This window comes from Coturnix japonica, chromosome Z, assembly GCF_054131305.1.
Source record: "Coturnix japonica strain WE chromosome Z, WE-NBRP24, whole genome shotgun sequence".
NCBI classification, from domain to species: Eukaryota; Metazoa; Chordata; class Aves; order Galliformes; family Phasianidae; genus Coturnix; species Coturnix japonica.
In genome coordinates, this window is record NC_140702.1 from 11,345,010 (window position 1) to 11,417,098 (window position 72,089).

Sequence of the window (72,089 nt, forward strand, 5' to 3'; positions counted from 1 at the left end):
CTATATTTGGTACCTTAATTGGCCTTTTTGACTGTGTAATCTCAAGAGATAATTATTTGTGGTGCTGGCCCACTCCTTGTTGAATATTGTCTTTTAATTAATTTCAGAAACTGATTTCACACCTTTTATCCTTCCTTTCTACACAGTAGTGCTTTCTTGTTGTGTTTTTTCTTTTTAAATATAAGCAAAATATGTCCAGGTTATTTAAAAATTGTCAGTAAAGAGAAACTGCTTTCATCGGTGACCAAAAATAACAATTCTGTCAAGAGTTTTGTCATACAATTTCAGTCCTGAACTGTGCAATCTTGCCTCAGGACGGTAAGTGTATGTGAAATCCCATTCCAATGGAGCTCTGTGAGATTTAAGACCTGGATGTCTGCGAAACAAGAATTAATCCATGTACTTGTTAAAATCAGTGGACAGGAAATGTCCGAAGCTTTTATACAACTTCAGGATGTAATTTGGAAATCACTGGTTGGTAATTGTGTAAGTTCTATGTTGCTTGGACAGTATTTGTGTTACAGCACTCTTATAGCAAAAATATCTTTTCTAACATATTCAGAAGCTTAACCAGCTTTATAATAATAACTTGTGCCAAAACTCCTTTCTGGGTTGGAATTCAGTGTTGTCTGAGGTATAAAACATTTTGCTGTAACTTTATTTTTATTCTTTTAAGTATTATTTCTACCTTCATTGTACTTCCATCCTGGTAAAAGCTGAAGCACTGCATATGAAATTCTATCCTCATTATTTCCACTGTGAGTGGAAGCGGGATGCTTAAAACCTGGCAGTATTGATAAACAAAAGATTTCCATCCAAATTTTGCCAATCTGAGAGTCTGCCACTACCACATAGTACCCGGTGCTATTTATTTATTTGTTTGTCTGTTCATTTCTCCAGTCATTCAGATAGTTTCTCATGCTTTGGATCTCTGTGAGTTCACGCATTTCCTTCAAAATCTCAGCCACTATCAGGCTTCAGCTGCAGCAATAGCTCTTAAGTATTTCTCAACATGCATCTGGATACCGAATGCTTTCATCCAGAATAAAATTCTTACAACAAAAATTGCTTGAGCACTGCCCACTTTATTCCTAGATCCTCAAAAGGCAAATATAGGCAGCTTTGCAATTGTTGTAGGATGATCAATGTGCAAAGAAGATTCCCGTGTATGTGAATGTGTAAGCTGTTGTTTGAATAAGGGTGGAATAGCATGCAGAAAATACAAATACAAAGTGGAATTCTGATCCTAGTCACAATGACTTTCTTTCATGCGATGTATGATGGGTAGCTCACACGCAGCTGACTGAAATTGTTTCTAAAGAGGGAAGTATTGACAGAGGAAGGACAATTGTTAGTTTTCTGAAAAATGTGTGAGGATTAATTTGCAGCCTTTATACAGAAAATTGACTTAACGAGGCAACAGTGGGTGGAAATGTCACTTTCCTAAGAGAAGTGTTCTTGTCAGAACGAGGAGGTGCCCTTGGTTTGAATTCTGCATATGTTGTTCTGTGGGGTAATTCAGTAAAAGAGATTTTACTTCTGCAAATGTTGTTACAGAGTTCAGGTCTTGTGACTCTACAGGACTTGGCTTACCTGATGTTCCAAAGGCCTAATCTTATGTTCTTCTGGGCAGTTTTGGACTTCTCTCAGTTCTTCTGCCAAAGACTGATTTAAACCTGCTTGCAGATTCCAGATGAACATCACAACTGCCAAATCTTTTAGAACGACTCTCTGCCCTCCTGTCCTTCTCTGCAAAAGAATAGACATGGCTTTTCCACAGCTGCCTGCATTTGTAGGATGGTCTTTTGAAATTAGCCTGACCTACATAATTAGAAATAATTGAATTAGCTGAACTCTGGGAAAGAGGTGAAATCAATAAATTAAAGACCACGTTTCTTTGTAATTGAATTTGAAAATGAATTCTCCAAAAGAAGGAAAATGTTTCTTACTTTTTAGAAGTAAATAACATTTGTATTGTTTTATATCTAAACAGTCGTAAGAACTGTACATTTTTATACCATCTATCATCTGCGTTAATGTCATCAGCCAGTTCTGTACGGACTTTCAACAAATGTATTCATTATAACCTTTCAAAGACACGGGACCTTGCATGGCTTTGTGAACTATCTGCTAAAGATAATGAGGACCAGATCCTGCAGTCAACCTGAAATGCAGACAGTAGTTCTCAGTAGCTTTGCAGCTGGCTTCATCAGCTGGAGATGCTGGGACATTTTATTTGTTTTGGTGGAAGCAGAACAGTCTCCTAAGCATTTAACTTCTTGTTTGGCTGTGTGGCTGCACTTCCAAAGAAAACAGATTAATTTAATGCAAGTTCCCAGACAACTGTATTTGTGATAGATCCATCCACTCATCCATCAATTTATGTATTAAAGGTTTGCTCTAATCCAGTTAGAGAGGGTGAATCCTTTATCATTTCTGATTGGACTGTGGTAAAATTTCCACTTCACTGCTTGAGCTTCTAAATCCAATTGAAACAACAACAACAACAAAGTCACAAAGAATCACTAAATGAAAATGTTTTCTCGTCAGAGCAGAAGTGTTTATTTTCCCTAAAACAAAAGCTTAATTTCAAAGCCAGGTTTTCTGTTCTAGCATTTAATGAGCAACTCAAAGCATTTCAAAATACCGTGTCTGAAAGAGTCAAAGCAAATTGCTGTGTCTTTCTTCCATTCCCGTCCAGATTTTTGTTTACAAACAATGTGTGAAACCTAATGGAGCATGATTTATGTTTGGTATTTCTTACAGGCTTTGAACTAGGTGCTTGGGATCTCAGTTCTCTGCTGTGTGAAATGAAATCCCACAAGTGCTTCTTCAGTGCCAGAAATGGGAGCTTGGAGGATGTCTGAAATCCAGACCCATTTGGAGGTAAAATTTACATCTGCTTTAATAAGAGTTTTGTTTAAGGTTATGATTTGATTTTTTTCCCTGACAATGAAGAATCCAGCTCCAGATTACAGTTTTGTGTTGCTTTATTTTTTATCTTTATTTTTTTTTACTTCTATCTATATTGCTTTTCATGTGAACGCCCCCCTCTATTCAATAATACTTTATCAGTGTGTTCCACTGTGATTTATTACATCATGCATCATTAGAATGATAGCTGACTCTAATGATGCATGATCTAATACATCATAAGAACAACATATCATCTGGATTATATAATAAGATTAATATACATAGACTGCCTTTTAATCTCCCTCCTCTCTTACTTGGCTGTGGATATGCAATGGCATTAGAATTAAGGTGAGGTAAATAGTATTTCCAGCTTTACTTTTTACTTTCTACCTTCCTTCTTGAATACAGAATACATATACAACTGTTTTCAAGGGTAGATAATGGCAGGACAAGGGGAAATGGTTTTAAGTTGAAGGAGGGAAGATTAAGGCTGGATGTCAGGGGAAGTTCTTTACTATGAGAGTGGTGAGGTGCTGGAACAGCTGCCTAGAGAGGCTGTGGATGCCCCATCCTTGGGGGCTGGATGGGGCCCTGGGCAGCCTGGTCTAGTGTTAGATGTGGAGGTTGGCAGCCCTGCCTGTGGCAGAGGGTTGAAGATTCATGATCCTTGAGGTCCCTTTCAACCCAAACCATTTTGTGATTCTATGATAGAACTGAAAAGTATGCATCAGAATAAACTTAACTCTAGTAATAATAAGTAAGAGGAATGTAAAAGAAGCCTGACCCTAGCTCAGTCCACAAAATACAATGCTTACCTGTATTAATCCCTCAATGCAAAGTTTTTCAAAAGAACTGTGTTCCATCTTGGAAAGGAGGAGAAACTGAAAAATAATTTGCTGAAAAAAATGCTAATTTTGTTCAGTAATTATAAAGTAAAAAATCCAAGAGAAAAGAAACGTTCATATTTTAATAGCGGTGCTTTATAACCCCTAGGGGGAAAAAAAAATGAAATTAAAAAAAAAATAAGTTAGATTCATGCCAACTTTTATTGGTTGAATTTATTCCATCAAGACTGAGTAGCTTTGTGGAATGTCCAGAATTTGGTGACATGATGCTGGGAGTGGTGAGGATGCCTTCTATGGTTCACTGCAAGCAAGACCATGTGTTTGCTTTAGCTTCATAAAACCTAACAAATCCATGGCAATATGCTGCCAAAACCAGGAAACTAGAATTGAGCTGTGGATGGTTAACGTTCTTTTATCCTTAGGAAAATTATTCTCTCGAGTAGTAACGAGCTCTAGGCATTCCTTTTCCGTGAGACCCATAGACAGACATCCGTCCATCTACAGACATCTTATCTGGGCTGATCCCACACGGCTTGCAGTGATAACCATGTTAGCCTTTAAAATCAAATGACTTCTTCCCCTTTGCATATCCACTCCAAATAAGTAATTTATTTTACGTTTGTTTCAAAAATTTGGACTACATACAGAGTTGTATGTTAAATTCCTAAACCCAGTGATGTCTATATGGTCACTCTTAGGCAGCCAGTAAGACAAATTTGTTCTTTCAGAGCAAACACTGGCTGTATGTGATTTGTCATACTACAGGATGCTGTAATGTACAGGGCTGAAGGTCACCCAGCTAATACATGAGGAAGGGCTTTCTTTTCACTCTTCTCCTTCCCTTTCTTCATCTTGTTTCTCCTTTCTACTTGTCCCTCTTGTTTGTCTTCCTGCACTCCTCTTTCACCCTCTTCCTCTCTCTTTGGAAGCCTTTTTGGAACTTTTTTTCAAAGGCTCTCACTGGCCAAACACACATACTAACCTCTTCTTTGCCTTATTTCCTGTTGTAATTGAGTGTTGAAGGTTACACATTGCTATTGGAGCAGGACATGAGTGGCAGCAGGGGTCAGGGACTCTGTGGTTTTCTATTAAAGCAATAAAAACAAAATGGAATGATAATTTCACCTTCTCTAACCCCAATTTTTCCAAGATGTGATAGACATTGACCTTAGTGTTTGACTGCTATTGACTATGTAAACTGCAGCGGCCCTAATTCTGCTTACTAAACAATATATATGCCCTCCATGACCAGGAAGGGAAATAAAACAGTAAAACATACATGTGGAAGATCCAAACAAATAGACTAATCCAGGTGACATAAAATGATAAAATAATGCCTGACTGGGGAGGTCACACCCTTTTGTTTGACTGTTGTGCCCCTGCAATTATTTCTTCTACCAATTTTCAATTTCTTTGTTTTTTGGCAGCACATCGTATGTCTTTCTCAGTGTGTTGGCAATAAATCTTAATTGTTAGGGAAGCCCCTTCCATGTCACCTGAATGTTTATGGATCTCAAAGGGAGTGAGTTGTTTAGTTCTGCGAGAGTGTATTTTGGAGAAACTGGGGGAAGTGTTTCATTTATTTTAAGGAAATTTTCATTGAAATGCAGGAATATTTCTAAAAAGATTCCTGGCTGAAGATTAAAATCAATAGAATTAAGTATCCTTCATGAATGTCTAACCTGGAATTTTCATCCTTATTCCTGTCCCTGCCAGGTCAGCTGAAATACTTTCTTTTACATCAGAGGTCTTTGATTCATGTCCACAGTGAGGAAACCTCCACAATTCAGTTCTTTGCTTGTTTTTAATCTGAGAATTACCGTTAGCCACAGGGGATAGCTGGTGTTGAAGACCACCAAGAAACAAGAGTTTAATTTCAAATTCATTAATAATTAATATGAGAGAACTTCAGAAGCTGCTGAGATTCGTCGTCTTTTGAACTCTTCCTTCTAGAGACCTGTAAGAAGGATATTTAGTAAAATAATCTACTTCCTTCACAAATCACGCTAAAGTTTAAGAAACGCCCTAAAACCGTGATCAATTACAAACTGTTACTTGTTCTACTCATCCCTATAGAACATCTTTCCTAAACTGTAGTTTTAGAATCAGATACGCAAAACAAAAGCAGTGACAGCTTTTCCATAGCAACAGTGAGGGACTCCAGTGGGTCAGAAAGGAGAACAACCCTCTTTCATTTTCTACTGATGTTGGTATCCATGGAAACCCCTTTTTAACAGTATCTGCATCAGACCGAGAAAACAGGTAAGCTCTCTTTCAAAAGGGAGAGCATTAAAAGAACACAGTCCTTTGCAAGGTCAGCTCTTGAAAGCCTTGAAGAGCCCCTTAGCTGAGAAAGCTAGAGGACTGTAAATCCTCACTTCCCTTGTTAAGAGGCTGAGCTCTGAAGAATCACATTAGCATTCTCTAACATGGAGAGAGGAAAGTAAACCCTTCATTCCCGGCCTAAGATGTTGCACCCCTGAGAACTCATCTCCTTCACTAGGAGAATATACTGCAGAGATGACTGTGTGAACTGGGAGATTAATTATGAATGGAATTTGATGGGGAGAGACTGGTGGAATACACTGGTTTAAATATATGCTGTGTATTTAAAAGAAGGAAAAGGGCTGAAATACAGGAGTACCAGTGCTTGTAAACTAAGAATATGTGTACAGAAATATTATTTACACGGTAAAATATTAAAAAACTTAAAATTTTTGGGGAATAAGCATGTATATGAACAGTGTACTTTTAAATAAGTGAGAAATAATCACAGAATTACCCAGATTGGAAAAGACCTTGAAAAGCATCAAGTCCAATAATTAAACACCGTCCACATTTTTTTTATAGCGTAGGTAGATAGGTGTTGTTTCTTAGTATATACGCTTGCCAGACAGCTTTTGGAAAATGACTGAATATGTTACATTTTAAGTTATGTGTGCACATGAATGCATGCATGTGTGAATGTTCCTGTGCTTATTTGTAGTCAAGGTCAAAATAAAAGATCTAAGGTTGCTACTGGCATTTAAAATTATTTGTCTGAACTTGCCTTTCTGACCAAGTTCAAATAAGAAAAGAGACTTATCTCTCTAGGCAAGAAGAACTACTTCCGGATGTGAGTTCTACCCTACTTTTAGTCACTGAGCAAGGTCACTTACAAATCTCTCCTTTTCTAAAATGAAAGTGCAGGGAATAATGACTGCACTCAAAGATGTCATCCCCTATATTCTATTGAAAAACTTTGTTTCAGAGTCCTGTGGACAGTGCCTTAATTTTTCCTCTTGAAGAGCAGTAACTTGAGCAGTAAGAAACATGTCCCAGTGAGAAAAATGTACTGGAAGTAGAGAATGTTTTGTTGTTGTTGTTGCTGTTTGAAAATACTATATTCATCTCCATGTAGAAAAGGATTTTCTCAAAACATATCTATAAATATGCATATCATTGGTGTGTACCACAGCACTCCAAAAGTTCCTGTCCTTGAAAGCATAAGGTGTATAGGATAACGACTTTGTTATCCTAGACATTTCTTTAAAGAAATTATATATTATTGTAACAAAAGTTTGACAAAAAATCTTCCTCAACATAGCACAAGACATTTCCCTAAAAAGCATAAGTTTGAGGCACTGTGAATCTTAGCCCTCTGCTGACAAGCAGAAGTGGCTGAGCAAAACCAGGCAAAGCCAAGCTTGGCTATCTGTACGTCAGTGTAGTTTTTTAGCAGGGCTACCAGAAACAAGCAGTGTTATATACAAAATATCACCTTAATTCCTCTAGTTCTCTGCCTGGATTCTTCATGTCTTTGTTGCATTGGCACGGCTGCCCAGAGAATCTGTGGGTACCCCATCCCTGGAGGTGCTCCAAGCCAGGTTGGATGGGCCCTGTTCTAACCTGACCTGCTCGGTGGCAGCACTCCCATGATGCAAGCTCAGGGCTGGGAGGACTTTAATGTCCCTTTCAATCTAAGCCATGCTATGATACAACTACACTGAGAAATGAAGGGAAAGAGGGACAAAAGGGGAAGGCAGAGAGGTGTCGGGAAGAGATGATCTGATGTAATCCTTAACTACATTTTATTGGCCAGAAAAATTACTCAGAATCTGACTAGATGTGAGTGCAAACAGAAATTTGAAGTAGAGCATCACATGCATTTGTAGTTCTATCTCTACTCTATAGATAGCTCTAGGTTCTCTATTCTCTTAATCTATGTCTTCTATTAGTATTATTATTATTTCCATCAGAGACTGATTTCTCATTTATATTTGTTTAGAAGTTTGTATTTTAAAATCTTAAACATGCCTCCAAAGGAGCTGACTAAAACTACTGATTTCTGGCACTGTGCTACAATTCATGGCATCCTTTGTCTTGCTGACAGAGGCCATCAAACACATCACATTAAATATTTTATTTTATACCACATTAAATCTAATCCCATGTTTTTTTGTTATGGCTGTTGCTGATAAAAACAAAATCTGACTTCGTAGTGTTCCCCAGTACCATGTTAACCATGCATCAGATTAACAAGTAATATCACTTCAAACAATAACTAGTGTTCCTGAATATAATACATTGTGATTGGAAGGAGCAGCAGAAAAATGAGTCAACAGAGAAGAAACCTGTTTAAGGACTAATGTTGTATGAAGACAGATGTTCCACTAAAGATTATCTCTAAAGGCAGGCATTGCTGTTTTGTTTGTTGCTGTTGTTTGTTTGACTTTAATTATGATTTTATTTTATGCCTAAGTGTATTTTACTTTGGAATAATGAAGAATTAATATTAACTTAAACTTTTGGGTCATTTATATTTTCCATTAACAAGTGCATGTATTACTTAGATCACAGATATCTCAGCCTATTAGAATATGGGCTTTCTATGTTCATTTTTCTTCTGCTTCATACAAAATTTAGTATTTCTGGCATATTTGCTGGTTTCTGGCAGATCCATCTGTTCCTTGCAACATTAGGTATTGCACAGAAAGTAACATTCTTGCTACAGATATTCTTAAGAAAAAGAGAAATTTGAAGGAAACAGAAACTTAAGAAAAGCAGAATCTGATGTAATGCTTTGTAGTAGCACTTTCTTTCTCTTCTGTAGCTGTTCCCAGGCCTTCCATAAGAAAATTTGTAGAGTTTGCCTGCAAAAAAATAATGTGACAGTAAAGAAATAGTGATAGGGAGTGTCTCCTATCAAGCTATACTTAGCAGCAGTAGAAAGAACTGTTAACTTGTCAGCAGATCACAGACATAGGGTGTGATTTTTTATTTTCTTTTTCCTGATATTGAAAATGGTTGCAAAATAAAGCTAATTCTGTGGAGCACTTTGTCCAATAATAGATTTTGCTAGAGAACACCTGACATATAAATGGAAAAAAAGTTGAAGCCAAGAAAGAAGGCATGGACCTACAAACAGCCGTGCAGTGCAGTGCAAAGTCTTGTAGTTATAGTGGTACTGAATTATCTTAACTACTCTGCTTCTGAGACTCAGAGACAAACCAAGTGCCTGCAGGAAACATAACAATTTTACTTCTGGCAGAGCAGAAAGCAGCAATTTGCACTTAAGTTGATGTCTGTACATATACTAGGGATTGCTGAAACTCAAAATGTAGCACCTTGCATTTGGCCTTGTTCAGTTTCATTTGATTCATGTAGGACCACTTCTCTATCCTGTCTAGGTCCCTCTGGATCCTTCCTTCTGCTCTACCAACCATACCATGCAGTTTGGTGCCTCCAGCAAACTTGTTGAGGGTGCACTCAATCTTATCACCTGTGTCACTGCTAAAGATGTTTACAAATACAGGTCCCAGATGGACCCCTGCAGGACATCACTCAACACTGGGCTCCACCTGGACACAGAGCCACTGACTGAAACTCTCTGGCTGCAAGCATCCAGTGAGTTCTTCAACCACCAGAAAGCCCCCTCTTCAAACCCCTACCTCTCCAATTTAGGAACAAGGATGATCATGCCAATGACCTTGCACAAGTCCAAGTATGTGGCGTCAGTTTCCCTCCCCTTTGTCCACTGATGCTGCCACTGCAACAGAGAAGGCCACCAGATTGTTCAGGCATTATCTGCTCTTGTTGAATTTGCCTTCAAAATTGTATATTTATTAATAATTTTTAGACATTTTAAATTACATTCAGTATCTCCTTTTATATTGTCTAACATTGAAAATACTGTTAAAATTAAATGAGCAGTGTTTCATTAGTTCTGTTCAGACCACAGATGTTAGATTTGATTTTATTTCTTACACTGAGATTGAAATTCTATTTTAATATGCAGAAGTACAGTCTGGGGAGTCATAAAATGCAGAGTGTTTTCATTAGATGATGGCTCTACACCTCTAGTTAACAGGAAAGCTGATTCATCAAACAGTAGTGATCAAGATGCTGGAGCCTAAAAGGGAAATGGTCCATAAAGAGGCAAGAAAGATAAATCTGTGTCACAATATGTAAGTGAAACTTAAAATCAGAGATTTAAAACTCTACAGCTCTACCAAGAAAAAAGCACACTTAAAAATACAGACTTTTGTTACAGTTTGAGACAATCAAAAGGTTGAAGCATGCATTATTCTTCCATCTACAGACTATTAGTTATGGAGTTTTAGATTTGGTTTCTAAATGGTGACTCAGACTGCTCTTTTTCTTGATGCCTGCATAATTTAGGGGCTAGGTTGGTTTGAATAGTATGTATGTACTATGTAGATTTAAAAAAAAAAGTCCTGCAGGAAAATGAAAGTACTAAATTATTCCTCCATATCATGTTTAGTAATTTAAGCAATATTCTGAATAAGAATTTGATCATTCTGTTATTTTGATTTCACAGTTTACCTGAGATATGCGAGTTAACTGTCATGGTGAAATGTTCCGTTCCTTTAACAGGCATTCTTGTAACCAGAATTTTCAGTGGTAGTTGTGGTCTGACTGACATTTTGTAGATTGTAAGATAATTAATTGCAAACCTCTGCTTCAGGGTCTGAGTCACCAACTATGCCATGCCCGAGTACTGCACTCTGTGTTTTGAAACTGGGATCACATTTCTGATTCCTGTTGATATTAGTCTGGCTATTAAAAAGAGATCAAAAAGCATACATGAGAGAGCATATCTCACTTGCTGAATAATAAGCAATTACAAAAGGAACAAGAAATCCAGGAGGAAGAAAATCCTCCATGTTTACTGATAATTCTGTGTTGTTTCTTTTTACATTTTATCAGATTTATCCCAAATTTTGCTTGCTTTGTTTACCTAAGTGGGGTTTTCAGTGTTCCATTTTCCAACTGTATTTCCACAGACTGCTTGCATGCCGTGAAGTGGTATAAAGAAGCTTCAGGACAGAACAGGTCCTCACCTGTCATTAGTTTTAACCAGAAAGATATCACATCTTTCTTAAGCAGCTGTTGCTCCTCGTCACAGTGTTCAGAGTGGAGTGTACAGCTAAACGTAGAAGCATTGTGTGTTGTAAACTTATGTCTTTCAGTGAAGAGACTCTGAGATCAGTGTGCAAAGATAGCACAGAAAAACACATCCTTGTAATGTCCTGTTAAAAAAATAAATAAAATAAATAGATAATTCTTCACCCCAGTCCTTTCACCCAGTAGGTCATATGAATACATACTGCATCAGTAACTGAGGCTATGTATGTCCAGACTTTCAGATTCTCTGCAGGAATTAATCAGCAATGATATTTTAATTGATCCCTACAGTATAAGCCAATTTACAAAAATATTGGCTAGGCAAGATATGAAAATCCTTTGAAGTGAAAAAAGCTGAATTTGTATTCTCGCTTCTGCATAAATTTGTTTATTAATGAAAAGAGATAATCTCTCTCTCACTCCCTCCTCACACGGCAATGCATTCCCTTGATTTTCCCACTGTTTCGAAGTTGTAAAACAAATGATAATTTCAACCAATTGTAGTTCTTTTTTAAAAAGGAAGACAACCAAATCCACCTCTAGGGCCTTGAGACCTCCAGAAAAAATTGCATAGCATTTGGCTCAACAGCTTCATGCTGTTGAGTCAAAAGTGAAGTGAAGAAAAAAAACAAGATATTAAAAAAATAACAACAACAACAACAAAATTAATCCATTATTCTCTGAATCTTCTATATTATATATAATCCCATTCCATTTTATTTGCTCATGGGTCTGATCCACACATTCAAAAGCTGATAACACATTTAATCTTTGAGTAAGTGCTTCTGTTACAGTTCTTCATTAGAAATGAGAGACAAATTAGGATCCCTACAAGTTTTGTGATTTTTTTTTTTCTTTTTTTTTTTTTTGTTCCATTTTGGACTTTTGTTCCTAAAGATGCACTTACACAAGAGAGTATAGTAAGAACTTTGTCCATATGAGAGTTGTCACAATGATTGAAACGTAGGTATTATATATAGTGTGTCATGGAATCATGGAATGACTTGGATAGGAAGGAATCTTAAAAACTACGTAGTTTCAGCCCCCCTTCCTGTGGGTAAGTATTACCTGTCACCAGCTCAGGCTGCACAGGGCCCATCCAACCTTGAGCACCTCTGGGGATGAGGCACCCACAGCTGTGCCAGGGCCTCACCACCCTCATAATGAAGAATTTCTTCTTCATATCTAATCTAAATCCTTTAGTTTAAAGCTGTAACCCCTTATCCTACCACCACACTCTTCCTGCTAAGATTGTTTGAAGTGCATTTTAAAGACTAAAAATCATAGAATCACCGGGTCTGAAATGGACATCTACAGATAGTCTAGTCCAGCCCTTCTGCTAAGACGCGTTCCCTAGAGGAGACTTCAAGGGGAAGTGTCTATAGAGTATCTGCAGGGAAGGAGATTTCACAGCCTCCCTGTAGAGCTTGCTCCAGTGCTCAAAATAAATTTTATGAATACAAAACATAGAATAGCTGAAACTATGGCTTCTTAAAGCTTTTCTTTTGCTTAGCACTGACCTTCAGGTGTATCTCTTCATATACCTCAACATTTCAGTCATATGAATAATGAAAATATTTAGCTATTGAGTGTTTACCTCTGCAGCTCAATCAGCTCTTGGCTGCTCACATTCATTTACAATATATGAATACTAAGTACTGGGTTTACTTCTGGAAGATGCTTAATCCCTGACTGGTAACCAACTGAAAATGCACAGTCAAGTACACATTTTTGAGGGAAAATTCCTTCACTAAGCAAAAATGTTTTGGCAGTTTCAGTATCAGCTCTGGTGAGCAGATGGCATTGCCCAGCAAACAGTGAAAGTGCTGTGAGCATGAAAAAATCTGACATTGTCTTGCAGCAATGTGGCTGCATCTGACAAATTACAGGAATGCATTTGTCATGGTTTTGTAATTTTTGCTATTGGTATTCCACATCATAACATCATGTAGAGCACAGAAAAGAAGAACTACACGTCCCAGAGGACCTCACGGTCAGAGAGGGAAATACATCACAGAAGTGATGCTCTCTTTTCTCTCTCACTGCCTAGCAGCAGGTGTGGGTGTGCTTCCAAGTCGTGTGCCTTCAGTTTCAAAGTATGCTTCCTGGTTTTCAGAAACCACTCTCTCTTATCTTACTTGAATTATTAGCTTCAGTTTCAATTGTATTGTTTTGTATTGTGTTATCTTGCATTCCTCCTTAGATCATTACCACTGCTCTGTTTGTTTCCTTGAATCCAGCTCCCATCTCCCTACCCCTTTCCCTTTTCTCTTCCCATTTTTGGAGGCCAGTGAACCTACGGGCCCCCTGTCATGGACATAGATTGATCTAGTTAACTCTGTGACAGCATGGCAGTACAGCTGACCAATTCATTCTATTTTGCTGCTCTCCTTGTGTGTGCTGACCACAGCTTTCTTATGACAAGGTCATTCCTCACAGAGGTCTTCTAAGATTTTGACATGACTGGAGAAGAAAGCAAAGGAGTAGCTTGGTGAAGGGTGACTTTTCCCTACTTGTACCATTTTGGAAATCCTTGAAGTTACGTGACATCAATATACATCAAAATAGGAACAAGAGCAATGGAGAGGCTGTAACTCCTGAGAAGTGCATAGGTCTCAAGTGCATCCATCTGCCAGGCTGTGGGAGATTCACGGCCAAATTGCCGTTAAGGCTTGCTCAGGGTGAGTAGGAGAGCTGCCATGATCAGAGAATGGCTGAGTCCAACCTTGACACACATACAAAACCTTGGGTGTGCCTCTAGATTTGGTAATCCCTTGACTCCCCTATATGGTCAAATGTGTAACATGAGCTTGGTAGATGCTGGTGGTCTATATGCACTGTCTGTGTTGGTCGTGATGTGCATTGATATTGGATCATAGACAAAGGAGACTATCTTGCTATCTCAGGTAACTGGAGAAATTTTCATAAACCTCATCCTCTGGACAGTGGTCCATAGCCTGTATTCACTACATTTTTACACCCCTGAAATGCTTCCTTAGACTTGATTTTTTTTGTTGTTGTTTAGTTTTGTTTTTCTCCTGATAATTTCTATTTGGGTTAGAGAACTTGTTTACGCACTATTGTTTGTTCACACCCTTGATGCCAGATGAAATGGAAATGAAAAAAAAATCTTTGCCTTCCAGTAGAAAACTACTAGAGCATTATTAATTCATTTTAATGACTTGGAGATCAATTACAGAACACTGATTTTTACCAATCAACAAGCAAAGGGACAAAGACAATAAAAAAAAAATCAAGGGTAATGTACCACTAAAGGTACACTGCTGCTTTAGCTGACAAATGTAATTTGATTTGAATTATTTATGAGAGTATTGCATTTTCTAGTAGACTAATAAATATTATGTAGTACCATTTGTAAAAAATAAAGACTCTGATAAAGCAATATATTACATTTAAAAGGAAATGCACTAAATGTGGTGTTTCATGTACGTGCAGTGACCCATGTGTACCACCAACACATATAACATTGTTATATATACCACCAACACATACAACATTGTCTGTACAATAGTAAGGTGTGCTGTTTAGAGTTCACTTTTCTGACTGTTGGCTCTTTTTGTTTGCTTCTTTGTTTCTTTGATTTGTTCTCACAAAGTATTTCTCTTATACTCCACCATTATTTTTCTTTTCCTCTGCTTCACTTACCTTGCAGATTGTTATGAATGAGTGAAAGCTTTTAGAAGGCTCCTTTGTGGATGGGCTTAAGTCCCTTTGGAGCACATTTTCCACCTATTTTGGTTTTCCTAAGTCACTGAAGAGACTTGAGCATCTCTTCTTTCTTCCGTCACGTGTAATGGCAATAAGAACAAATAAAACTGAATTTAAAATGCTGTCAAGCACAACAAGTAATATAAAGAACTACCTGCACAAAAGTGCTAATTTTGGACAAATACCAGCTACTTGAACCAGGACATGGCAGGGATTTAGAGAAAAAAGTATTTTAGATATATGTAACTTAGTAAGTCCTTGAAAAAGACTCCAGTGCCCAGAGCTATTCCAGTGCTAACAGACTGGGGAAATATCTTTATTTTAGACACTATATTTGTTATGGAGGTTAATACTCAATAGAGCACGACTACATGACATGAAAACTCTTCGTTCTGCTTCGTTTTTTTTTTGTTTTTTTTTTATTGTAAATTAATCCTCTAGTTCCACTTGACCTGGACCACATTTCCTGGCATATTATTTGAGGAGTTCTACATTTTGTTCAGCGTATGCTTTTAATACATATCAAACATTAATAATTTTATTCCCCTCCTTTTTCATGTTGGAAACCTAAGCCCTATCACATTGTTTGGACATGAGAAGCAGAGTTGCAAGACCGTGATTCTAAATCTTCTTCTTACACTTCGTTATGAAATAAGATGTATTGTCTCAGGCAGTGTGGTGTTGGAAGTGTCCACTGATTTAGCATCTGGCACAGGGAGCTCAAAGCTCCTTTTGCCAGTGGGACCATACACTGACATTGTTACCAAAAGGCCAGTGTTTGTAGTTCTCTGCAGGCAGACATCTTTTCCTATAATTATATGAGAGAAGCTCTTAGAAGATGATAGTTAAAAACAAATCTCTTGTACTAACCTAGATGAAACTGACTAGTCAGCCATTATGTTTTATCTGATTTTTGGTGTAGATGCTACTTTTCGATTATATTTCTTGTTTTATCTAGGCACATATTTCCATACCTTAAATGTGTTGCTGACTGTAGGGTAAAATGTCTTGGAAATCAATAAGAAAAATAAGGAGCACACTGTTTTCCAAATATTAACTAAGTAAAAATAATGTGATTTTATTTAGCTACTCTTTAGGCATCTAGGGGAAACAGATATGTTTGCAACATCATTCCTTTCGAATTTAAAAATCCATGTTCTAATGAAAATGTGCTACAGAAAACTCTTGTATTTATCTTGTATTTATTATTATTTATTTCTTCTCCTGAAGAAACAGAAAAAATTGCTTTGATAAAAGGTCCTTATTGTGGAAAAAGCAAAGTATTAGAATCCAAGGACTAATAACACTGTGTGTCATGATGGACTATTAAAAAAAATAATAATAAAAGAAATCCAGGCTAATCTAATAGATTACAACCTTTGATCTATGTTATCAAAATTTCACAGTCTTGCTCCACCCCAGATTGAGCACTGAAATATCTCCCCACTGGCTTTATAGTTGCCTCAGAGAAGAGGCACATGCACCTTTATTGCTACTCAACACATGTAAGGCTTGGAAACTGTAAAGAAGGCAGCCACATCAGCTAAAGAAAAGGCAAAGTAAGCAAAGGAAAAGAATCCAATCATTTAACATTTGTATTGCTAAATGGCTTTTCTGTCAAAAAGAGCAAAAAAGAAGCCCTTCCTTCCTCCCTTGCCTTTTTAATTGGTTAAGTGTTGTTTTCTGGCTATCGCCAAAGTTGCCTAAGGAGGGAGTTCAGATCTGGTGAAAGTGGTTCACTATACCATTGATACAGGCAGGCAATAAGCCGCTCCTTCTCTGTAAAAGTGATGGACCATTAATATGTAGCTATCTTTAAAGCATATCTTCTTTTGATTATCCTTGGGAAAAATAAAATGTGATTCTAGCTAAGTGATCTAAATACGTCCGGAGTGATTCTAGAGGCTGTTCAATATATGTGCATTCGAAACGGTATTTTACAAACTACTCTGTTCTTCGATATGTACCAAAAGCTTACCTCTATTTTTCCTGTCTGTTTGCATACTCTGAGGTCTGCAGATGTTTCTCTAGTGAAATCGTGAACAACACAGATACAATCCTAATTAGGAATTTTCAAGTTCTGCTTACAGGTGGTAGACTAAAGCATTTATCACCAAGATATTTATATGTTTATATATAACCAAAGTATTTGTCTGTCTGCTTGTCTGTTTGTCTACACACGGATCTATCTATATTCAGTGTATTTTTTTTTTTCCTGCACTATTTATGTGTTTCTCAAAAAATGCATAGACTGACAACTATGCTTCTTATGATCTAGGTTAACACTTGATGTGGTTCATCACAAACTTTCACACAAAAGCAGAAAATCATGGCTTTAAGATGCAAGAATCAGGCCTTCTATTAGCTCCTATTGAGTGCAACTGTTCTCTGCAGGACAATGACAGACTCAAAAGTCAGATGAGTACACCAGGGCTTGTATGAGCTCATTTGAAAAGATATACCACTGATAAGGTTGAAGCATATAGTACAGACTATGATGGAATTTACCCCATCTCAGAGCTAGATTCAGGCTTTGCCTGAATTTCATTGTAACATTGACATCAGCTCTGTTCATTTCAGGGTTATTTGGGTTTCAGCCAGATGTTGGAATCCATTACTGATGGATACCTGAAAGTACAAAAGAAAAATATGTGAACTCTGTATGTCATACCATTTAAGTGATTTTTATAATTGAGACATTTAAGCTGACAAAAGACTATGTAGAACTTGTCCTAAAAGATTTGCAGAGCTTTCTTACAGCAAAACACCAGCTGTTTATAACTTCAGTGATGTGACTGAGGGTGTCACCAAGACTGAACACATGCCCTGTATGAGATGTTTCTGTAAATACTTAGCTGAACCAGGGAGTGAATGTTCCTGAGACATTCTGTGCAGCATCTGAATCCTAGAACAGCCTCCAATAAAGCCAATAGGTTATACACACTTTTTATTAATATTATACAATATGTAGCGTTAGCCTTGATGTTTTATGTGTGCATTACTGCTGATATACTTTTGCTGTGAGAGGTGTAATTTAGAATTTTTCAGACCTTGCACATCTAAAAATCTCAGCCACAGCATTAAGCTCATAGATTTCTAATCATATTTCCGACTTTTTAAAAATCTGGGTGTTGAACCATATACATGATTTTTATAGAGATGAGTAAAATAAAATCAACTCTACCCATGATACCCAATTATTTGTGTGTTTCTACCAAGGAATGAATTAACTCTTAAGGATCATATCCCCAATTAAATTGTTTAATTCAGATTTTATAAACGTTATCTGTTCATTCTCTTCTGAACAAAGATAGGGAGCCAGGAATACTTGTTCATAATATTTCTTCTCAGTAAAATATTAAAGCAATTAATCTCTTAGCATCATTTTCTGAATGTTTAATCACATATTTCTACCACATTATTCTGCATACCAAGATGATGAAGCTGTTCAGATTTCAGGTGAAAAAAATACTGTCAGTGTCCTTCACAGTTTAGAACAACCTTCAGACATACAGTGTAAATAATTGATGCCATCAAGGCTTATGTCAAGGTACAACACAAACAGTTAAGGCATATTTGGCTTGAACTAACTCCAAGACAAATTGTATTAAATAGAAATGATTTTTTTTTCATGTCTGTTGTCAGCTATACTTTCTTATACAAAAAGTTGAATCAATACAATCAGGTCATTAAGTGGTTGCTAACAACTTAAAACATTTAAACTCTGCTGCAGGCAGACTCCTCACACGCTGCTTCTTGGTCATTACAAGAGAATGACCCAGATCCTTCCATGTTCACCTGGGAAAACTGGCAGACCTATAGAAATAAATGGTGGTGTTGACTGCTAGTCATAGCAGCAACAGATCTTCTGCCAACTGCTTGCATGCTAGGTCTGGGGGCTTGCTGTTCTGCCAGCCTGCTGCATTTGACACCAGCTTTGGCACGTGGCTTTGGCTTGGAAGGTATCTGAAGTGTCCAAGCTGCTCTGAGGTTTCATGATCTAGCCTTGCAAAGAAATCCCTTCACCGGTGTTAAACTGGGAGAAGCAGGTGGAGAAACAAGGATGGAGAAGCTGGCATAGAGAAGAGAAATACTTTGTCTGAAAACTGCTGAAGAAATTCTCTCTCCACTTGTTTGAGTTGTGTCCTGAAGCAACAAGATGACCTTACTCTATTCACTGTCTCCTCCTATGATTTGTTTTGTCCAAAGTGAGATATGTGGGAGAAGGGAAACCCTTGGAATCCTTCTCACCTGTGGTATTTACTGATAGATTTCATGCACTTAATACTTCTCCTTGACTACTATTCCTTAATCCCTGAAACTGAACTTAGTAATATTTTATTCAAGGCATGGTCTGGGAACAAGCACCTAGCTGTAACTACCATGTGATAAAAGGCATGACACAGGCCTTTGCCACAGGAGTGCAAAGCATGAAGATGGGTAAGCTGGAGAGGTAATGCCTGTCTTGTGCTCTGTTAATGAACTGAGGCAAGCTTCAGAGGTTTGGTGTCTCACAGAGCAAAGTACTAATACATAGAAGTCATAAATTCAGACAAAGAAATACATGTCACTAAGTAGTATAGCTGCAGTGCACACCCAGCAATGCTGACATCCAGGATAACTACTGAAAAACAAATATTATTTGTCTTGTTTTCTTTCACTTTTTTTTCTTTTCTTTTTCTTTTCTTTTTCCTAATAGGACATTTCAAAATCTACATAAAATGTGTGCAATTAAAGAAGCAGCATACAATCTTGAACCAAAACAGCCTGCTCTATAAAGTAATGCTGGTCAGGCTTTCAGCTAGAAATTCTGTTAATAACATGTAGTTTAAGTACAGTGATTTCAATCAAAATGAAACTGTGTCTAATATTTACCTTCAAAATCATATTCAAAATATTTGTTGAAAAATACAGCATAAATAAGTCTCTAATTTTGGCCTTTTTCTATATGGAACTGAAATTTATTATTATTATTATTATTATTATTATTTGAGAACCTATGTTCTCAAGACATAGGTGGGCTTGAAGCAGTGGGCTGATGAGGTTAAACAAATCCAAGTGCAAGTTCTTGCACCTGGGTTGTGGCAACCTCCACTTCCAATACAAGCTGGGGGACAGAAGGGTTGAGCACAGCTCTACCGAAAAAGACCCAGGGCTACTGGTGGATGACAAGCTGGACATGAACCACCAGTGTGCCATCATAGCCCAGAAAGCCAACCGTGTCCTGGGCTGCATCAAACAAAGCATGGCCAGCAGGATGACGGAGGTGATCGTGTCCCTCTGCTGTGTGCTGGTAAGGCCTCACCTGGAGTACTGCATCCAGATGTGTAGTTCTCAGTACAGGAGAGACATGGACCTCTTAGAGTGTATCCAGAGGAGGGCCCCAGGTATGATACAAGGGATGGAGCACCTCTCCTAGAACAGGCTGAGAGAGCTGAGGCTCCATCTGAAGAAGGGCTGCAAGAAGGAACAGGATGGACTCTTGAGCAGGGTCTGCTGCGTCAAGACAAGGGAAAGTGTTATCAAACTAAAAGAAAGGTGATTCACACTGGTTATTAGGAAACAGTTTTTAGAACTAAGGCTGATGAGGCACTGGAATAGGTTGCCCACAGAGGTGGTTGATGCCCTATCCCTGGAGACACTCATGGTCAGGCTGGATTGGGCTCTGAGCACATGATTGAGCTGTAGATATTCCTTGCAGGCAAACTGGACTAGATGAGCTATAAAGGTCCTTTTCAACTCAAAAGACTCTATTATTGAATGTTTCTTTTAAAAAGGATGGTGATTTAAAAGAAGTTTTAGGGAAAGTCTGGTTAGGATTTGAATGACTTGTAAATATTCTTCTTCCCTTTCTTTCTGCAGCCAGAAATGTTGCTAATTTTGGTTTAAAGTACCTATTTATCCAGGTATTTTTGCATTCTCCAAATAGATCCCTGCAATACACTATCTTTCCTTTCATAATCTGATCTAAAGGAACCACATTGTACCAGAGATGACAGTCTGGTGCTAAATTCAGTGCAGTTGATGAGACTCTTCACTTACTCCTTTGTAGATCTATGCTCTGCCGTATATTTATAGCAGGTGGTAAGTTGCTATGTGACCAGTGGAATTGGGCTGTTCGTATGCACTGGTCATTCCATGCCAGAATGCTTTATTGTGCTATTTCTAAAAGTAAAACTTGTTGCTGGCCATAAGAGCAGTCTACTGTTGTTGATGTTCCATCTTCAACATCCCCAATCTATTTTGTACTGAATGAATTTGTGTGTGGAACTTGGATGCTTATACTCTATTTACTGCTTTTGGTTAAGATTCTCTCCAGAAAGCTTCATCTTAACTGCATCCAGACAAATCATATGAATGTGCTGACTTAAGTGACACATACAATCCTGACTGTGTGAACGTGGAAGGCTCAGGAAAAGAAAAAGGCACAAAATATGCTGAGAATCATGGAATTATAAAACAATATTCGATTTTTATGATATCTTAAAAAGACCTGTGGGTTATCAAGTCCTAAAAGTGTCCTGCCATGTTACTGAAGTGAACATGGTAAAGGCACTGCATGCACTCATCTTGATACTGAAACCAAAAGAATCCTATTTTCAGCAAAGCACAGAGAGCTTCTGGCTTTACGATCTTTATGAGAAAGAAAAGGGAAGAGCTTCTGTTAAAAGGAGAAAATACATCATGTCTGAGATTGACCGCAGAACAGTACCTCTCTGTTCTTCTCTTGTGTCTCGCGGTAAATAGCACTTCTGTTTTATCAAAAAACATGATCTCTGTTTTACAGGTGGAACAATACAAATGCAGACATGGATCCCCAAATCCTCAGTGATGTTCTAGCCATCCAACTGTTTGATACCTTCTGACCCCTAGCACCTGACGATGCTCAACATCCAGGGTAAAACTGACTGATGAAAATCCCCCAGCAGATCAACATCAGAATCAGAGGCAAGAGTACAGACCATCCTACCCTGAGGTTCAGCCCAGACGTGCCGTGTTCCCATAAGTAACCAAGATGCTCGAGCAAAGCACGTGGTGTTTTCTCCTGGTGGTCTGTATGGACTGAACACCTACCAACCACCACCCCATGGAGTAGCCTGACTTTTGCATCACATCCTTATAAAGCTGTGCTCAGCCCTAAACGCACACCCTGATGCTGTTACACAGGTCGTCGCTTTGTTATGGGCATCAGGTGGCAAATATCTATGCAGTTCTGTGTCAGGGTTTTCACCTGGAGGAGTAATTAAAATCAATATGTAAAGTTTTAGCTGTCCTCAGTCTGGAGCAGAAACAGCTGCTGCAGCCACAGGCTGCTCGCTGACTGGGCTGAGCTCAGCAGCAGGAGGGACTCCTGTGTTCTTTTCCTTTCCTTCTGAGCAGGCAATTACAGCAGTTACTAGGGGCACGGAGAAGCAAGAACAGAATGATACAATAAAGCAGAATGAACTAAACATGAGAATAACTCTGCAAGGAGAATGTATACCCTTTAAGAATATAGAAGTATTTATACTAATATGTAACTATGGATAAGTAATCTTTTCCTTTTTCCTAGATGCTGCATTCCAGAGGGTTTATCTCCTATTTTCCTCTGTTCCAAACTGTACTGAGCAGCAGCAGAGCTTGGAACCTGGAGCAAGAACTGTCGCTTTGATAATAAAGCTGAGTTATCAGGAGGAGAGATTTGTGTTCTGCACGGAATGTCTGATGTGGTGATTTATTTCTGTTCTCCCCACAGCGTCTTACAGATTGCTATCAGAAGCCATTCAAATAAATAAAGAAGTAAATAAATAAACAAATAATTACACAGAAACTGACATACACATCACAAAAAAAGCAGGCATTGGTTTTGGAACAGCTTATCCTGCAAATTAAAGGAAGAAAAATCTTCTCATTATTTCTGTGACTTGAAAAAATTTAACACTCAAGTGTACTACGTTCTTATGTTAAAAATGTTTTTAAAGTAGCAGTAAATCAATTCTATTTTCATGCTTAATGCAGCTGTAGTATCTGCAATTCCAGTTTTACATTCTGACTACAAATAATGTATGTGATTTCAACTGCAGTATTTACAGCAGAAAGCCAATTAAAAAGTTACTTTCTTCTCCTTTGACGTGGCAAATATTTTGCAGTGTTTAGCACTGACACGACATTAACGTTCAGCCTGTTTTCTTTTTAATCACAGTCAATTTTCAAGGCTATATCTTTCCTCTTTTTTTTTTTTTCTTCACAGGGAATTAACATTGTTTTTGTGCAAGACTAGAAGGGAAAAAAACACAAAAACTGCATTCCTGTTTTCTCCATATTCTCGTGCCAGATGCACCGACTCTGTTATCTTACTAGGGAACCATCTGACACTAGCATATTCTTACTACTAAAAGGAATCATAAGTACAGTCTGTTATTATTTACCTCTTCACACAAGACTGTGCTCAAACCAAGATGTGTGTTTGAATATAAGGAGAGAAAAAGAGGAAGAACGTTTTGAAATGAGGCTGTTTTGTCATTCTGCCAAAGAAGAGAGTGAAAATCTGCAGACACTCAACTGTTCAGTTGCTCTCAACATAAACTTTTTAAAACCCCCATGTTTTAACAACCAGAATATCCCCAGATTTACTTAGTTCCATAAATAATGCCAATGAAAAAAAAGGATAGAAACATGTATTTGTTGGTGCTGATAAACCTGCATGAAGTGCTTCTTAAATGTAACTGCATGAATTACACCTCAGTAAAGCATCAATGGCACAGAGAACATTGTTCATTTATACACAGTACTTTGTTAGTAGTGTTGTCTCCAATATCTCAAGCATCAGAACTACTTCAGTTGCATCTAGCTTAATATCGAGATCTCCCATGAACAAATAGTGCAAATCATTGTGCTTTCTTCTTGGAAATGAAGGATTTTATTCATTAGAACTTTGGATGTTTGGGTTTTTTTACGCAACATTTACTTCAGTGTCAGAGCAGTAACACAAAGTACTGGAGTATCAGTGAGAACTTCATATTAAAATTAACTTCCTCCTAAGAGCCTGTAAGGAAGGGAAAATATAAGAGCACTTGAAAAAAAAGAAAGAAAACTGTTTATTACACTTCTGCAGAAATGTACTTTTCAAGTAAATTACAGTACCACAACCCATACATAAGCATAACCTAACTAAGATAATATTAAAAGGTATCCTAAATTAATATAAAACACAGAAATAAATACTTTGGATTTTATTATTATTTATTTATTTATTTAAATTGTTTTGGAGACTTATGAACCTATTTATGATCTGCAGAGAGATCTGGTGGCAGCTTACATGCTGTTCACCTGTGTCTGGCTTCAAGGTTACCCCCCCCACATCTGTAAATTGTTCTCCCTACTCACTCCTCCTCTCCTCCCCTTCTAAAACCATCAAGGAAGCACCCGCAAGAGAACACAGCAGCCAGGTAGGATTGTGATGGAGACTCAAAGCAAGCTCAAACATGACAAGACCACTGAATGGAGGAAAGCAACACAAACCCTCTCAGTGTTGCAACATCTGTGAGCCCAGCAGCTCCAGCTCCAGTGTGTTTTCTCATGTAAATCCCTTTTCAAGACTAAGTTTTTCTAAGCTGTAACTGAAGCCAAGCAAGCTGTTCAGGTCATTGGAAATTTTTGAAGGTTATTAAAAATTTTGTAATCAGATGACACAGAGAGGTCATGAGAGGTTGTATGCAGCTCTGGAGAAAAGAAAAGCATATGGATCTAGCAAGAAGATTTGAACATAGCACACTAGGAAATGTTTCAAGGCAACTGCAGGCTGTCAGCAAGGCTGTGACAAGACTAACCAAAGGAAGTTTTGGCTTTCACAGCAAAGCTAGATTTAAGAGAGGAGATGTGACCAAAAGTGAGTTCACAATGTTCCTGATGATACCTGACATGGAATAGGAACAAGGAACAGAAATGACTCTGGGACAGTTTTATGTCATTAATGTTCCTAAAATGCAGTTTTCTCTAATTTGTATGTAACAAAATTCTAATTTCTCAACGAAGGTGGATTTTTCATTCAAACCGTGAGAAACTGGAATGAATTATATATTAAGTGATAAATTATAAATGAAATTGTAGGGACAATAGAAATAAATTCAGACTTATAAATGTATTTCAACCTTTAGAGTTAGTATTATTTACTACACTGAAAAGCATTTTCAATCACAGAAGTCAAAACTTCTCACTCTGAACAAGGCTGCCAATGGCCACACTTCTTCTGATGATTCCTCATTTTCTGTAGATCTCACCCTACATTGCCTTCTTGGATTTTCAGTTCTATGGCCAGTTCAATACCTGCTGTCTGGTACTCAACTGTCAACATTTCCTAGGCATTTTAGATCATCTTGATGTAACAGATGGTCTAAAATGCCTGGGAAAGCTCACAGTCATGGATACTACAGATTATAAACTATTTCTTTTTGAAGTGGAAAAAAAAGTAGATATGTATGTGTGTGTGTGTATGTATGTATGCATGTACATTAAAAGTTAATTATAACATTTTGTTATATTGTAATAAAATCAGGTATTTTACATCTATATATACAATATTATATTTTATACATTCACATAATACTATGTTTGTCTATTTATTTCAGGCATGAAGATATTTATCAGAGTTATTTTACGAAAAGAAATTGGATTGCATTTCAAGGTTTTGGGCTGTTTTTGTTGGGTTTTTTACTACTATTTAAAATTTACTAATATGTGTTCTTATTCTGACCATATAGAAAAATAATAGCATTTTTATGGCCAATTTATTACTGCTTCAGTGTAAGTTCTCTAAGATTATTCATCCTGTGCTGCAAGAATAAGACTATCAGCACTTTCAGTGCTGTCAGGAAGAAGTGCAGGTTTTTCAACAAGAAAAAGAAATCTCAAGTGTACCCTTTATACCTTTTTTAGGGTTTAACCCCCACCCACTTCCTTGAGGATTTGGGCATATTTATTTGACTTTCAAAGTAAGGTGCATAGGCCAGCCTTTGAAAAAACTTCTATGTGACCAAAGCTCTCCTTATACTTTAGGCTTTATTAGCTCATTAGTCTTTAAAAGTCAACAGAACTCTTAAACTTTATATAGTTGGGCTCTTCTGAAGATTGTGCTATAAATATTATGAAGTTAAAAGGATGAATGTTGGAGGAAGATTTTTTTTTTCACATTATATATTTCATATAATAAATGTTACTGAAGTGTCTAAAAATTCCTCTGTGATTAGCGATAAACGTACATGTAAGTTACTAAAAAACTAATAGAACAAATATCTATCCTACTCACATTTCTACTGTTCAATATGATAGGATGAATTTTGTTCTAAATACTGAAATTATTTAGGGCCAACAAGGCTGACATCCTGGTGGGGCTCCGTTATATGCTACTTAACCAGGATGAAGAGATGTACAAGACCTGTGAGCAGCTGGAAGAAGGTGAACAGTCACCTGCCCTTGTTCACATGGGGCAATTCATCTTCCCTGATATACGCTGGAAAATGCAATACAGCACAGAGAAAGCAGTTTAGGAGGTTTCTAGTGTGTATGACAGATGATTTCCTGACTCAGCTGGTAAGAGAGCCTACCAGGGATGATGCTCTGGAGATGTTCAAGAAGCAATTAGATGTGGTGCAAAGGGACATGGTGTAGAGGGCCAGTATTGGTACTGGGTGGACGGTTGGACTCAATGATCGTGAAGGTCTTTTCCAACCTTAGTGATTCTGTGATTCCATAGAATACCTTTCTTCCTCCATCCTGCTCTTCAGAGGATTAAGTATAATTCGAAACGTTTGCCTCCACAAAGAGGGGAATTTAGATCTATGGCTATTGAACTAACACAGTGTTAACATGAGTTTGTAGTTTACTGTCCTCAAACTAATTATTTGTCAAAAATAAAAGCATTTCTATTCAACTTTTCCACTGCATGTCCATATAAGTCTGAAATCCATCCACAACTGCGTATATATCACAAAGACATCGCACTCTGCAAAAAAGTGAAAGACATCTGCAGAAAAAGTCACATTTTCAAACCTGGTTAGTAAAAAAACCTGAACAAACATTGAGAAGCACACTGAAAATGTTTGGAATATGTAAAGAAAAGCAGCCATATTCCAGAATCCTTTAATGGCACTTTATTTCAGCATTTAACTTAATAAGAAAACATGCTAAATTGTGAGAATTTGGAGGAATATTTTTCACTTGACTATGCTAAAATCAGAAGAAATAATAGCAAGTAAATAATCTTCTGTGAACGTGCGTAGAGACTGCGTACCTCACTTCAAAATGAGTATTTCATACCCATACCATTGTTTGAGGTACTGTCTGGCATTGTTGTGTGACCCCACTACTGCTGAGTCATACTAAGAGAAAAAGTATTTCTTCCAAACTTTGATAAAAAAAAAACCCTTTCTGCTCTGTTGGTTCTGTAATTTTGTAACATTGTTCTTATTAGAGTTTTAAAAATGAATTGTTGTCTGTAATATTCTGTACCTTCCAGATTTCAGAATGAATTTTATGAGATGAAATTTTGAATTTGTTGGCTTTACTTAGATGATCAACTTTAAGCATCTACAGAGATGATCTATGGTCTGAATGGGCATAACAAAGAAATGAGAGGGAGATAAAGACAACCATGGATTTAAGTTGAAAGAGGGTGGATTTAGGTTGGATGTTGGGGGGAACTTCTTTACTAGGAAAGTGGTGAGGTCCTGGATGGTACAGGCTGCCCTGGGAGGTTGTGGATGCCCCGCCCTTGGCCAGGCTGGATGGGGCCCTTGGCAACCTGATCTAGTAAACATGGAAGTTTGGTGGCCCTGCCAGGCAGGGGGGTTGGAACTTCATGATCCTTGAGGTCCCTTCCAACCCAGGTCATTCTGTGATTCTGTGATTCTGTGATTCTGTGATTCTGTGAATGTACTTTCCCAAGAAACAGTTTGGAAACTTTAGCTTGCTAGACAACATGTAACTGAGAAGTTCTAATGAGACTGAAAAACCAGATGGAGGAATTAAGGGCTCCATAGAAATCCAGTAAAAATTAAAATCTATGTTTAGCTATGGATACCCACAGAAAATGTATCATCCAGCTAAACTACGTGGCTGTGTTTGCAGCGCAGCTTGAATCAGCTCAATATTTTCTTAGGATGTGATGAAACCCCATCTTCTTTCACTTCATTTCTTGAATTACCTTTGTGTAGTTAGGTCCACATTCATTGTGTTTTACAGATAGAGCGCAGACAGGTTAGGATTTTGCTTTTTTCTGCAGGAGTTCTTTAATTCATGGCATGTTAATCTGAACACAGCTTCCCATTCCTTCAAGGTTCATCCATTAAGCTAAGAATTCAGTTAAGCGCACGGGAAAACTATCCCCGTCTTCTCAGCTTCACATAAGACTCAGAGGGAAAGACAGCATCAGTAAACCATAATAGAATTGTGATCAACAGCTCTAGTGATTTTGAGGATCTCTGCCATATATGATGCACCTGATTGAAAGCCATAAAAGTGGTTTGGTTTTCAGAGAGTGCTCAGACTTTCTATTGTCCAGTCACAGGTTTTTCCAAATGTTTTTGCTAAAGGAGACTCACGCAGAAACATCTCTTTTCATAAATAGACGTCAGCATGTCTTGGCCAAATTACAGCTCTCTAGTCATTTAAATTAATATACTAAAATCACTTGCACACATATTCCTAATTTGCCTTTTAATTTTAATGACTAAAGAAAAAGTTTGTACCATCTGGAAAATCTTGCTTTATTTTTCCCCACATTCCTAAGGTAACATATATAATTACTTGGCAAATACTCTGCTCTATGTCCCTGCATCTCATCAATAATTTGTATGCAAAAGATGAACTCCTACGTGACTGATGGCTCCTCTGAGGCAAGAGAGAGCAGAGGAAACAGTTGTGGCTCCATGAATGAGATCATCTTGTAAATATGTTGCCTAAGCACTTGTTCCAAACTGCTTGTCCACAAAGACTTATTAATGACCTAAAATACTGAAAGAGTGTAAGAAATACCTAGAGTGCTGCCATTATTGTACAGCCTGCACTGTACCGACTCTTAATTCTTTCTAAAGCCTCCTATGTACAGTTTTGTTAGGAACAAAATCTTGTCATTTAAATTTGAAATTTGATTTTTGTTTTGTTTACCAATATAGTTACTAACTTATAATTTCTGTTTTATCAAAGGAGCTTCTCATTTGCCTAATGTGAATCTCATGCTGAAGTCCAAATTCTGAAAAAAAAAAAAAAAAAAAGGGCTATTCATTATGCATTTCATTATAACTGTTTCTTCATTTAGGAAATGTTAATTAGCTGTCCTGGACTTGTTTTATATCTCTGAGTCTGCTGACCTAATGTTAAGAGAAAAAAAAAGAAGGGGGAAAAAAAGTAAAAAAGAAGTTGGGAATAACCTTTACTAATGCAGAGGGAGGAAATAAAACTAATACTATGGTTACTTTTTGTGTCACAACATTAAAAAGCAATCTAATTTAATTATTAGTCTGTCACTGTGCTAATGACTACATAGCCTTTACAAATGACAGTCTACAATAAAACAGGAAGCTGACCCATGCTTTTAATACTAAAACCATTTTTCTCCTGTGGTAATTTCAATCAGAATGGAAAATTGTGTGTGATGCTATTACTTTGACTGATTAGAGTCGTATATGGAAATCTTTGAAGTTTTATGCACTATATCATAGAAATAGAATATTTTTGGGAATGGAGATTTTTCTGCTAATAATTGAAACACAAAGATTTTTAAATTGGTTTTAAAAATAGAAAGCTGAAGCAGAAAGTCTACCTACACTATATTCCATTTAGAAGACATAAATTATTTTCAGCTAAAGCACTGAATTGTTGCAGCAGGACCCCAACCACTACAGATAACACATTCACACTGCAAACATTTCCATCTACATATGTAATGAAAAGATCACACATGGACATGCCAAACCTCCATGGTTCCCATCTTTACAAGGTTGCTGACACAAACACGTTTCCTTAGGAAGAATGACAGTGTTTGAAAGAGAGAAGCAAAGCCCAGGGCTGGAAGTAGCACAGAGCAGGAGCTTTGCTTTCTGGACCAACAGTTTCATCTGCGCTCTGATGCTGGACAAATGGGACAGTGGCAGAGATCAGTGCCTGTCATTGCTTTTGCAATCCTAGCAAAATAACGCATTTGTCAGAACCAAAAACTGATGTGGTAATATAAGCTATCCTAGTTGGGAGAACATGAAACCTCTTGCACTGCTAGAAATCAAGAGTTTGGTGGGTTTTTTTTGTATAGTCATTATATAGAGACAGATAATATACTTGGTTACCTACAGGGTCATGACAGAAGAGTTACTCACGCAGAGATAACAGTTCAGAGAAGCAGCAAGAATTTTCTGTGCTTGGCTGAAATAAACAAACAATTATGTTGGCCTGATTTTCTTATTTTCTTCTATTTTTTTTACAGTGTTTAATATTTGAAAACATTTGCTCATGTCATTAAACCAATGTGGGAAAAGGGCAACTGACAAAAGATGACCTAATCTTAGTGCTCAGGATTTGAAGTTTCTTCTTGGCAGCTTTGTTTTGTTCTGTTTTGTTTCTCTTGTTATTTGTGCATATCGGTTTCATTAGTAGAAGAAAAGTCTCCAGACTTCTCTCAGGGTTGGTAGTGAATTAGCAGAAGAAAGTTTCTGGAGTTTCTGGAAAACCACAGTTTTGGACATGATTAACTTCCTTGGCTTCTGCTTTCTTATAAATTTTTGCTCATACATCAAAAGTGGAGCAAACAAACAATATAAATTAAAAAGCTAGAACTGGGAAGATTTCATCACAAATATTATTTATTTGCTTTGGGGAAACAGTTGTTTTAAGCTCGGCATACTTTTCATGTATAAGCCTGACCAAATCTACAGGAGAATCAAGCAGCTGAAAGAGTTTCTTATAAATTTTAATGTGGTGATACTCCTACAAGTTACAAAGAGTAAGCAAAGAATTTCAAAAGTACATCACATACCTTGGACCCAATTTTAAAAACTACTTCTATTTTTTGCCCTGCAATTTCATTTACTAGAAATTACAGCACTTGGGTGTTTAGTTACCAAATAAGAGTTAGTTACAAATTGTCTAGATGTCTAACTATTGTCAATTGTATCTGGGCTTTCCAGGAAATCCAGTTAACTGCAGGCACAAAACTGCAAACACTTAGAAGCATAGCTGAAACTTCTGATGAAATAATGAAAATATAAAACATTTAGTCATTTTAGAAGTTGATATTGTAAAAAGACTTCCAGAAACTTGGGGATTCTGAATGGTGTTGTACATGAAAAAGAAATTATCTTAATGTACCATTTTAAAAAGAAAAAAAAAAAAAGAAAAGAAAAAGAAAAGAAAAAGAAAAATAAAAGAAAAAAAAAAGCAACAGACACCCAATTGTTATTTAAAGATAAATCTTTAGAAGTCTAGAAAGTAGAAGTTAAATCTTCTGAAGTTTAGACTTTCCTCAGAAGCCCTTGACACTCCCTTGGCAATGATAGTATTTCAGTTTTGTCAGAATCACCAGTGAATGCATCTACTACACCATATAAAATAATCACATTATCTGGCAGATAAAACAAGGGGTTTACATCAGATCATAAATAACTTAATTTTATAAAGGAATTTTACATTTTAATCTGTTTGACCATCACTTTCACTTAGACTCCAAAATAAAATTATGTTATTGTATTCCTTGCTATAATCTAATATTTTGCCCATAAAGAAATGTCAGGTCACATTTATAGCAATCAAGGGGCCTCTAAGCCAGATTGGAAGGTCATTTTGTTTGAGCATTGTAAATGAACCTATCCAACAAGGTTTTGGCTAGGGACAACCAAGGACTCGTTATATAATGAATTTACCCAAATGCCAACAAAAGCAATGCCAAGACTGTTACTGTTTATCCTTTGAAATTTCAAACATACTGGAATTTATCTTTTATTATCAAGTCCAGTAAAAAATTCTGTTAAATATACGTTTTTGGTAAATGCTTATTTTCTTACGGTGCAAATAACATTGAAGAGAATAACATTTTGCTAAAGCAGAAGAAGCAGTAGTTCAATTCCAGTGAAGATGGATGGATGATACCTTTGCTCACATAAGCTATGCTAGCAGGCTGGACGGCCTTCTATAGACTTCCTAAGTTGTTGTGTATGCATAGTTAGCAGTAGCAAAACGTACTGCAGCAGCAGCTGCTAGTGATTTCCTCTCTCATATATATGAGTGCATGATATATTTGTGTTCACTGTGCATGCCATTATGGAACATACCCACAGCCTGTGGTTTTCAAGTGGTTTTCACAGGCATAAAACTTTAGAAGCTTCCATTTAGCTGGAATAGTGGAAGAGAGGAACAACAGACACAGCTGGGAGCCGTTCCAAAATCAATCATCAGTGATTTTGTCACTGATTCCTCTGTATGTAGAAAAAAGAATGAGATTTTCATGCACATTCATTAGGGGACAAGAATGAGTCAACTTTGGCTATATGCAACACCTTTTGTGTTCTGAATACTGCTTTGCAGCAGTTTTTATCTGTTTGGTGACACTGTGACAGCACCTTAGAATCACTAAGTTAGCTCATCCTTTAGCTGAGATTTCTCAAATTGATGAGAAAAGCATTTCCAGTGATAAACAACATATTTTGAGTTATATGCTGGTAAACTGAGCCAGAGAATTTCAGTGCTCTCTTACTATTTAGAGATCATACTCTTTCTCACCACAGTCTGCTTTCCTGACTTATATGAAATCTTTGTCTGTAGGATCTGGAGGATAATTCTGTTTGAAGAGAGACAGTGTACTAATAAAAGAAGAGAGACAGTGTACTAATAAAAAAATGGAGTTATGTACTCCAGTATGGGCACTGGAGAAAAGGTTGCAGGGATGACAGTTTTCCATTCACCATCACCACAGTCTATTTTGATCCATGAAAAAGTTTAAGATAGTTGCACAGAGTTCATACAAACAACTGCAGCTGTCAGACAAAAATTATCTCTTTGTTCTCGCAGTCAAAGTGCTACATAACAAGTAGGTTTCTTTGCTTTGTTTTTTGTGTGTTTTTTGTTTATTTTTATTTCTTTTCCATTATCACTGATTTTCAGAAGATGACACAAAAATTGTCATAGATGCTGCTGAAAAGTACTTTCAGCTTCACCATTATTTAGAAAGGAAACAATATATATTTATATATATAAATATATATGATTCTTTAACTAAATGGTTCTATGATTCTTTGATTCAATTATTTTCTGATTCTATGAAAGAAGCTTTATTCTGCTGGACTGAGATTTCTGATGTGAAGAAAAATTAAAAGGAAAATGAATTTTATATAGATAAGACCACATGCTTGTGCTTAACTCACTATGGAAATTTCATCATTCTGTGTAAGTCCAGCACAATGCACTGCAATGTATTTGATATACTGCACAGCACAGTGCTATGAAACTCCCATATGAAACAGAATGACCTGTTGTGGTTGGTTGTATTTACTCATCTTTATTATAACAGCCTGTTTTCTTGACTCATATAATGCTTCTTTCTTTTCCTTTTTCTCTAGAGAGTTGTCTTAAGAGACCTGTCAGGATGTCAGAAACACCATGAGTGGTAAAAGCAATGCACCGTTCTAAGAACAAATCTTTGGCAAGAATTTCTTCTGTTATTTTCAGTCCATCGGGACCATGATTGTTAGTAAAGCAGTTTGACATAAGAAGAAGGTTGTCACAGTACTCCACGAGCCAAAGACTCACTTGGGATCATGCATGAGTTTCACTAGAGTAAGACGGTTTAATTTAGTGTACTACTACTTCGGTGTAGCAAAGACTTTTCCAGTTTCTGTTAGGACAATTTGTAAGGCCTACAGTGAAGTCTGGGAACTTGAGCAGAGTGATATACAGGCAGAATATCTTCTCTGGAATCTTCACCCCTTGCCTTGAGAGAGATTCCTTTGGCCAAATGAGCGTGCTCTCATAGCACTCAACATGAACTCACATGTTTAATTATCCTTCACTGAAGATAATGCTTCCAAATATGGCAGGTACCTTTTATGAAGTCAAAGAGTGAAAAAGTATGCACAAGTAGCTGCTCTGGAGTCCTGCAGTATTTTCCCTCTGCAAATCTAGGGTGATTTCCTCAAATCAAGGAGAAGCAAATGGATGATTTTATATTAGGTAACCTCCAGCTGAAAAGAAAAAAAAAAAAAAAAAAAAAGAATAAACCCATCTGTCATGTCTCCTGTAGGACATTTCTGGAAATTGCTGTTTACCAGCATCTTTGATGACCTTTCTGAAAGTGGTCTCTTTTGAAAGAAGCTTATCAGAAAGGAGAAGTGTGCAATGACTGCTTTACCTGCTCTGTCTAAAAGGAATGCTGCTGTAGAGACTGGACATCTTGTGGCCTCTAAGGACATTATAATCTCTCTGGTGGCCAAACATTTGAAAATCCTTCATGTTTCAAGCAAAAGTGACTGCCAGTGCCTTCCTAAAGGTAAGGCTGCCACAAAGGCAGCAGAACGGTTCTGATACTACAACTGTTCTCAAAAGTCCTGGGATAAAGTATGTCTTTTCCTCATCAAGTACTTAAAAAATTAAAAATAAATAAATAAAAAAGGAGAGAACTGTTATTTACATATTTAAAGATCATAACTTTCATGAATAACGTATGACTGATGGTCAATGGACTCTAATTTCTATATTGTTTCTTTATTCTAAAATTACACCAAAAGTTATAGCATATTTAATACATTTTTGTGCTTAAGAGGGTGTCATGAGGCACTATTCCAAAGGCCAAAGAACTCTGAAGGTGTACAATAGCATCTCATAACAAGCTGTAAAAGTGGTTAATTTACAGCACTTTTCAGAAGGTAGCATACAACATGGGTCTCATTATTTTGCAGAATTAAGCATCTCTTGGATCCCCTTACTTGGTGTTTTGCCAGCCAAAGATGCTGCAAATGATCTGAAACTTCAAGCTCTTTCTCCTTTAAATAGCACAGTCATATTACACATTCCTTGCCCATGGCTTTTTTGCCTTAAATCAGTCTCTGGTGTTTGACGCTACAAAATAAAAATAAAATGAGCTGAGTCCCTAGTTAGCATCTATTTATTAAAGATGATCTTTCATCTGTGGTATTGCAGGGACATTTGGCCTGATTTACTATACTAACATTTCCAGTTTGGCCCTGGGAATGGAGCTGTGCTAGTAATACTGCACCCTGCAGTGAAATAGTGCCTAATCAGTATTTATGAATAGGGCTTTGGATGTTGTTGAAGAGCAGAACTTTCACAGTAGACTAGGGAAGAGGTTTTACCTTCTTAAAATACAAATATTACTGAGCTTTTGGAGTCTATACGGCGTATTTGGATTGAACACTTTTCAAAGTAGTTGAAATGTAGTACACATCTTTCTTCTAGGCATTACTGCTATTTGGAAAACTTTGTAATTACTATGCAAATGAATTGCTGTATTTAGAAAATGGCAACAGAGTGAAAACAGCAGAAAACAGCTTGAAATTTTAACAAACATGAACATAGTCTTTTTTATTTTTGTTTGTTTATTCTTAGGTTTTTATTTTATTTTATTTTATTTTATTTTATTTTATTTTATTTTATTTTATTTTATTTTATTTTATTTTATTTTATTTTATTTTTTAGTCAGTGTTGATTTGGGGAAGATTATACTTTGAGAAGAGACAGTGTTTGTTGTTGTTTTTATGGATTGGGAACTTGTTGGGCTAACTGCAATACCAGGTTAGTAATGTTTGTGGCGTTGCTTACTCTGGGGTTGGTTCTTTGCAAAGCTGATGATCTAACATTAGTCTTTTTTGGAAGTCTGACTTTGGAGGACATATGGAACTATGGAACTACGTAACAGAGCACAATGCATAGGCACCTCTGTTATTGGTGACCTGTTAGTTGAAGCCATCTCACATACCACTGCAACACTGCTGTAACTAAATAGCCTGTCTGAATGTAAACTGTGTTGACCAAGACCAGCAAGTCTGTGTTAGTTTTCTAAGTGTTTGCAGGTTTATTTCCAAGAGCTTTGAGCTAGGACTTTTGCAAAACACTGCATTCTACTTTGTGGGTGGAATTTTGCTCAGAGTTGGATTTGTGAGTGCAAGGGATTCAGTAGTTTATGTTCCTGTGACTGAGCAGAATGGGTTAACTCCTAACACACACCACTTCCCACCTATTTATTTATTTATTCATTCATTCATTTTTATGCAGCTACCTTATATGTAACTAAAAAATTGTTTGTTTGTTTGTTTTCCTTCCTCTCTTTATTTGAGCAAGCCCAAATTTAAAATCCTCCCCAAGCTCTTATCTTGCAGAATTATATTCTTTCCTTTCTTACCTTCCTCCGGACTTTCTCCAGTTATTTCTGTTACAAAAATAGTCCATATCGGTTCAATTTTTTTCCTGTTTGCCTGGGGAGCAGTAAGGATATGTTATTTAATATTCAGGTTATTATGATCCACACTGATGATCGTTTTTCTTTGTGATATCTGCACATTTCAAAGTGATGCCATGTTTGTGATGCTGCATATCTTATAGATTCTTTTCTTGTTCTGAACTGGTTACAAAAGACATGGCTTTTCCATCTCTGTTGTGTAGCAAGTTACTCTTGCTTAAGTGTGAAAGCCAGGGTTTTTTTCCTATTTTAAAGGTTGTTCTGTTGACTGTGATTGAAAAAATCTTGGGAAATTTGAGAGAATTCCTAAATTTCAGCATAAAGTCAGAACATAAGCAGTTGCACAGGTCTGCATGAAATCTTTGTTTACTGCGCATAAGTGCCAATGACTTCCAAGTCTTCCTGCTGCTTGAGGTGAAGTTCTTTTCAATTTCTTCCAGATCTGATTACACTAAGCAATGGACTGCCATAGTGGGGAACATGCCATAAAAGAAGACAAAGGAAATGCAAAAGCTTTGGATGGGCTGAAAGTGCAAACCTGGAGAATACATATCAGAATGGAAACCTGAGGGATGTGTATGCTATCTGATATTTTGATAGATAAGACGATAGCATTTCAGTAGAAGAAAATAAAGTTAAGCATTAGAGAGATAGGGAAATATACCCAGAAATTAATTTGCAGGGCAACTACAATCCTTTATATAGCTAAGTAATTTCTACAGTAATCTTGGCTTCTAAACATTTGACTTAATATTTAGAACACACTCTGTAGGTCTGGAAAAATACATTTTTCTATTACTAGAAATAACTGAAAAGGTCAGTGGGAAACATTTTAGTAATTGGGCTATGTAAGGAATTCAGCAAAACTCTACAGTCTTTCCAGATTCATACTAAATGTTGACCTGAATGAAAATTTGCTGGGATATTTATTTAATTTCTAATCATTTATCAATTACACTGAAACTTTGGAATACTTAGCGATATACTGAGAAAAAAAATTGTTCTGCTATTGCCAATAACACCTCTACTATCAGAAACTCTGACTTAGTAGAGACTCTATAGGTTACAGTGGTAAAAAAACACAAAACAATACAAAAAAGCAAGCCCAAGAACTAAATGCTTTGACTAAGAAATTCGGACTGTATGTATGCCGCCTGAATTATGAACAGTACGAATGGGCCAAGGTTCAATTTGGTACGTGTTCATTTAAAATATCTGTACAACTGAACATACAAGTTCACTTGGAGTTATTCCTTCTTCTGAATATACGATTTTGCAACAAATTTTCCAACACACAGCTTGTTTTTCCCTCTTCTGAGCCTTTCCCAGACTTCCACCTTCAGCAGGGGTCTTAGAGTATTCTTCAGTGTTTTTATCTTACACTTTTGCTAAAATTGGGGGGGTACCAATCATACAGTTATTTTTCTGCACCCTGGTATTCCCTGCGTATCCACTGTAAACTGTAATACTCACTGGGCTTTTTACTTACCTGGCTGGCTGCTTTGCCTCTATGTAATCCAAATTACTTGAAAACTGTAATTGCTGCTGTAAGGTTCTTTAGCTATGTAGTTTCTGTCCTCAAAATGTATTTATGGATGCTTTTCTGGTTGTCATGAACAAATGTGTCTTTCCAGAGGTTTCACCTTACCACAGGAAACTGCAATGAAAGCAATTTACATCTTTTATATACTTATGTGGAAACAGACAGCTCCATACTGCATTCTGCCGTAACTATGTGTTTTGACTTCTGATGTATTTGAATTTTTGGACATCTGAGAATATGGTGCAAAATTGTTTTGCAGAATGTTTACTTTGAGAATTTGACTCTCTTTCCCTCCTTCATTAACCCGACAATCCTTGCTTTTGAGACATAAGCTATTTTTGCTGCCTGAAGTTAAAGAAATTTCTTATTCTTTTATTAAAACCAGAGCCATTTATTTTATTTTATTTTTTTTTCTGGCACTTCTGAAGGCTCACACTTATTTTTGTTGTTGTTGTTGTTTGATTTTGTTTTTGAATGAATGCTTTCTCTGTTCTTTAGAACATCTCCTTTTCTCATGTGTCACTTCTAAATACACAAACATCACCTGTATAAACAACCGTCCATTAGTTCAATTGCAGAATAAGAATCATTTTTAACTTAACATTTCATTAACATCCATAATGCAAAAGTGCAGAGCTTCTGTGCAAGGTGTACTGATCCCAGAGAAAGTACATGGGGGCAAGTTAACCTCAGTTTAATAGAGAGGTACTTACACTACCAGGGGTGGCCAGCTGGTACAGTGTCTTCCAAGTCCTTGGTACAGGTAGTGGGCCAGTAGAGTGTCTGCCCTCGAATTATCTCCAGCAGATCCTGGTGGTGGTGGCAGCCCAGCAAGATGTCCACCGCACCCCTTAGCACAAAGGCCATATATATATATAGCAGTGGAAGACAACAAAATATCTTGTCAGGATAAGCAAGGTTATTCACAGAAAGCAAGGAGACTTCTAATCATAGAATCATAGAATACTTAGAGCTGGAAGGAACCTCTGATCGCCAGCTCCCCTACAATGAACAGAGACACCACAGCTTGATCAAGTTGCCCAGGGCCTGATCCAGCCTTACCTTGCAATTCTCCAGCTACAGAGCAGTTTCCCACAAACACATTTCTTTTAGCTATGTGCAGATGCTAGTAGTAGTTTACTTGAGTCATTAAAATGAGTCCTTTCTCAGGGCTGTCACCAGTGCAGGACATGATCTGTGCTTTTCCAAACCCCATCCCTTTGTTTTCCTCTCTCTACACATTTAATTTCATGGTGTCCTTCCCAGTAACCTAAGTAGCACCCAGCTTTCATTCCAGTGAGTGGGAAGACTGTCAACAAATTCAGAGTTCAAATGGCTGACGCTTTGTTCCTCTCTCTGAAATATAGCTGAACACAGCTACTTGCAGGAGCAGCTTGAAACAGCCCAGGGAAGTACATTCAACACTCCTGATTTGCATTTTGGAATCTCTTGGCTCTTAGCATGAAAGAAAGGGTGAGTACAACATGAAAAGAGTTTGTTGCAGTTCTTCCTTAGTGGAAGTAGGTTGGCAGAATCAAGTCTCTGGAGAATTGAGGCTCCCTGCTTGATAGTTTTCCAAGCTAAGTTCAAGTGCTTGATCTGCACAGAAAGATATTAAAGATTTCTTTTTTTCCTGTTGGTATCAGAGAACTAGACCCTGCACTCTAGCCTCAAAGTGATGATCATTTTCTCGCTTTCTTGTTCCTGTGCCTGCTTGCTACTTCTTTTGATTACCAGTGATGTTGTCAGAATACTCATATTGTCTTCTAAAGAAAGGTTGGGAGTTGGGTGTAATGAACCAGGATGTAGACTTGAGTCCCAGGCCTAAGTCAGAGTGAGAATGCAGTGTACTGTCTTTACAGCGTGTTGATATGCTGCTTTACCCAGAATCTGTCAGCATTCCTGTGTTAGTATATGAAATGCATTTCCCTCTGCTGTTCTGAAAGCCCTGAGAGTAAAAGCTCTGTGTGACACAGGCCTCTTGTTGCTACAGCTGCACTTTACTGTCTTTCCCATTCCATAGTGCTTTTTGATTATAGATTATTGATATTTCATGACAACCTTTAATGACGACCTTTCTTCATAGGATTTCAAAGGTTGTTTCTTACAATCTTCATGACAACCATGAAATTACTGCTTTCAAAACTTAATCTTTATTCAAAATTTTGCAAATTCCACATAGGCAAAATTTTGCTTTAGAAAACTTCAGTTCTGTGAGCATTGAAAACTAGAGTAGCATTCTCAAGATCTTCATTAGATGCATTAGAGATTGGTTATCAATCTGTTAGAACTATTAACATGAAACATGAGCACACCATTTATTGCTTGATTCTGTTCTGGTTAATTTCACTACTGAATGATGTGCTCAGGAAGGTAAGCAGAAAGCAAGACACTGGTTCTAGTTCAGTAACAAACTTTTCACCCTTACACTTCTTTATAAATTGCTGGCTTACATAAAAAATAAAAATAAAAATGAAAGCTGATAATATTAATCCAAATGTATCACCTGAGGAGATCTGTACTGAACATTTTTAGCATATGAGTGTCGGAAGAATACTTCTCCCAGTGTAAAAGAATACATTTCATCTAAGAAAAAAGATCCGAAAATTTTAGTCAGCTCTAGTGCAAGTATATGTATCAACAGTGTTTGACTCTTGAAATTGACAACTTGCCTCTTAAATGAAACCATTTAAGAGGTTGAAGACCTTGAAAATTTCCATAAAACAAGATGTTCATAGCTATTGCCAGCTATGTGTGATGTTTTATAATTGTGTTTTAATAATGCTATTAATATTCACCAAGGTGAACTACATTGAGTGTGCCTGATAATATATTTATTAGGTAGCAGAATACCCAGCATGAACAGATCAGAATGAAGTAATTATCACAAACTTTACTAATTTAGCACCTGTACGCAAGCCATCATTTGCATTGCCTTTGAGATATGACATTGATGACAAATCTCTTTTTACTACATTTGAAGGCCTGTGATAGTATATTTGGAAAAAATTTGATGACAGGATAAGAATCAGGAAGGAACTGACCAGAGACTTCCTACCCAGGTCTGAATCTGCATTTTTTAACGTACATCACTATTCAAAATAAATTTCAGTATGTTATACTGAAGTAATAAGTTTGCTTTAAAGGTCCTCTGGTATGAAGCAGCCATTAATTTAGTATTAAAGTTTCTTGGTATTTCCCATTCTACACCCATGTATTCAGCTGCCTGAGTGTTCAAGTTGAAATTGCATTTAGTCAGTTTACTGACCCTTCCTCTCTTCCTCCCTCCTTACACTCCCTCTCCTCCATTCCTCTGTTCCCTTCCTCCCTTCCTTTCTCCCTTCCTTCCTTCTTCCTTCTATCCATGAAAGCCCACATAAAAGTCAGTTTAAAAATTAGTAGATATTTCCTATGATTCTGTGGCTCCCACCAAGTGATCTGCAGGTGGCAATGCTGCTGCTAGCTCTCTGGAATCATAACTTTGGGAAGCAGCAAAGTCTCTGTGCTTGGGTCAGTGAAGTCCTATGTGGTGAATGTGCATCACATAGACAGTGCCCATATCTTGATGCTGCACTTGTGTAGGAGGATTCTGAATTTTTGTAGGGATGGAAACTGAATAAGAAAAGGGATCATAGGAAGATAAGCAGTAGTTATAGCAACCAATATCTGTACTGAGAAATCCATTTCAACCCTATCATACAATTAAACCTGGGCTGTCATGTGTACTCAGGAGGAAGGTGGGAGGCACTCTGGGTGCGGAGCAGTATCTTCCTGAGGCCTACGAGAGGCCAAGTAGGCCACAGCTCTGAGGCCCTTGGGCACTGCGCTAAGCACATCCAGTGGTCACTGGATGTTGAGATGTTTTCTCTCCGTACTGGTTCTCCCCTTCTCTGTGTTCTCTAAGTGTTGAATTTCACATTTTCCACCAGGCTTTTTGCTTCTTGTTCTGTATGTCTCTCCAGAAGGGCTCTTTGATCTAGAGGTTGATGGACTACTTGATCTACATTGTCTGTAACAGGAGTCGTGTCTCTCATGGAATCCCATATGCCTTTTCAGATCTGTCCTCTCAGTGAAGGACAAGATCCTGAATTCTGGACATAAAGGCAGATGTAAAGAAGGTGTTGAGGACCTCAGCCTTCTCCTTATCCTTATTGGTCACATTCCCCACTACATCAAGTAAAGGATGGACATTTTCCCTTGCTCTTCTCTTATCACTGATATATGCTGGGATTCTTTGTGTTGTCAGTCACTACGTTTGCATGGTTTGCACGTTTGCACATCTGCCAAGTCAAGGTGCATGAGGCACATATAGGAAGATTTTAGTAGTGGGAGGGGAGGCTAACAGTGTACCCACTGCTGGACAAAGATAAACCCAGGAAAGATCTGGTGGTATACCTGGAAAAATATATTTAACAAACTCTAAAAATAAAACAAAAACAAACAAACAAACAAAAAAACCATACAGTGTAACAGTCTTGAGCCTCAGCTCATCTCTTTTCTCCAAACTGTTACCAGGAGGGGTGAGTTAATTCCTTTTGATATCTTTTCCTGTAGTGCCTATTTCTCAAATAAAGGCTCTGTCATTGCCCTCATTTGCCCTACAGATGAGTATTTAGCTCTTGACTGAAACAGCTACTCTTTCATTACAGCTTCTTTTTTCATCTGTGGGAAGGCAACTAGCATTCTCATTTAGTTCTGCAGGAACTCCACAGAAGTGTGAATGAGAACATTCTGAAGGAAACCATGATGCTAATGGGTTTCTCTGACAGTAAAGGAACAAGTAAGGATTGTCAGCTGAGCCCAAGCTTGTTATGATGTATTTTATTCTATATTCCTTAAAGTTTGGGATTTGCAGTAGTGGTTGAAGTCTGATTTCCAGATTCCTCTTGATACTGCTGATGTCTGTTTTCGTGCTTAGTATAACTTGATTTACTGCAGTAATAATAAAGCTATACTTAGGGCAGCCATAATTCTGTCTTTGTGTGATTTCATTGGATGCAGTATAGTCACAGAATTATTTATTAAGCATTTCCTTTTATATTAGGTGGAACTGAGACTGCATAATAGCATGAATTACATGAAGATGACATAGATACACTGCCTGTATTTTAAAATGTTTTAATTCTATTTTTAAATGCAATACAGATGGAAGACATAATTTCATAAAAAATGCTGTAAGATAAAAATTATATTTAACTTGTCATGCAGTAGCCTTCAGAGGAAATGCTCTTCTGTAGTTCAGTCCTTAAGTAACACAGTTGTATATGAATGTTCAAAGACTTTATACATTAGTAATAAGAAATAGCACTATTGTTAAAAGCTTTGCAGAGCCTTGGGCATAGCATCACGAGATCATAGAATCATAGAATCACAAGGCTGAAAAGGACCTACAAGATCATCAAGTCCAACTGTCCTCCCATTACTGTAGCTACTGTAAGCCACTAAACCGTATCTCTTAGCTCCTCATCCTGCCTCTTAAACACTGCCAGGGACGGCGAGTCCACCACCTCCCTGAGCAGCCATTCCAGCGCCTGATCACTCTCTTAGAAAAAAAGGTCTTTCTTATATTCAGTCCAAACCTCTTCTGGTACAACTTGCAACCATTTCTTCAAGTCCTGCTTGTTGGTTGGGAGAAGAGGCCAAGCCCCTCATCACAGCCTCCCTTCAAGAAGTTGTTCAGGCCTTGTTGAACCTCAGCCCAGCATTCCAGCTTGTCTAGATCCCTTTGAAGAGCCTCCCTATCCTAGCATCCCAGACTTCCAGATCAGGGCATAAAGTGCCCCAGAATAACTGATCTGCCTATTAAAGGCAGATGTAAAGAAGGCATTGAGAACCTCAGCCTTCTCCTTATCCTTAGTGGTCACATTCACCACTACATCAAGTAAAGGATGGACACTTTCCCTGGTTCTTCTCTTACCACTGATATATTTGTAAAAGGATTTCTTATTCTCTTTTACTGAAGTGGCCAATCTGAGTTCAGGTTGGGTTTTTACATTCCTAACTTCCCCCCTGCATACCTTAGCAACTTCCTTGTAATCTTCCCAAGTAGCTTGTCCGTGCTTCCAGAGGACATAGACGTTTTCTTCTGGTGTCCCAACAGTAGTTCCCAGTTCATCCACACAGGTCTTCCCCTATGGCTCACTTTATCATTCCCAACCCCAAGCTCTTCAAAATCAAAAGTCTTTAATATAAAGGGCTACATCACCACCCTTCCTTCCTCATCTATCCCTTCTGAAGAGCTTGTAACCATCCATCACAGCACTCCAGTCATGGGAGCAGTCCCACCATGTTTCAGTAATAGCAACTAGGTCACAGCCTGCTGCACAAGGGCTTTCAGCTCCTCCTGCTTGTTGCTCATCCTGCATGCATTGGTGTAGATGTACTTCAGCCGAGTCATCTGCCTCACCTTCAGCTCAAGCACCATCCCCCTAGGCTCATCTCTGGTGAGTCCTGTTTCTTCCCCTTCCCCCATCATACTAGTTTAAAGCTCTTCCAATAAGCCCCCCTAGCTCCCATGCTAGGATTCATTGTCCCCTTTAGATAGGTGGGTTCCATGGATGGACAGCAGGCCAAGGGCTGAGTAAACTGTCCCATGGTCAGAGAACCCGAAGTTCTGGTTTGACACCAGCCTCTGAGCTATTTATTCATTGCTTGTTCTTCCCAAGCCTACTTCCTGTCCCTCACTTCCCCTGAAGGTATAGAACAAAAAAAAATCACTTGAGCTCCCCCTCCTTCAACTAGCCAGCTCTGGCAGTTTCCTGGTTATGTCACTGACCTGTACCCCAGGAAGGCAGCACACTTCCCAATGGCTCAGGTCCAGTCTGCACATAGGGCCCTTTGTTCCTCTGAGAAGAGAGTTGCCTACTACAACCACCCTTTGTTCTTTCCTGGCAAAGGAATTCTGAAGGTGTGGGGGTGACTGCCTCACCTTAGGCTCCCTCTTAGGCAGTTCCTCCATCATCTCACCACTCACCTCTCCTTCAATTTCCAGTGTCTGAAACCTGTTGCTTAGATGGAGCGGTGAACACGAGCAAAGCAGGCAGGGGGAGCACCCATGATGCTGAGTCGGGACTCTCTTCCAACCCTCCTCATCAGACATGTCTGTCCTCCTGTGGCAGGGTAGGGGGTCCACCACTTTTCTGGGAATATCTCCCTGGCCCCCTTCCCTCTGGCACACCAGCAAGTCACACCATCAGTCAATCTCCCACTGACACTCCCTGATGGTTCTTAGCCTCTCCTCCTTGAGTTCTACTACCAGGCTGAGCAGCTCATCCACTTGCTCACACCTTGCACAGCTGGAATCCCTGCTACCCTCCCCAGGCAGCGTGGGCAGTGCTCACTCATTGAACCACTCTGCTCTCAGTGGGCAACAGCAATGGTTACTAACCTGGGATGAGCTGTGAAACTTAGCTTCTGCCCTCCGTGAAACAATTTAAAGCTTATTGTCAGGTGCAGATATTAATGGCAGGTGATGATATGTTGGTAGGGTGTTGGTGCCAGCTTCAACCCTGCTGACTTCGGAGTTCACTCACAAGCTGCCAGCTCCCCAGCACAAGCACAGCACTGTTGCTGGCTTCAAAAAAGCCTTTAAAGAGAACTTTTCTGTTGGTAAAAAAAAATACTCCAGATCCCTTTCCCAGTGCAGGCTTACCTTCTCTGAATCGAGTCTCTTCAGCAAAATGAGATGAGGTACTGTCTTCCTTACTTTTGTTTTTGAGGTAGCCAGCTGAATAGTTTAACACAGATTTTCTTCTGTTGTTAAACATTTGGGAGCATGCTTAATGAAACAAGTTTTCACTCTTTTCATACCCATGGAGGTGCATGAAAGGTGATCCTTGCCCCACTGTATTGCAGTAAATCATGTTTTCCATGTGCAGACAGATAAAATTTCTGTGTGTAAAATTCAATATAATATAAAATAACTCATTATTCACAGATCTCAATGCAGTTTGAAAGCACTGAGTGCAACTCTGAGGGGAAAGGACTGGTGTGAAAGGAGGCTGGAGCCAGCATTTGGTTGATCTTTTTAAATGACATTTCAATCAGAGAAATAACAGAGCTAGATTTGTGAGGCTGATCTAATGTCATGAAGGGCAGCTGTAATATAGAAGAAACATCTTTTTAAAAGTTGTGCAGATCATCTACAATTTATGTCTCCAGATGCAATGAAGCCATATACCCCAACTTTTCATGTAATTATTTGTTTTTTTCTCAGCTCTTTACAATAGCCTCCTTTTACATTGAAGAGTAGCTCTTCCTTCCTGAGTGGGAATCCATAACGGGTCTCTGTATCACTCTATATCATTTGGAGGACTTATTCATTTTTCCTGCAAAAGTTAAATAAAGTGCAAAACTTTCAGCCCATCAATCCTTTAGCAAGCTGTCCAAGGTGACATTTCATTAGCACATATTGTCAGTGGATAAATTGTACAGCATGCTCTGAAGAGAAGGTGGAAAACATCCAGTCCTTTTTCATTAGATCCATCCAAAGCTACGCCACTGGAGATTACATACAAAAAGCACATGAGACAGAAAGAGTGCTATTCTGTCTATAAACTGTATTAATCATTCATTCTCTTCTGAGTGCTTTAAGTCACTGCCCTGTTTCTCGTTAAGTCCAAAACTGGCTATTTAATTTTGAGCTGCATGACAGATACATTTCAAGGAAAATCACAGACATAATGACTCCTGCCAGGCTTGATAAAGTCCTCATTCATCAATTAAGAAGTTTTCAATAAGGCAAGATGGATAAAGCAAGATGAGGCTGATAATGTGGTTAATATGTGCAAGATTGGAACTGGCAGTATTTTCATCTCTTGCGCATGCACGTGCACATATTCCCCAAAACACACATACACACACTTAGGCATGTTCTTATTGCTGATTCTGGGAATGGAAATAATTAGAGAGCTTTGATTTACTACTGTGAGCTAATTACCTAAGGGACTGGGACTGCTTTACTGTTCTGCTGACAGTAAGTGTCAAAGGGTTGACCAAAGATAATAAATACCTGAGAAGTTGCTCATTTACTGCAGTTTTAAAATTACTTTTTCTTAGTGAAATTTTTCCTGGTTAGGCTGAAAATGTGCACAAATAAAAATGATTTATTCAAATAAAAAGCAAATGAAAATGCTGGAAAATACCTTATATAAACAAGCAAAGCTTGTAGAGTAAAAAGAAACCAAGATTTAATAGATTAATGACCAACTTAAATTGGTGATATACCAGTTTTTGTCAGGTTAAAATCATGTGTCTGATAAGACATTAACAACTGAGCATCTGTGCTTAAGAGTCATTTTGCAGTTCAAGGTTTGTCTGCTTAAAGACTCATCGCTGGTTACTGGTTCTTGATCTAACAAACTTTATCTGTAGATGTTCTGGCCTAGAATACATATGTCATATGATTCTGCAGACTGATGTACAAATGATCCATGAAGGGAAATCTTGGGATAGTTTTCATTCAAAATTTCTTTTTTTCCAAGGAAGCACAAATGTTGTTGTGAGCTCTGCCACCACTTTAAAAAGGTTCAAAGATTTCCCCATTTTACTCATGATTATGAGTAGCTGATTCATGAACTTCTTTCTCACAGATTATGTTTTATGCTGCTTGTTCGCTTGCCTAGGAGACCTTGGTGTTCATGCTGCCGTCAGTGGGAAGCTTTTTTATGGACACCCAGCTGTACTCTTCCAAAATGCATTATATCTGAAGGACTTATCCACTGAAAATAAAGGAAAAGAATAACAGCTGGTGCAAATATGTCTATTGCTGGTTAAAAAAAAATAAAAAATCTTTACAGAATGAAGGGTCAATATATGGCAACAGTTCCACTGGTGGTTTTCAAGAAAATCATTTTAGAAAGATAAAGTGGCATTTTGAAGGGCTCCTGTGAATTTCAGGTTGAAAATATAATGTTGTCACTTTCAAACTTTAGCCCACTAAATCTCTTGCTCTGTTTCCCAACTAGTGAACAAGGAAAATGTGCTTCAGGATGATCCCACCTGCCACAGAGCTCAAAAGTATACAAATATTGTCAAACTTAGTTTTCCACTTACATTTACCATCTATTTTCCATAAGTGATTCCTTCCCAGTGGAAGAAACTGAGGCAGTAAACCTTACCACTCCTTGGAGGTTCATCCTACAGATATGGAACAGCTGCTATCTACCTGAGTAAAATTCAAATACAGCATTTATGTGACTAGAATATGTATGTTCAAACAATAATCTACTCAATATATTTTAATGAAAAGAAGTGTCAGGTAAAAGTGTTGAGGAATTTGTTTTTCTAAAAGCCAAGTAGATCCACTAAAACAACAGGATTTATTGCAGATGTAAAGGAAAGTAAAAGAAAAAAAATTGTTTTTAAAGGTTCTGTATATATAATTTTCAAGACAATTTTAACAGCATTTCTCATTCAATAGCTAGATCCCTCTACTGTTCATTCAACAGTATAACTACTAGGCATTGTCCAAAATGCCCTGATTTTTTCCCCCTTATCAAATTACATTTAGTTTATACTGATTGTAATAAAACCATGCTAACTATACAATATGTATATGAAATCATGCCCAACATGCTTTCTTTCAAGGCTATTTTTGTTACTATGGTTACAATAAGCTCATTGTGGTTATAAACACAAATAAACTATACTGTAGTTTTATATTTGCATCTCTATTATAACTGAAATTTTCTTCATGGAACAATAGCTCTTGTATTGTCATTGTAATGAATATTAGTATTTTATTTTCTAGATACTCAGATTTTATGGCTTTCATCCTGAGGCTGATAACTCTTAAAGGAAGCTGAAGAATGGGAAGAAAAAAATATAAAGAAATGTGAGGATTCTTCATTATGAATTTTGGGTAACCAAAATTCTGTGTTGTCCATAAGCTGCTTCCAAGCTTATTTAAGCAGAAACCATACATGTACACACAATCCTAAATTCATCTAGATTTTTGGCAACACATACATACAGATCTACATCTGTACACTTTTAAAAATTAGTTTTAAAACATTTCTGTATGCATGCACATGGAGAAGTATGTAACACCAAATATACAACAAACTTAAATTCGGTTGGCATTTGTGTATACCTGCAAGTTATCATTTACAGCATCAGACTTTACTGTCTTCAAAGATAATACTGTTCCAGTAAAAGGAAAAAAATTAAACAACAACAATGTCTGTTATTGGATCTTCTTATGTTTGACTGCTTCCACGCTGAAAGAAAGAGAGTGGTTTTGTTCTGATTCATTGTTTAATAAGAAAAACTAAGGGGGTATCCAAAAGTCATAGGATGCATGTTCTAGTCAGAACATCATGTGAACTGATGAATTTAAGTGCCTAGGACAGAAACTGTGAGCAGCACTATGGTTCCACACAGTGACACAGTGATGCTTGTTTTCTTTGGTTCTGCTGAACATAACTTACATTTTGGCTGCCCAGAAGCAGTTTCTATACCAGATATGAGAAAATATTCTAGCCAAATCACCACATTTTGTACTCTGAATACTTCTGGAAGAGAGATCACACCTTCACTAACAATCAATCAAGGACTTATTTTAATTCCCAAGAAGTTTAGATGTACATTTAACCACTAAGACTTTAGAAGATTAATTAAAGGATGTAGGAGTTCAGAACATGCTCACAGAAGTGAGTAATCATTTTAAAATTACTCTATCTGGACCTTGACACTTTAAGCATCTTGAACAAATGAATACGGGATGTACTGATTTTCTTCTAGTGAGACCAGGAATGCAATGAAGATATATTTCTTCCACTACTTCTCGGATTCTAATCCTTACTGAAGTACATATCTTCTCAGAAGTTAGAATTCTTGCTAAATGTATTTGCATCCTAACTGGTTTAACAAATTCTTGTTGATGTGTGCCAATTAGATGAAGATAAAATGTCCTAAAAACTTAAAAGCAGGTTTTAAAGAGAATATAGAGAAGATTAATATAGTTTCTTTCTCAATTAGAGCTATAATAATCTTCCATGTAAGCTACATGAGGTGAAACTTTAGATGCCAAAAGGTTAAATATGCAGCAGACCTTGAGTAGTTTCATGGCTGGGAAAAATGCTGGTTTCTGACAACCATAAACCTAGCTGCATCTTACAGCTAGATCTTACGTCTTACAGCATTTTACACTACAGTCCAATTAGCTGCTCTACACAGTTCCATTTGGTAAGTGAAAACTTCTCCTTTGTTTTGGTTTCATTATATTTCCAATAGTTTGTTATGGAACCAAGATGTGTTTTATTGTATGATCAAAGACAATAACATACATCTGTTCTGTGCCATAGTACTTGCTCGCTCTGTTTAATGGAATAAATGTTGTAGTGGGAATAAACACTGAAAGAATTCCTAAACATTGTATTACATGCTGTGGATTATATTCAACACCCATCCTATGTGGTAGTTTTCCTTTCTTTTGTGATTTCAAATCCTATTTCATCTCTCTATGAGATAATAGTAGAATGTTGGGGTTTATTGCAGACAAGAGGAGGCACTGAGGAGATCCTAGAGCATTGTTTCACTACTCACAAGGTGCCTTCAGGAAAGATGGGGAAAGACTATTTACCAAGCAGCGTAGCAACAGGAAAAGCAGTAATGGTTTTAAACTGAAAGACTGTAGGTTTAGAGATTAGGAAGAACAATAACAACAATCCTTTAAATGTTTGGTATTTTCATGATGGTAAATTTATTAATATAGAAACATTAAAGAGAGGAGAATTTGTAGGAAAAGCCAGGAACAATACAGTGTGGCATTACAGGGAAAAGATGTAACATAATTGGGAGCTAAATGAGAACATGTCACTCAATCTACGAATGACAATGCAAGGGTCAATTCACACAAACTCTAAAGTAATTGGTACCCAACTCTAAAGACCTTCATTATTGACACTGCTAGAACAAACTGAAAGTCAGTGATGAGCCAGAAATTCTGATTCCCTTTTCCTGTTAGTATGAAATAGAAAATAGAGTTGTCAGTTTTAGAATAGATATGAAATATAATGTTTAGTGTGTGAAAGAGCTCTAATGGTGGTTTCAGTGCTTTAATTTGAATAAAGTTTCTATTTGATCTGGTTCACTGATTCAGACAGTATACACTGGACTTCTTTCTGCAGCTTGCTTAGGTAGTGAGGACTGAATTATATCCATTCAATATTCTACATAAAAAAACTGTCAATCTCTATGTCTTTGAGTTCCACATGTTAACTGGATCTGCACCGCTTGCATTCTTGGACTCCTACAGTGTAGCAGTAGGCACTCAGTATGAAATTAGTGATCCAGTGACAGTGGAGCATGTCTTCTGTCCTCTTATTGGCTCATAGATAAGAGGACTTGAGTCAGTCTTCCAAACTCTCCACAAAGAAGTTTGTAGAAGCTTCAATGAGATGGACCCCATGGCCTACCGGGAGGTATCCTTGTGCACCACCACTCCCAGGGCTGTTACTACCATTATGCTTCTGTATGCTAACAATCTCTGGCTTGACTTCATAATAACAATGACCCTTTATGTGAAAAGAGCATTAGACCAAAAACTCCATACAGAAAATCTAGTGTTTAAAAGCTTAAGATATTTTTTATTAATAATATTATCATTTATTATTAAATCACTGTTACTGGGGAGTGAGCCCTAGATCCAGTTGTCAGCTTCTTAGGTCGCTTCAGTTTTAAGATTACCTGCAAACATTACACCTTTCATTAGGTCACCAACACATTTCCTAGTCCCTCTCATTTTAAGCCCGAGTCAGAGCTTAAATAACTGGTTTGGAATCTTTTGAAATCATCCATAGCTGAAACTTTTAGCTTGGTGTGTGCTGGATAATAAACAAATGTAATGTTTTTTACTATAGGAAAGCAGTGAGACAGGAACATCTCTGGGACTCACTTGGAACTAGGAGCAGAGGTAAACAAAAAAGTGTCATCTGCAGCACTGAATATGCATTTAAAGAACTCTGTGTTCTTTATAATATAGTATTAATATAATATGATTATAACAGTGCTATAGCATTCAACAGCAATTTTTGCTAAGATAGCTATGCTTGTGGATAATGCTGAGGATGTAAAGAATTTTAAGACTGGAGAGTGGCCAACAAATCTGTCCTGTCATCTGGGTTATCAAAAGTTGTCCACTCTATTGCTTTTCTCAGTATTTTGAATTATTTTATTTCCGTCTATAAATAAATCCAAGAGATCTGAAATATGTGTTTTGTATATGCTTGGCAGTTTGCTTGTGTTTTAAGCATTTTTAGCATGATGCAAACCTGTCTGCGTTGCCCTGCTGTACTGTCCCTGTTCTGGCCTCCTTTCTCTAACATTTTAAACTGTCTATAAACCTGGTTTGAGAGACTATCCCTAAAAAGAGTTACACAAATTTAACAGAGAAATTTTACTGTGAGACTTTGTCCTCTTTGTTTCATTGGTATTATGGTCATCAGGTCATGGCAATACAGTGCCATGCATATCTGGGTGACTGAAACATAAGAAGTACTTAAATTATTTATTGTGTAGTTAGCAATATATCTCCTTTCTGCACCAAAAATCATGACTGCAGTTTTCAAAGTACTAGATGACTGTTTCCCAGGTGTCACAGTTTGCTTTGATTTCATCTTTTAAGACTTACTTTGATGTGTTTTTATGCTAGAGAAAAGGGACATGAAGGGTGGAGAGGTCATTGTTTTTATTTTATGTAATACGTTGGTGGTTAGCTACATTTTTAGTCTGTAACATTTCTTTTTGAAATCTTAACGACAGTGGGATTAATGACACGGAATAAAAGAACATAGTTGAGGAACAAAATGCTATTACTGAAATGTCTTCAGTCAGTGTTTTCATTGTTATGTTTCTATTGTTGATGCAGATGTTACCAGCTGAGAGTTGTTCTTAGAAGGTTTACTAGTTGGATCCTTTCCTTGTTGGACTGAGAAGTGTCATCCTCATGAAGTTCTCTTGGTTTTTCCCTGTTTACTTATACCCCAAGCTTTGTCTGTGGAAGAATCTTCTGACACTATGATAGGAAAACAGACTAAAGCTTTTTACATTTCCATTCTTGAATAGAAGAAGAAACAAAAGCAGCTCAGAGCCTTTGTGGAATAAAGGAGATCATGGAAACAGAAGGAAGGACTATTCCAAAAGCTGTCTTTGAGGAACTTGTCATCTTCTAAATCCATAGCTGATATTTCAATAATATGTATGTTCTTATTTTCTCCATAGACTTGTCTCAGACAACTTCCAAATTCTTGTTCTAACAGAATCTTCTGAAAATTGACCATTAACTTCCAGGTGAGACTTTTACATAGGGTTTCCTGAAAATCAACTCTAACTGACTATTTGTTTATGTATGAAAACAGTAAGCGTGTAGGTAATTATCTGCTGTATATTTAGTATGTATTAGTATGAGCTAACTCTCCTTGACAAACCATGAGCAATAGCAAGTCAGTGTGGTACTTGTGGTAAAACTCATGGAGCATTTTGAATTGATTTTCAAATATAAATTCATCACTGACAGAAAAAAATAATTAAAAAAAATAATAAAAAAAAAAAATCATAAATTCTACAAAACAAGGTAATCTGGCTTCCCAGAAACTTTGTGTCCCATCTCACTGAGAAGAATAGAAACACCCCATTCCAAATCCCAGAACACTTACAAGTGTAGATCTATAGCGAAAGTCGATGCTTTATGCTGGTACTTGATAACTAATACAATGCTTCCTATAATCTGTGTCTGAAAAACCAGAAAATCAATGGATCTGCTTTTTCCATACAGACTTTGAGAATGTGGTTTAAAGGAGCTAAACCCAGGAATTTCCAGAAACACTGGAAAAAATGAATTTCAAAAACAGCAATTCTGGCAGTAATAGTAAAAGATCTTACATGAGCAAGTACTCCAGCCCACAGTACTATTTAGAATGCAGTTGAAAACAATGGCTTTCCACCTACTGATGTTACTTAAGAAACCCACTCTTTCAGCCACCAGCTGCTTTTTGTGTGCTCAGCCTCTGTATTCTACATACAGCACTTCAAACCTCTTCATAACAACTACCTTAAAGAGAACTGACTACCCTTAAAAAAGATATTCGAGGGCCAGGGATAGACTCTGATTCCCAGTAAATAAGCAAATAAAAAACTTTTGGAAAATTTGAAGATGTGAAATTATCATATATGGGAGTCAGGTTATCTATAAGATGGTGTTTTAACATGGAAGTTAGCCATCAAAAGAAGACAGGTTCAGTCTAGAGGTCATATAAGCCTGGTTCCTTACTGTTATTAAATACTTTCAGTGCAGGTATCTACTCCCCTTTTTCCCAACCTGTTTCTTTTTTGTTGTTGTTGTTGTTTTTCTTTTTTCCCCCCAGAATGGTCTAGGGTTATAAAAAATAGATATATCTGTGAATCAGAAGATGTGAACACATTCTGCTTCCACAACAATGAAAATATTTCATAAAACAAATACATACAACATCAATAATGTATTCGTTATATTTTACTTTTTAGGAAGCAGCTGATTCCAGTTACCATCCACAGTTCTTGTTATTTCTGTTACTGCTGCAGTTGCCTTGCAAGCTCATCCAGCAAATAGAAAAGAGGAATGAGTTCCAAGGTTTGTCATGCTTTTGGCTGTTGTCTGAAGGCTTACTTTAAAGATTTAGAAGATATATGTGTTAAGAAACAAATTACTGATTTAAATTAGTAAGTTGTTGACTGTAAGAGACTACAGTGAGATATCTAAACTATTAAATATCCTTCTGTATTTGTTTGTAGTATAGTGCTCGTGTTTTTTGATGAGCCCTAGGGCAACAAAAGTATGCCATAGTAGCGTATACTGATAAAGTCTCATTCCTCTGCTTGCTTTGCTTGCTGTGCTGTGCTGTACCTTGACAACTCTTTGATTTTCTTTTAATATTTCCAGGTTGAGTTAAGATTTAACAGCATTACATTTTGAAACAAAGATGCACTTTAATTTGCAGAAAATGGACAATACACTAATTTTGTTACCAAAAGAAAGACAAAAAGAAAAGGCACAAAAATTATTCGGTTGCTCCCTGGTCAGACAATTTTTTTTGCTTTTCTAAAAAACAGGTGTTTTTATTTTCTCTGTTATCACAAACATAGTCTTTTTTCCTGAAATAATGCTGCTGTTTTACACTGTTTCCCTATTTTAACAGTAATCAGCTTTCTTCTGATAATCAATTACAAGGAATGTGCGGAGAGAATAAAATATTTAGAACTAATTTTAAGGGCTACTCATGTAATGACAGATGTGAATAGTTTTACAAACGCAAAATGCAAAGTGAATTTTATTATGGCAGTCCTAAGCCTATCACTCATACAAATGTCCCTCTATGCACAGACTTCTTGGGGATGATTAAATAGGTGTTCTGAATGCATAACTGTCTGCTAACATGCATTTAATCTGAATTTGTGAACCTTGCTCTTCAAAGTTTTCCATTAAGCAAACTATTCTTGGAAAGCATTTTGTTAGCCTCTATGGGGTACTTATTGTTTATTTCCTGACACAAAATGCAGCAAACTTAACAAAGTGAATAAAATGTTCATGAGAGAAGCTGGTGTTTTTCATTTTTCTGTGGAGATTCAACTTGAATCATCCTGTTTCTGTATGTGATCTATTCTGTGGACATCTTTATTCTTGAAATATGTAAAAACACATTTTCCCCCTATTTTATGTGTAAGTATCATAATATCAGAAAACATAAAACCCTGGCTTTGCAGCCCCCCCATTTAGTTAAAAGTGTTCATATGCCCAGCAAGTCAGTTGCACCCCACATGGCTTGGAGCTCTTCTACATATGATATCCTCTGTCATCCTTCACTGCTCCTCTGAAGTTGTGCCTTTTAGTTATTTCTCTACTTTTGTTCTTCTTTGGATATATTCACTTTATTATTATTATTATTTAGTTTTAATATTCTTATATCAAGTAGCTCAAAACTGCATGCATTACCTGGGGTGAAGCTGCATCAGTGGTGAATGGAGAGGGACAGTAACTTCTTTTTGACCATTTACCTATGCTGAACTTACATACAGCTTAGGATGGTAATAACTGTGCAGAAGATAAGAGATATTATGCAAATACAAATACAAACACATGTAAAGTGCAGAGTAATAAACAAACTAAATTATGCCAGATATGTGCATCTGTAACACCATAGTTTTTATTACAAACTTCTACCTGGTAAAACAAAGGCAAATTAAATGTTTTGGTATATCTTTAAACTTTTCAGAATGATGTCCTGAAAGCTTTTCCTTAAGTAAGGGCTGTACAGAGATACAAACCTGGCATGTAATTGAACTGAGATTGAGAAAGCATGGAGACTTTTTGTGACTCCTGAGTGGCATCAAGGCACTCTCCTCTGACACTGAGGTGTGAGGCCCAGTGGTGCAAATCAATCTGCTCCAGATAACGCAAGAAAGAAAATCCCATAAAAGAGTCCCATGTGTCAAACTATTATGCTGGGAAAATTTGATCCTGAGATCTAAACAATGGCACTTAGGAAGAAAACAGATCATTGCAGGGCCAGATGGCAGTGTTTGCAGCTTTGGGATAGTCTTTAGGCACATATTCACCATCTGCCTGCACAGACTTTTCTCAAACTTTGCTATAAACAATGTTTATTGACACTAAATCTGATGAGTGTTATGAGACAAGTTACTGAGTCCCACATTCAATCAAACATTTTCTTAGCAGTACATTGTTACCCAAATAAAAAGCTCGTGAGGGGTGTGATGTGCAACAACTCCCCAGCCCCTACCGCTACTCCTGCAAATAGGTACTCCTCTTTTTGTTTCACTTGTCCTTTTGCTCTTTCCACATCTTGGTATAAAATATGCAAAACGTGTCCTTTATATCCCTCAGAGCTTTTTTATTTTGACAATTGTTTTTTTATTTGTTGCAAAATGCATGCAAATTAATAGTGCTTTAATCTCTCTCTGATACTTGGATGCCTGTTGTTTCATTTCTCCTACTTAAATGTTGAATCCACATGCATGGTTTTTCAAGTTAGGTTACATTCAGAGACGGAGTGGATTTTTTGCCAACTGAAAACATAACTGCTTTAAGCCATTTGTCCTTCAAGACTTGAGGATTCATTTACTAAAGGCAATGTGATCAGAGTTTTGCACAAACCTGATGCTTCCTTCTGTACAAGTCACATATTCAAAGAAATGGAAAGAAGTCATAGCAATGTGTAGATGAAATAATTTCTTTAGTTGATTTGTTGTCCCTAGGCTTTACACAATCCAAAAAAGATACTCTGGTAATTTTCTGCTTTGTCAAGTTACAATGTGGCACCAGAAATGCTGTTGTCTTCTAAGCTGATCCTGTGCTCATGGGCTAAAGATCCCTAAATGCAGCTTAGACAGCAAAAATTTAGGTTGAGTAAAATGGGAAAGGTAAGCAGCCTCCCTGGTGCTCCAAGGGTCAGGGTCACTGAGACCAAGACTGTGGACTATGGGATGATGTATGTTTAAATTTTTTTCCTTTAACTTATTGAAGCTAGGCTGAAATAAATGGTAGGAGGCAATGAGGAAATAAAAACTCTTCTGGATCAACCCATATAATACTAAAACTAAAAAATATGTAAACATTCGTATTATCACACATTAAGACTCTTAGGGGAACAGGGCACTTCATCTCTAGCTGAAATTTGGGCACATGATTATTTCTTTTTCTGTGCATTTCTCTTTGAAAATGGATATTTCTTCTTTTTGCAGGAAAAGAAAAAAAAGGGCTGACAGTTATGAATATTGATATTTGACCTTGAATCTTTCAGCAGGGGTAATGCAGATATTTATCTGTGCAAAGGGGCTGCTGAAATGAAAAACAAATACTGCTTTAAGCCACATTTTGCTTAGCAGCACACAACTGTGGAATACAGCATAGTAGTTTTGCCATAGAATTCAGAGTATATAAAAGAGAGTTAACCTAGGAAATGAACATAGTATGTAGTCTGAACACTTATGTGTCTAAAGGGAAGAAAATGCCACTTTCCATAGATACCTGGAACTAATGCCTCATATCTACAAACCAAAAGTGTTTGGTTTCACTACAGTGGGTGGATCAGTTGTGCATCTCTTTCAAAAGAAGCAGAGGTCTGGAATTTTGTCGTAAACATTTCTCCATCGTTTGTACTGTAAAATTGCCATGCATGACAGTTGCAAAGGAAATGGCTGTGAAATAATCCTCATCACAATGCTCTCTGTGATAGTTTTCTGTTGGAAGGAGCTCATTTCAGACACAATGCTGTGATTTACATAACAAGCAAAATAACTTCTGACTTCCTAGGAAAGTATTTTTCTCTCCCTGAACACAGTCCTTCATGCAACTGTGACAGACAGTAGCACTGCACACCGGTAGGGCTAATAAATAGTCTATCAGCGACAGGGGAAGGTGAGAAAGGGAATGTGACACACATTAAAAATCACCAGAATCTTCTTCTGCATTCACAGTAAAATTAAAGTCTTGCATTTTCACTAGTCACTCCTAATTTCCCTTTCAGGAAAATACATCTACTGCTAGATCAATCATCTGCTAAAATACATCTGCTAAAGCAATGTCTTAGTATTAATGAAGGAAGAAAGTGGGGGTTCCTTCCTCTGTTGGACCTGCGTTTTTGCCTGAACAAAGTGATTGTTCTGTGACTTGAAAAGATTCCTTTCCTTTCCTTTCCTTTCCTTTCCTTTCCTTTCCTTTCCTTTCCTTTCCTTTCCTTTCCTTTCCTTTCCTTTCCTTTCCTTTCCTTTCCTTTCCTTTCCTTTCCTTTCCTTCCCTTCCCTTCCCTTCCCTTCCCTTCCCTTCCCTTCCCTTCCCTTCCCTTCCCTTCCCTTCCCTTCCCTTCCCTTCCCTTCCCTTCCCTTCCCTTCCCTTCCCTTCCCTTCCCTTCCCTTCCCTTCCCTTCCCTTCCCTTCCCTTCCCTTCCCTTCCCTTCCCTTCCCTTCCCTTCCCTTCCCTTCCCTTTTCTTTCCTTCCCTTTCCTTCCCTTTCCTTCCCTTTCCTTCCCTTTCCTTTCCTTCCCTTTCCTTTTTTCCTCTCCTTTTCCTTTTCCTTTTCCTTTTCCTTTTCCTTTTCCTTTTCCTTTTCCTTTTCCTTTTCCTTTCCCATTCCCATTTCCTTTTGTCTTTCCTTTTCCTTTCCCATTCCCATTTCCTTTCTCTTTCCTTCTCTTTCTCTAGGATCTTTAACACAGGTCCTGCTGAGACTTGCAGGTGGCTCAAAGTCATTGGATCATGGAATCATTGGGTTGGATGGGATCTCTTGCATCACCTAGTCCAATTCCACTGTCCAAGCAGTTGTGCAGAAGCACTTCCAAGCTGGGCTTTGAATATTTTCAGTGATGGTGTCCACAAATTCCCTGAGCAACCTGCTCTGGTTGGACCATCCTCACTGCCCACTTCAGTAAGTCAGACTTTCTTAGCTCTTCTGTCAGGATCTTGTAAGAGACAGTGTCAAAGCCTCTATTAAAGTTGATCTAAACAACACCCACCACCCTTCCCTCACCGACCAAGCTGATTCCTGACCCACCGCAATACAGAGCTCTCTGCATTCCTTATGTTTAATCACAGAGGATCAGTCTCTCTCCATGCTTTCCTAGCCCTATATTCTGTACATAAAGCCCTATATTCTTTTATCGCAGGGCCCCAAGAATTATCTGTTTTTATAGATATGTAGCACCAAGAAACACTCATTTATTGTACATGTATAACAAGTCACTATATTTGGATATTTCCTTCATGTTCAGATTATGAACTCAGTGTAAGAACTTGATTAGAATGAAATATCTTTTAGGCTAAAGTTCAGACTGCTGTCCAAGATATTGAAATATCTGAATGACATTGACATGTAGTGTAAAAGTCATACAGTTTCATTAATTCCTTCATTTTAAAATGTATGAATATGGCATTTTGAGATTATTATTTTTTTTTAAAAAAACATGTAATTAAAAATGTGGGGGAAATAAATTATTTGGAGATTTAGATCATATCTGTCATGTTCTTAGAGCCTGTGCATCTCATATGAAAAACTGAGCAAGTTAGAGGGAGTTGATCTCTCTTATGACATGTGTAAAAGATATGGGATATGAACAATTGTTTTGATTCCATATAAATCATTATGCAGAAACTCTTTGCATATGTGTTTTCCCTTCTGCAACTTTCTGAAAGGTGCTCCATGGGTGAATTTGACAGACTCAGCTAGCAGGTATGTTAGTCAGAATGATTTTGAAAAATAACTTCTCCAGAACAGTAAGCAGTTTTGCTGTCTTATTTAGGGAATAGTCAGCAGCTTCTGTCCATTATGGAAAACAATCAGAAACTCTGCTTCCTTACCAAATAGGCTGTAAAATAAATTATTTAGCAAATGAAACCTTTGCAAACCTTTGCAAAATCAGGTACTGTGTGTTGTTTAAAATGTGTTTAAATATTCTGGTGCAGATAATATAAATCTTAGAAAATTTCCTACAGGAAACACTGGGCCATTTCTGCTAAATCACCTTAAACTATTCATTCTTTATAAAGCAAGTTTTATGATTTATTTCTTTTTTATCTTCTTTATAATAACATTCAGGATGGTCTGACAATCAATTTTCCCAGTGATTTTAATTTCTATGGTCTATCTGTGCACATTATTTCAGGCATTATATAGGCATTTGCATATCGGTATAAGTACTTTTCTGCTCCTGAATTCAGAGATGTGGAAATGTAGCATGCATTTCCCTTCCTATATCCTTTAATCAAATTCTTATCTCTGTATGGAGTGTTATTCAGGAGCAAGGCACGGTGACATTCCAGACAGTCCTAAGTGATGACAAGGGCAAGGCAAATGTGTGGCTATATCAGTGACAAAGCAATAGTTGCTGAGCAGGGAATCTGTAGGTAGAAATTAAAGCATATTCTCTTTTGCTTGTATATACTGTATAAATCTACAGTGACAGAGCTAATCTTATAAGAGCTCAGGTACCTACTAGCCCATCCAGATCACCACATTAGTGCCAAAACGATGATGGGTGAACTTCATTGGTGAAGATCTATCCTTTGCTGAAATGGGTAGCAGTAGTCGGAGGTTTCTTGGAGCAGATATGTGTGAAAGTACACAAAGCCAGCGATACTTTCCCTTATGTGACACCCCCCCACCCCCCTGAACCCGAAATTCCACTTGAAAATGTAGTGGGTGAGATGATCCCCTTTTCTCCAACAGGCTTGTAATGATGGATCCTTACCTTTGTGGATCCATACTGACATCTTCTGCAACCTAATGAAAGGTTGTCCTTAACCTGTTTTCCAAAGAAAATGGCACATGGTGTTGAGCAAATAGAAAATACCCATTTCCACCAAGTTCTGGTCTATGCAGAGGTGGATGGAGACACAAAACTTGCTCCATCAAAACTAAGGTTGTAAAGGACACCTACTGGCACACCAGGTAGCTCATCCACTATCTGAACAGAGCCCCAGCCATGGTGATTGCAGATTAACATGCAGGTAGGCATGTCTGTGAAGTCTAGGAGGACAAAATATTCTATAGATATAATGAGTAGAAACCATGAATATTTTCCAGAACAGGCTCTGGAGGTATGTACACAAATCCTCTGAAACACAAGCCTTGTTAGTCCTGTTGTTCATGCAATGAACTTTGCCCTCAGTATTCTTTTAAAGTTTTGCCACTTGGGGAGTTGTCTGTAAGATGATTTGCATGTCTAACTGAATCCTTGCTTCTTAAGAGACTGAAATAATTCTCATAGTAACAAATTATTAACGGCATTATTATAACCACATTGGCTAAAGGAAGATTTTATTATACAGAAATGCTTGTATGTGACCAGGACTCTGAAGTAATACCTGCCAGCATCTACTTAATAATAGAGGAACAGAGAAGTTTCCTTACAATATATAATGCTTGTCCAACTAGGTCTGAAAGTATTCGTAAAGATAAAGTATTATTACTTAGGGACACTGTGTTACAAGGACACAAAGTAATTTTTCCAGGGTTTTCAGCCATTTAAGCCAATATAAAAGAAAGATTTTTAGAAGGATTTTATCCGTAGTGCTATTTGCTAGATCCTGGTCCCAGATCCTGTTGATTTCTGTGCTTTTACTAACAGTTGAGTAAGATCTGTAAGTAATGAAGAACACTTGATTGTTTTACAGAAACATAGCATTAGAAAAGAAAATAGAAGCGTATTACAATTTTTCTAAAGAAGCTAGTGACAGCACTATCTAATAGCATTTACTCATTCGGTTTCAGCTCTCTGGCCTCCTGAATTAAAATTTAAAAAATAAATACAAACAGCCAAGTAATGAAAAATAAATAAATAAGTAAATAAATAAATAAATAAATAAAAGATAAGAAATTACATCTGTTGCTCTGCAGAAAATAGTTTAAAATCTCTGCTTGCTAACAGTGGTGGCCTCTTCTAGCCAGACATAAGGAGCTTATGGTCTTCAGCTTTTTGAAATGTTTCACCCAGACCATTTTAAACTGCTGCTACATGAATGTTTCAAAATGCATTAAGGTGAATCCATTTCAACCTGCCATAAATTAAGACATTTTAGAGCAAAAGTCCTACTTGGGAGCCTAACCAAGTAGGCATCTTTGCCTTCCAGGTTTTAGCTAGGGATCAGTGAGATGTCATTTTGGATCCCTGGGAGTTCCAAGGTCTTATGATTAAGTAATGATTATTAAGTATTCCTACCCATGAAAGAAACAGGCTAGGGGCAAGTGGGCCTACTGTGAAACACCTCCCTTGCGCCTACAACTACAGTCCAGGTTGTGAGTTTGTGTAAACTGTTCGTATGTGTAGCACCTATGCTTGTGTGCATTCACACTGCTCACACTTCAGAAGTACTGGAGCTGAAGTGATCACAGGAACTTGTAAACAGTGATTTGGAAGAACCTAACCTCAACAAAAACTATTAATAAACATTTCCTTGTTGATATTTTGTAAGTTAAACATCAGTGAAAATGGTGAAGATTCTTATTTATGAAACAGAACCAGAACTATTGGGTGTAAGGTAAAAACTGTTGCCTGGAACTCAGTGACCTAAGTTAAACAGTTGATTTAACAAGATGGATGTGAGGATCTGTGTGACTTTCAAATGGGTAGACCCAGCAGAAGTCTTTGTAGAGATCTGCAGGCAGCAACTGCATTTGTTATCTTCACAATGAGTGTATCCCCACCTGCCCTGGGGAGCTGTGCCATCCCCTCTGCCTTCTGGGGCACACCCTTTCCCTGACTTAAAAGGAGTTTATAAACATATGTATATATTATAAATTACTTTTGAAAAGAATCTCTCTAAATTTGGTCTGGAAATGTTTGTGTTAGAAATGCTCAGAACTACTGGATGTGGGCCTGGACTGCTGCTGAGCCTCTGCTTTTTATTTATTCCTAGCTGTTGCTCCTGCAAGTCCAACAGGAGATAATTAACCTAAAAGCATCTAAAGTGGTTACTGTTTTCTTGTTTCACAGTAAAAATTGGAACCTATGCATTGACCTCAGCGGGCAGCTGTTAGTCATAAGCTGTGTTGTCATGCTGACCTCCTCTCCTGTTTGGCTCCTAGGCACAGAACAAAAGCAGATCCCAATATTGAAAGAGCAGCTGCTCTGTTTGGAGGGCAGTATGACAAAACTCAGTAAATACATCACTTATTGGCTGTAAAAACTACTTATGCATAGGTGAGTCACTGAATAAAGCGAATCCAAATTGTTGTCACTGCTCAGTTCTTATTTAGGAGCATGTCAAGGATATGAAAATGTCTGAAATTTGGTTTCATTTCTACACCCACCTCATTCTATACTGACAGGAATTGTAGGGCAGAGAGAGGGCAACAGATGCCATCTACCAAGACTTCTGCAAGACCTCTGACATGGACCAACTCTACATCTTTAAATTGGAGATATACAGATTTGAAGGGGAGAGGGGACTACACAATGGATAAGGAACTGGTTTGAAGGTCACAGCCAGGAGGTTGTGGTCTATGGCTCCATATCCAGGAGGAGACAGGTAATGAAAAGGGTTGGCACCAGCACTCTTTAAGTTCTTTATCAGTGACACAGATGATGGGATTGCCTGCACCCTCAGCAGGTTTGCTGCTGAAACCAAGCTGAGTGATGTGGTTGGTACAGCAGAAGGAAGGGATGCCATCCAAAGGGACCTTGATAAATTCATGTAGTGGGCCCTTGTGGACAAAATGATGTTCAACCAAGCAAAGTGCAAGGTTTTGCACTTGGGTCGAGTTAATTCCAGATATGAATGCAAAGTGGGAGAAGAGCCCCTTGAGAGTAGCCCTGCTGAGAAGGACCTGGGGGTCGTGGTTGATGAAAAACTGAATATGAGCCAGCTGTGTGCACTTGCAGCACAGAAATCTGACAGTATCCTGGGCTCCATCAGAAGAGCTGGCCAGCAGAGACAGGAAGGTGATTGCCCCCTCTACTCTGCCCTTGTGAGATCCCATCTGGAGTACTGTGTCCCGGGGGTATGGGGCCTCCAACACAGGAAAGATGTGGAGCTCCTGGAGAGGGTCCCAAGGAGGGCCAGAAAGATGATCCAAAGGCCAGAGCACCTCTACTATGAAGACTGGCTGAAGGAACTGAACTTGTTCAGCCTGGAAAAGAAAAGGCAGCAGGGAGACCTTGTGGCCTTCCAGTACTTAAAAGGAGTTTATAAACATGAGAGAAATCAACTTGTTAAATGGGTAAACAGTGACAGTACAAAGGGGAATGATTTTCAACTGAAGACAAGGAGATTTTGTTTAGATATTGGGTTAGGGTTAGGGTTAGGGTTAGGGTTAGGGTTGGGTTAGGGTTTGGGTTAGGGTTAGGGTTAGGGTTAGGGTTAGGGTTAGGGTTAGGGTTAGGGTTAGGGTTAGGGTTAGGGTTAGGGTTAGGGTTAGGGTTAGGGTTAGGGTTAGGGTCAGGGTTAGAGTTCGGGTTAGGGTTAGGGTAGTGTTAGGGTTAGGGTTAGAATTAGAATTAGAGTTAGAATTAGAGTTAGAATTGGAATTAGAATTAGAATTAGAATTAGAATTAGAATTAGAATTATTAGAATTAGAATTAGAATTAGAATTAGAATTAGAATTAGAATTAGAATTAGAATTAGAATTAGAATTAGAATTAGAATTAGAATTAGAATTAGAATTAGGTGATGTGATGGCAGAGGTTGCCCAGAGACGTTGCATGTGCCCTGTCCCTGAATGTGTTTAAGGCCAGGTTGGATGGGGTCCTGGGCAATCTGATCTAATGCTTGATCTAGCTGCTGTCAATTCTGCCTACAGTTGAGGGTTATAAATTGGTGATACTTGAGGACCCTTCCAAGTCAAGCCATTCTATGATTCTGTGGCAAATAGACTGCTAGTTTTCTGGGAAGTACAAAGAAGCAACAGCCTCTGCATGTGAATGCCTGTTTTAATATGCGTACATTCTTTAGTATAGTGTGACCGGTGTCAAATATTAAGTTTTAATACTTTGTCACACTTTCATTGTTAAATTTTGATGATATAGACTCAATATTAATTCTTAAACTTATGGAACTCCAGAAAATTCTTTCAGACCCTGGAATTTCTAATTTTTTCATTATTTTTTAATTTTAATTTTAATTTTTTGGTATTTTATCTTTAATTCTTTTTTATCCAAGGCAAGATATGGTCATTTGAATAGCATTCTCTGTTCTCAAATTTAGGATGCTGTTATTTTACTTCAGATCTCTATGAACACAGACTATAAGGAACTTATTCTGTCTGAATCATTCTGGCTGAAAGGCTAGATTCAAAATTTGTTCTGAATATACATTTTTATGAAATTTAGTTAAATTTCTGTTAGGATAAATGAAAATCTGTGTCGATTTTTTACTTGTGTGCTGTGTGATACTAAATCCCATGGTGCAAATTCTTCTGATTCTGATGCTTTTTCTACCCATTCAGTCAATTTCCATAAGATTTTCTTTTTATAGTTGTCTCTGTAAGCAATTATTAGTATCAAAGTATCAAAGAAACTTTCGGGTTTTGTAATCCACAAGAAATATTTTAAGATGCTGAGTAAAGCTGGAATTTTCTTGCTTACTTGGACTGAGTTACATATTCAAGCTATTATTTGGGTAATGGGTCTGTATTTAATCGTTGTTATAAAAGGCAAAATTTAGAGCTCTGAGACTCCTTGTGTGTCTAAGACACCACTCATAGTTAAAAAGGAGCCAAAAAAAGAAACTAGAAGATAAAGAAGCTATTATTTTCTGGCATAAAATGCACTAACAGCTTTCAAGGTTGGATTTAGGCAATACAGAAATCATATTGTTTTTCAAATTGGATCATACATGGAAATCCTTTTCCATTACCTGTCAGGCTTTGATTCAAGCAAAATGATTCCTGGTCTGAATGTCGAGAGCTGTAGCAAAAACAAACAAACAAAATACTATTAGAAGGATCTCTTAATTTATTAACAATTTGTTAGGTACTTTGCTTCTTGCCACACATTTTTAATACCATGGGAAACAAGATCTCCAGAGTCTACACATATTTATCCTGTGATAAATATCCTTTCCTTACAAGAAAGGAGATCCAAACTGAATGGTAGGGATTTTCCTTCTGGCCAAATCCTGATTTAACTAAGTGGTAATGGCAGTTGAATATCAAAGTGACCGACTGTGGTCTGATTTAGCATGGTCACTTTAAAGTTGTGATGAAGATACTTGCTGTTTGAACAAGGGAAAATTCTTCCAGAGTGATAGAGAAATATTGAGAGGAGTACCATCTGATACCATCAGAAACACTTAATGAGTTCAAGCTGCCAGAACATTGCGAAATGCCATCACCAGTTATGGTTTCTAGTAGCCAGAATTTAAATATTTTAACATTAAAATAATTCTCTGTTATATTCAGTAATTCAGTGTTTCTTGGGTTTGGTTAATAGTAAAGTGGATGGTTGGGAAAATGCATAACCCATGCAAGAGATAAATCACTTTTGTAAAATGCTTTTGAGTTCCAACAATAGCAAAGAACTTATTATCACTGTTTTTTTAATGCATGCTATACGTGATGGAATGAGGCAAAGAAATCATGCACAAGGATGTGAAAACACAGTAAAATCATCCCTGAAATGAGCACATAATTATGCATGAATCTGTATCTGCTATTTCATGTTATCTTTGTTGAGAGGAAAGGTGAACAAAAAATATCACAAAAGTAAAAACAAAAATTTCCGCTGTGGTTCTGTTCTCAGGACACTCTTACACATTGAACTGATAATCTCAGGGAAGGGGTTGCTGTGAGAAATGAGAAAGCTGGTGGCTATGGACTACAAATGCATTTGAATACTGGCAACTTTAATGGACATTGTCACATATGATGCGCAGCTTGTGCACAGAACAAAAATTAAAATGCATATTTAGTCCTATTTTCCTAATTAAAAAAAAAAATGAAAAAATCCCCTCAAATAAATGTATGAAATGTATTTTCAAAGGAAAGTCCTGACTTAATTATAACAACTTATTTTAGATGCTACTAAATGTATTAAAAAAAAAATAAAATAATAAGAAAAAAAAAGCATATTGACCTTATTTTTAAGCTACAGAATCAGTAGATCATTTACTTTAAGGCATTAAGCAGCAGAAAGTATAAGGCAGTCTCATTAAATGGGGAATATGGATACCTAATGAGAGGTAAATAGATGAATGGGAGCTGCCGGCTCTAACTAACATGATGTAAGCCATGATTCTAATAAAATGCTCGGGGTTTTTTATTTTGTTTTGTTTTGCTTTTTACTTCTGCATGTGGAAAATACAGAGAATAACAAGGACAGGAAAAGGGCAATATGGGTTTTTCAAGATAAATCCCATCTAACTAAACTGGTTCTCTCCTGGTACAGAACAGTTGATTTAGCCTATAAGAGACAATTATTTGTTATTTTTACCAAAGTACTTACATAATCAGGGGATTTGCTATCCAAAGAAAATTGCTGTATAACTAGAGGACATCTTGCTGAAAAAACACAGTGAAAAATTATTAAATGAGTTGCTATCAACGTGAAAAGTAAAAATAGTGATCTTTTTGTGTTAAATTTGCACCTATTCATTATGATCTTAAAAAGCATAGTTGGCTTCTGTATAAGAAGTGGAAAGACTTGCTTAAGTCCCATTAAAATGAAAATCTGAACTTAATATTCTCCAACATCCAATGAGGACATTTGTTAAAGGAACTGCAAAGTATTTCTCTGCAATAGGAAGACCGCCTTCATTGGAGACAGAGGAAGGTAGGTACGCAGCAATAGCTTGAGTCCTAGTGTGGTGCAGATGTTTGGTATGAGTCAAAAGTATAATGAACAAAGTTAAATCTAAGATTCAAAAGGAAAAAAAAAAACCAAAAACTCCACATAAGTAAAAAAGCAACCTAATAGGCTGTAATTTTGCAAAGCAAACAGCATTTCCAGGAAAAAGAAATCTGTCTCCACAGAACATTGCTGTGTAAGTGCAAAACAAATTACAGGTACAAAAGGTTTTGCCAGGTGGTGTTTTACTTCTTGTTAAAATGTCTTCTGAAATTGTGACTTAATTCAGAAGGTCACTGCAGCAACACGAACAGAAAAATATGCATGTACAATGAGAAAACAAGAAGAACAAAACAGAAATCACATTTTGAAAGCAATACTCTTCAAAAGAAAGTTTCTGATAAGTCACTGTCTTAGGATATTGTCCTCCTTTAAGCATAATGTATTTCATACATATCTGTGGGCATCTACATGTGTATTTGTACCTCTTCCAAGGACACACAGGCAACACATCTTTAGAGCAGCAGTGCAACTCAGAGTGGTGTGAAACAGTATTACAAAGGAAGATTTCTAATACTCGGATCTACCTCATAAAACAGAAGCCAAATGGTATTTTTAATATTTAATGTGCTGGCTGATTGCCACTTTGCTTGCAGCTGCTGCCCTCATCACTTGTCCTCTGTCCTTCTGCTTGAGGAAGGCAAAAGTCAGACCTGCAGCTGCATCACAGACCTTTCTGTCGCTGATGAGATCAGTGCATTCAGTGTTTTGTAATCAGTGATTTAGTGTTTTGACTACCATCTGCAAAAATTCATGTGTACAGTAAATTGTACAGCAAAGATTCATTTCTACTGATGAATATAGAATATTCTGTAAAGAAAATCTGTTGTATGGAAAGTTGAAAGTGCTAATTTTTAACTTTTATTCATTTTAATGTATGTTGAAGGAGAAGCTTCGTGATATTGATCATCTTTCAAGAATTCCCAAAACAGCAGTAGTTGGTTACTCACAAAATGGCTGACAGCCTTCATGTTCTAGCTGGTAAACCTGTTAAAAAATTGTGAATCACAACTCGTATGATTTCCTGATAGAAAAATATTTGTGTAAGAGACTGCTGCGAATGAAATAAAGTGTCCCACTTTCTAAAACTGAAAATGGAAGGATCAATTGCATGTTGAGTAGCAAATTGGTCCACAATCTATTACACGCTTAGGATTTCTTGTACATTGCAATCATGAAGACTTTTACCACGAGGCTTTTTTTCACTTGCTTTGCTACTGGTCTGGATAACTGCCTGTTGCTATACTATAGTTAAGAACTGAAAAACTGCAGTGGCAAAAGCTTATTATCTCTAAGGCTCTAAAATATTTTCTTTCACAAAAACACAACATATTGGGTGTTTATGTTGTTTTAGTGGTGATTTTCCATTTCAGATGTACAATGCAGGAACTTCATAAAGTGTGAAAAGAGATTTTTTTCCTAAAACATTTATAGATAGAGAATCAATATTAGGTAACTTAGATAAATGGTCCCAGCATGGGGTATTTTCTTAGGTATTTTTCACTACCTATGTCCAATAAGGGTCTGCACGGAAGACCTTGAGTCACGTGGTAACTACAGCTAAAAATGGCTCAAAACAGAAAATCACATTAATACAGAAGAAACCATTTCCAGTCTGCGGTATAATTGAGCTTTATCTTTCAATATTGGCATTGCAGACAGTGCAATCAAATACAGCAGCTAAGGATTAAAACTGTGTATTAAAAACAAGAACTTGAGAGTGAACTGGAAAGTGTGAAGCAGAGGAAATTCCAAGAAAATGGTTTTACATTTGATCTATATTTTTCTCAGACATCTAGGTGGGTCATATGGACTGTAAAACTAGTCAGCTCAATTACCTACAGCTAGTTTAAAGCATGAGTAATTAATTACACACATCCCTCTAGTAGTTAAGCATGGTGTAAAGATTACAAGAGAATCTGAATTACTTACCTTAATTTCCACTTTAATACTTTTAGCTTTTTCCCTTATTCTAAGCCTCCCTAATTACCATGCCTGACATATACACATGAGGTAATTTAACTCTCTTAACGATTACTAGTTACCTTTATGCAGAAGATGGTTCTGCCGATGTGGGGTTGACAACTCTAGTCTCTTGCCTCAGTGCCCCCTGTGTTAAGCAAGTAATCTCTTCCAGTGTTCTGTCTATTTTAAAATTATGTCTCCTCCTTTTCTTCCTTCTGTTTTGACTCCTAACAAAAGCAAATACTTCTCTGACAGATGAGAAGAGGGAGCATTTCAGAAACAAAGAAAACTTTGTTTGAACAGCACAAGTTAATCCCTTATCACAAAAAGTATGTGATTCCCAATTGCTGGTTCTTATCAGCCATTAAGTCTTGAAAGCTATAGTACATGAGAAGAGAAGAACAAATAAATAAGAAAGATATACTCTATAAAGCTCAAGTTGCTTGCAAACATTTTGTTCACTGTATTCTTGCTTCACTGGGTTAGGGCATCACTGCCATTGTATTTCAACCAAGGCAGTGGATGGGAAACCTACATCCTGAACTTTGGTTAGGCATTCAGAAATTCATGAGCTTTTCTTCACAATGTCTTTGTCAGTTAGGGCAGTGGAACTTCCAAGATGTGGATAGGAAACTGGCACACAGAGAGAGGACATGGTTTCGTACAGATTGTCGACTGCGGATTTAGGAACAATGGAAGAGTTTCTGAGTTCTAATTCAGATGTGTTGGAGACAGAAGCATGTCTTTGAAGTGACCATGGCTGGTTCCACAAGTCTCTTTAGCCATTTGCTGGTGGGGTAGTGGAGTCCTTTACCACAAAGTTGCTCAGTAATATCAGCATGCACCTGTGACTCTGTAAGCTCCAATCATACTTCAGCTACAAATGCTGAAAGTAATCCACATTTCTCATAAATGTGCATTATACACTGTAAAGTATTTTTGTGCACCGTGGAGTTACACCACAGCGGCATATCTCCACCTCACACCCACATGACACATTCAAGTGTCTATCCAATTTGGTTATAGTAAGATTCCTGGAACTTGTGAGCTTTGCTTCAAAACTAAATCTCAGGTTCCCCTAGATGAGTCCGTGTTCTGAAAATCAGGAAACAAAAAACCTTTCTTGAGTCAAACTACAAACTGTGAAAATTGCAAAAACCTGCTATGACACGCATCTTACTGGGGGGGGCGGGGTGGGGTGTGGGAGAGGTGGAAATACTGACATGAGATTTTTTATAAGCCTACCTCAAGCTTTCTGATTGCAGGAAAGCCATTCTGGCTTTTGAGAGCTTCTGGAGATCTAAACATTTTCTGCTAGAACAGAAATGTAAGTAATAAATAGCAAAGCAATCAGACAGAACAGATCCTGAAATACATGAAGCAGATGTGGAAAATATTGTCCGTATTAGTGTTGTACGTGCTGTGATGGAATTGAAAAGTTCTGCTTTATATTTTGCAATGTTACCTGTCAGTGATGAATATAAGCCAATATATACACCTTCACAAGTAATTAGATGAAAATGTTTCCTTGTGATCTTAGCAGCTTTCATCCAGAAGATGGATTTAAATATTTATTTTTTTTCTTTGGGGGGGGGGGGGGGGGGGGATATCTCAATAATCACATTTCAGGATATAACAACAGTGCTTTCCATACTGGTCTTCACTTTTTCACACATTTCTCCCCACAGCACATATTTCTGTATGTGCAATACACGGTCCTGTTCTTAAAGAGAATGTGCATTCTTTTTTGCCTGAATTATGCCTTGTGGCAGTAAGTGTTACTGCTGCTGAAGTCAGAAGTTCTTGCTGATGCGTAACCAAAGTGGTTCCTTGCCAGACAAATGTGGTGTCACACACTAGTTCAGAAGGTCAGTCATAAGAGATGCGCCTCTTTCATGTCTGGGCCAATGTATGTATTTGATGTA

The 72,089-nt window shown here is 37.4% G+C and overlaps 2 long non-coding RNA genes across 3 annotated transcripts; one reads left to right on the forward strand and one right to left on the reverse strand.

The window, feature by feature from the left end:
- The first annotated feature begins 2,480 nt into the window (after positions 1-2,480).
- Positions 2,481-22,570, forward strand: LOC116652525 (uncharacterized). The gene is made up of 2 exons (XR_004305648.2): positions 2,481-2,886; positions 21,685-22,570. It is a non-coding gene; the product is annotated as an uncharacterized LOC116652525 (long non-coding RNA).
- Positions 9,579-20,920, reverse strand: LOC146753726 (uncharacterized). Of its 2 annotated transcripts, XR_014940094.1 has the most exons (4): positions 20,203-20,920; positions 17,406-17,525; positions 14,835-14,963; positions 9,579-11,293 (listed from the first exon to the last, which is right to left on the reverse strand). It is a non-coding gene; the product is annotated as an uncharacterized LOC146753726 (long non-coding RNA). The 2 variants fall into 2 exon arrangements; XR_014940095.1 differs by lacking the exons at positions 9,579-11,293; positions 14,835-14,963 and having other exon boundaries at positions 15,951-17,525.
- Positions 22,571-72,089: the final 49,519 nt, after the last annotated feature.